The sequence below is a fragment of the Lathyrus oleraceus genome, chromosome 3 (assembly GCF_024323335.1).
Source record: "Lathyrus oleraceus cultivar Zhongwan6 chromosome 3, CAAS_Psat_ZW6_1.0, whole genome shotgun sequence".
NCBI classification, from domain to species: Eukaryota; Viridiplantae; Streptophyta; class Magnoliopsida; order Fabales; family Fabaceae; genus Lathyrus; species Lathyrus oleraceus.
The window spans coordinates 121,038,183-121,110,271 of NC_066581.1; the positions used below are offsets into that span (position 1 = coordinate 121,038,183).

General features: G+C 37.4%; 1 protein-coding gene and 1 pseudogene across 1 annotated transcript; one reads left to right on the forward strand and one right to left on the reverse strand.

The window, feature by feature from the left end:
* Window positions 1-20,141: 20,141 nt before the first annotated feature.
* Window positions 20,142-23,508, reverse strand: LOC127125716 (sulfite exporter TauE/SafE family protein 4). The gene is made up of 12 exons (XM_051054514.1): window positions 23,132-23,508; window positions 22,872-23,031; window positions 22,576-22,776; window positions 22,422-22,483; window positions 22,277-22,325; window positions 22,105-22,160; window positions 21,910-21,996; window positions 21,758-21,808; window positions 21,414-21,653; window positions 20,953-21,046; window positions 20,732-20,872; window positions 20,142-20,610 (listed from the first exon to the last, which is right to left on the reverse strand). Exons 1-12 carry the CDS (start codon window positions 23,309-23,311, stop codon window positions 20,528-20,530), a joined length of 1,404 nt encoding a protein of 467 aa, XP_050910471.1. The 5' UTR covers window positions 23,312-23,508; the 3' UTR covers window positions 20,142-20,527.
* Window positions 23,509-37,763: 14,255 nt separating this feature from the next.
* Window positions 37,764-40,324, forward strand: LOC127129993 (uncharacterized; annotated as a pseudogene).
* The last annotated feature ends 31,765 nt before the right edge of the window (window positions 40,325-72,089 follow it).

Sequence of the window (72,089 nt, forward strand, 5' to 3'; positions counted from 1 at the left end):
GTTTGAATTCATATCTTCATGCCCAACCTTCATACAAACTCAATTTTTTTTCAGGTCGATGAGAATATATGTGTTTGTTTATGAGGTATTCATGTATGTTTATTTAGTGCTACACCATTTCAAACCATAATCATTTTTGATAGTTTGATTATGTAACTTTATTATTTACTCTTTCTCTCACAATCTTCACCACGATCTTCTATTAAAGTTTCATCTTCATGTTTGTTTTTGAAGTAAGGTTTGGATTCTTAGTTTCTTAAAGTACCAATGTGATTTTTATGTATGTATGATGGTGAAACATTTTCCAAAACAAATACACTCATGCATGTATATACACCTATGCAAGTGCACTTATGTATTTTATGTATGTGATTATCATTATCATGCTCCTGTTTCATGAACATCAATTAGTGCAAACAAGGGCTGCAAGTGCATGATCTCTCTCAAGAACAAGAATTGAATATCATTTTTCATATATTACAATTTCGGTGCAAGAGTTAAACAAAGTGAACTCATGATCAAGTGACAAAGGTGCAAGCATTTTTACCAAAGGATATGGGTTCGAATCTCACAAGTTATAAAAGTTTATTTTGCTAAATTTGTCATTGCCACGTGGACCAATAAAAAATAATTGTATAAGTCATGTATTAAACACATAAAAACAGAAGACTATTTAAAACACATAAAATCCATTCTTCTTTCAATGGACAAATATTGATGAGTTTGCGAGACTTATTAGTAGAAAAAAGTCAAGTTAAAGTTACCGATATAGATTTTTCTAAGGATGAATCATCAAGACACTTTATCTCGTTACTTTATATTCAAAAAATTCCTAATGGATAAAAACGAGAAAGGCGATTGTTAGTTTACTCTCAAGATATAGATAAAGCATTTTGTTTTTGTTGCAAATTATTTAACAATGTTTATACTTCGGATAAATGAGCTAATGAAGGAAGTAGGGATTGGATAAATATTAGTTTTAAGTTAAGGAATCATAAGATATCTAATGAACACTTTACTAAAATGAGTTCCTGGGTTGATTTAAAAACAAGATTATTAAAAAACCAAACAATTGACAAACATGTTTAAGAACAAATAAATTGATTATGATAATATAGTAAATAATTTTGCATATCATAATGTCAGAGGAATAAACTTTATTTAAATTACTTATATAAAAAAAATTATTTTATAAAATTCCAATTCTTAGAGTTCTTTATGCCTCAATATTTGTTGAGATGGCCTTGATGAACCTATGGAGTCTATTCACATTATTATGAGTTCTGATTTTTTTTACTTTGTTAAAATATCAGAACAATATTGCAATGTGTTAAATTTGTCTAAAGAATTAAACTTGGTTGTATATGGGTTCGTTTTAGTTAGAAACTATTTAATAAGGACACCTTCCAAAGGAATTAAACACATGAAAAAGAGTCGGAAGATCCTTAGAAAGAACAAAACACCACCTAACTACCTAAAAACCCTGTATCAAACGAACACCGCCAACTCATAGGTCACAAAAAGATGAGAAATTAACTCGACCACCCATATGTACATCAGACAAGAAACACCCTCTAGATAAACCAACACCATCCTCTTATGCAGGTTCTCATTGGTAGGGACTTTATCTTGAAGAAGTTTTCAAGAGAACACACTCACTTTAGATTGTGTCCAACTACCTTAAATGAGAGGAAAAACTACATCCACAAGATTGAGTGGAAGCTCACTAGGACGATCTTACTCAAGCAGAGTTAAGTAAGATGAGGCTATAAAAAAATCATCCTTAGAATGATGTTACTTATCGAAGACTAGGGAAAAGGTCACATTTCAAACGGATAACAAAATATTAACAATCATTTCATGTATGGAGATGAAAAAGGGATCTCTTCCACTTTAAATCCCAAGTCACACATACACACACACACGCGCGCGCACACACACACACACACCCACACACACACACACAATCATGTTGATCGAAGATATTCAAGAGCCTAAGGAACTTGACTCTAAGAGGAGTGTGCATTTCCTAAAGATCCTCCTAGAAAGAGGTAAGAATGACATATCCCATTTTCTTACTAAGGTTATCCACAAACCAATTAGAATAATCCTCAACTTTAGAGCCTATAAGGGATACAATTATCCACTAGATAGACGCAAAACTAAATCTAGCAGACGTACACCCAACGGAGGAGGCCATAAAATTGACACCGTATCTTGAAGATAAAATATCTTACCTAAATCAGATGTGCCTAAGATAACCCTTCATATCCATTTATCCAAAATGTTCAAACTGATCAAACAAAGATCACAAGCACCCAAACCACCTCTAAGTTTAGGCTTACAAACATCAGACCACATAGGCCAAAAGATCTTATAATCCCCTTGATCTCATCCGAGAGAAACCTTATTTGAACCCTAATAATCTTTTTTCAAACCTTGACAGACATTCGAATGAAGGACGAGAAAAAAAATAAGGATCACATTAATAATAGAGCCGAGTAAGATGATTGGCCCTCAATTTGACATACCTAGCCATCCACGAGTTAAATCGTCTATAGATCATACAAACTAGAGGTTCTCATTTAGATTCAAGTCGGGTGTTGACCCTTAGTGGTAGCGCAAGATACTTGAAGAGAAGTGTATGTTGCTTACAATAGAGAAAATCACCAACTAAGTCCAAAAAGACATGATCATCTTTAATCCGCATGAGAATGTTCTTCATAATGTTGACCGAAGACCCAAAGCCAACTCAAAACCCCAGAGAATGGCCTTAATTAATCAAAGATTATCGATTGATGCATCCACCAAGATAATCATATCATCCGCATACTAAATATCAAAGACTTTTAAATATGCGGAGTGTAACAGCCCAATTTTAGTAATTAGTTCGTATATTATTATTATTATATTATATTTAATTATTTGGAGTGTTAAGTAATTAATCGGTTGTTAGGTAGTATAATGATCAAGTATATTAATTAATTTGGTGTGTTAATTAATTATTTAGTTGATATAATTAAATAATTGAATTAACTAACTTGGTGTGCATAGTGAGTGGTTTAATTTATTTAAATTTAAATAAGAGATATTTAAATATTAGGTGTTAGTGGGCCTAGTAATTAAATTAGATGGATGTCATGATTTAATCCCAACTAGAATACTAATATAAATAGTAAGAGGTGAGGAGAGTGAGAATTAGAATTCATTTGAACATTGAAGGTAATAGAGAAAGAGGAGAGGAAAAGTAAAGAGAAGAGCTAGGGTTTCCATCAAATTGAAGAGGTAAGGAGGGAATCCTTATTATTATGGGTTAGTATGATCGGGTCAATGGGTAGATGTATGTTTAGGTTAAAATCCCTAATTTGCATGATTTTAGGATTGTTAGGTTTTCATGATTATGCTTGATTGTGGTGATTGATTGTGTTAAAACTGCAAATTAACGTTATATAATTGGAGTATGGTGTGAGTTATAATTTTCTGAATGTTTGGCTTTTTACGGAATTGAAATCGGAGGTCCGGAAGTCCTCCAACGACGAAAACCGCGGAAAATTCTGCATGCTGTCTGTCACACTCGCGGCCTGTTTTTATGTTTTATTGTCGAAATCGTTTTGGTCATAACTTTTGATCCGTAAGTCCAAATCGAGTGCCGTTCGAAGCGTTGGATAGCTGAAACAGAGGGCTATAACTTTGTTTCAGGAATAAAAAAAAATTGGAGATTATTTCATGGACGTTATGGGGGTTGAAGAATATGAAAATTATGTTGGATAATTTAGAAAACAATAACTTTTTAGTAATGCCTTCGTGCACGGTTTTGATCATAACTTTTAACTCGTAAGTCCGATTTTGGTGGCGTTTGAAGCGTTAGAAAGCTAATGCTCATACCTAAAACATGGTATTGATTGTTAATATGTTTTAATAATATGCACATGCCTACTGTATTGATAAATATATTGGGTTATACGTTTGGTTGATGAATCGTTGCATTGTTGTAATATGATTGCATGATAATCATGTTGTTATGTCGATGATGTTAAGATGTTGATGAGTTGTTGTTATTTGTTGATATTATTCATGTGGTAACATGAATTGGTTATTGCATGATGAATGGTGTGATGCATAATTATGAATGATATATTGTTATGAATGTGTATATGTGCCATTGGTGGATTTGTGGATGATATGTTGTTATGAATGTGTATATGTACCATTGGTGGATTGTGAATGATATATTGTTATGAATATGTATATGTACCATTGGTGGATTGTGAATGATATATTGTTATGAATGTATATGCGTAATTGTGGATGATATCTTGTTATGAATGTGTATATGTACCATTGGTGGATAATTCATAGAGTTGAGTTATGGTGATATGTGGAATGTTAAGATGGTAGAGATGATCTTAATTGCATATGTGTTGGTATGTGTGCATTCATTCATAGCATGGTCGACTTCATTGTGGAAGTGGTGAAACTGTGGGTTCACATGAGCACTCATTGATCCTTAATTGGAAACAGGTGAGGTAGATGTAGCACTCATTGATCCTTAATTGGAAACATGTGAGGTAGATGGGCACTCGTTGATCCTGAATTGGAAATAGGCGAGGTAGATGAGCACTCGTTGATCCTTAATGGAAATAGGCGAGGTAGTAGATGGTACCACATGCATAGAGTCACATGTCTTGCATTGAGTCACATTAGAGTCATGTGATAGTTGAATGTTTGCATGGTTGTGATTGTGATGTGTGTATGAGATATGGTAATTGAATTTGGTGATGTTTGGATACTTAACTTGGTTAAATATGTGATTATGTGATAATTGTGATTATGTGTATATTTGAGAATATTGCATTGAATTTTAGTATTAACTTCTTGAGTGTTAATGTATGTTTGAAACGTGTGAAATAAATGTTGGTTAATATTATTGACATGATTATCCAAGGTGTGATGAATTCCTTTAATTGTTGATTTAATCATTGTGCCTTATTATGCTATTTCATAATGATTTGAATTTTCAGCCTTTCTGTTTGAATGTTACCTTTACATGGGTATCGTGCAGATACTCCAGAGTAGTATCACTGAAGTAAGAGGACGGTAGCTCGCTCGAGATTAGCTGGAGATTTTCCGTATTTTAGTTTGACGATTAGGTAATGAGTCAATGTTCTGGTCATGTAACACTGGGTAGATTGATAGTATCGAACTCATATCTCATGGGAGATGCAGTATGTTATTACTTGAGTTACGTTATCTTGAGATGATTGTTGAGAGATGATCATGGTATGGGACATGGATCATTTTATGAAATACATGAGTATTCTTTATTTTTCGCTGCGAACGCATATGCTTGAATATTCATGATAATTGAGATGTGTTATTTTAAATGACCAGGTGTATTGTTGGTTTTTGAAAGCTTTTAGTTTTTGAAAACGTCGACGTGACGCCCTTTTGTTTATATGCGTGCTTATTTACTCTGATTATATGTTAAATATTTTGGGGTAGAAACAGGGGGTGTTACATTAGTGGTATCAGAGCCTAGTCGACCAGTTGGTCAATAGTCACTAATGTGTTACATTAGTGGTATCAGAGCATGGTCGACCAGTTGGTCAATAGTCATTAGGGTTTTCAATCCCGTTGTATTTGATTCGTGTATCTAACACGATCGATACTGTTTGTCTGATACATTAGTAGTATCAGAGCAGGTCGGTCCGTCCGACCAGGTTGTTTAATTAGGTTTGTTCCCTAGTATGCGACATGTGTGTGAGAACACTGTCGGTGCTTGTTTTATTTTCCATTGGCAGGTTGGGAACTCGAGGATAAGATGAGGGAATCGTATCCGGAGTTGTTCGTTTGAGGAATTTTCGAGGACGAAAATCTTTTAAGTGGGGGAGAGTTGTAACAGCCCAATTTTAATAATTAGTTCGTATATTATTATTATTATTTTATATTTAATTATTTGGAGTGTTAAGTAATTAATCGGTTGTTAGGTAGTATAATGATCAAGTATATTAATTAATTTGGTGTGTTAATTAATTATTTAGTTGATATAATTAAATAATTGAATTAACTAACTTGGTGTGCATAGTGAGTGGTTTAATTTATTTAAATTTAAATAAGAGATATTTAAATATTAGGTGTTAGTGGGCCTAGTAATTAAATTAGATGGATGTCATGATTTAAGCCCAACTAGAATACTAATATAAATAGTAAGAGGTGAGGAGAGTGAGAATTAGAATTCATTTGAACATTGAAGGCAATAGAGAAAGAGGAGAGGAAAAGTAAAGAGAAGAGCTAGGGTTTCCATCAAATTGAAGAGGTAACGAGGGAATCCTTATTATTATGGGTTAGTATGATCGGGTCAATGGGTAGATGTATGTTTAGGTTAAAATCCCTAATTTGCATGATTTTAGGATTGTTAGGTTTTGATGATTATGCTTGATTGTGGTGATTGATTGTGTTAAAACTGCAAATTAACGTTATATAATTGGAGTATGGTGTGAGTTATAATTTTCTGAACGTTTGGCTTTTTACGGAATTGAAATCGGAGGTCCGGAAGTCCTCCAACGACGAAAACCGCGGAAAATTCTGCATGCTGTCTGTCACACTCGCGGCCTGTTTTTATGTTTTATTGTCGAAATCGTTTTGGTCATAACTTTTGATCCGTAAGTCCAAATCGAGTTCCGTTCAAAGCTTTGGATAGCTGAAACAGAGGGCTATAACTTTGTTTCAGGAATAAATTTTTTTTGGAGATTATCTCATGGACGTTATGGGGGTTGAAGAATATGAAAATTATGTTGGATAATTTAGAAAACAATAACTTTTTAGTAATGCCTTCGTGCACGGTTTTGATCATAACTTTTAACTCGTAAGTCCGATTTTTGTGGAATTTGAAGCGTTAGAAAGATAATGCTCATACCTAAAACATGGTATTGATTGTTAATATGTTTTAATAATATGCACATGTCTACTGTATTGATAAATATATTGGGTTATACGTTTGGTTGATGAATCGTTGCATTGTTGTAATATGATTGCATGATAATTATGTTGTTATGTCGATGATGTTAAGATGTTGATGAGTTGTTGTTATTTGTTGATATTATTCATGTGATAACATGAATTGGTTATTGCATGATGAATGGTGTGATGCATAATTATGAATGATATATTGTTATGAATGTGTATATGTGCCATTGGTGGATTTGTGGATGATATGTTGTTATGAATGTGTATATGTACCATTGGTGGATTGTGAATGATATATTGTTATGAATATGTATATGTACCATTGGTGGATTGTGAATGATATATTGTTATGAATGTATATGCGTAATTGTGGATGATATGTTGTTATGAATGTGTATATGTACCATTGGTGGATAATTCATAGAGTTGAGTTATGGTGATATGTGGAATGTTAAGATGGTAGAGATGATCTTAATTGCATATGTGTTGGTATGTGTGCATTCATTCATAGCATGGTCGACTTCATTGTGGAAGTGGTGAAACTGTGGGTTCACATGAGCACTCATTGATCCTTAATTGGAAACAGGTGAGGTAGATGTAGCACTCATTGATCCTTAATTGGAAACATGTGAGGTAGATGGGCACTCGTTGATCCTGAATTGGAAATAGGCGAGGTAGATGAGCACTCGTTGATCCTTAATGGAAATAGGCGAGGTAGTAGATGGTACCACATGCATAGAGTCACATGTCTTGCATTGAGTCACATTAGAGTCATGTGATAGTTGAATGTTTGCATGGTTGTGATTGTGATGTGTGTATGAGATATGGTAATTGAATTTGGTGATGTTTGGATACTTAACTTGGTTAAATATGTGATTATGTGATAATTGTGATTATGTGTATATTTGAAAATATTGCATTGAATTTTAGTATTAACTTCTTGAGTGTTAATGTATGTTTGAAACGTGTGAAATAAATGTTGGTTAATATTATTGACATGATTATCCAAGGTGTGATGAATTCCTTTAATTGTTGATTTAATCATTGTGCCTTATTATGCTATTTCATAATGATTTGAATTTTCAGCCTTTCTGTTTGAATGTTACCTTTACATGGGTATCGTGCAGATACTCCAGAGTAGTATCACTGAAGTAAGAGGACGGTAGCTCGCTCGAGATTAGCTGGAGATTTTCCGTATTTTAGTTTGACGATTAGGTAATGAGTCAATGTTCTGGTCATGTAACACTGGGTAGATTGATAGTATCGAACTCATATCTCATGGGAGATGCAGTATGTTATTACTTGAGTTACGTTATCTTGAGATGATTGTTGAGAGATGATCATGGTATGGGACATGGATCATTTTATGAAATACATGAGTATTCTTTATTTTTCGCTGCGAACGCATATGCTTGAATATTCATGATAATTGAGATGTGTTATTTTAAATGACCAGGTGTATTGTTGGTTTTTGAAAGCTTTTAGTTTTTGAAAACGTCGACGTGACGCCCTTTTGTTTATATGCGTGCTTATTTACTCTGATTATATGTTAAATATTTTGGGGTAGAAACAGGGGGTGTTACATTAGTGGTATCAGAGCCTAGTCGACCAGTTGGTCAATAGTCACTAATGTGTTACATTAGTGGTATCAGAGCATGGTCGACCAGTTGGTCAATAGTCATTAGGGTTTTCAATCCCGTTGTATTTGATTCGTGTATCTGACACGATCGATACTGTTTGTCTGATACATTAGTAGTATCAGAGCAGGTCGGTCCGTCCGACCAGGTTGTTTAATTAGGTTTGTTCCCTAGTATGCGACATGTGTGTGAGAACACTGTCGGTGCTTGTTTTATTTTCCATTGGCAGGTTGGGAACTCGAGGATAAGATGAGGGAATCGTATCCGGAGTTGTTCGTTTGAGGAATTTTCGAGGACGAAAATCTTTTAAGTGGGGGAGAGTTGTAACAGCCCAATTTTAATAATTAGTTCGTATATTATTATTATTATATTATATTTAATTATTTGGAGTGTTAAGTAATTAATCGGTTGTTAGGTAGTATAATGATCGAGTATATTAATTAATTTGGTGTGTTAATTAATTATTTAGTTGATATAATTAAATAATTGAATTAACTAACTTGGTGTGCATAGTGAGTGGTTTAATTTATTTAAATTTAAATAAGAGATATTTAAATATTAGGTGTTAGTGGGCCTAGTAATTAAATTAGATGGATGTCATGATTTAAGCCCAACTAGAATACTAATATAAATAGTAAGAGGTGAGGAGAGTGAGAATTAGAATTCATTTGAACATTGAAGGCAATAGAGAAAGAGGAGAGGAAAAGTAAAGAGAAGAGCTAGGGTTTCCATCAAATTGAAGAGGTAAGGAGGGAATCCTTATTATTATGGGTTAGTATGATCGGGTCAATGGGTAGATGTATGTTTAGGTTAAAATCCCTAATTTGCATGATTTTAGGATTGTTAGGTTTTGATGATTATGCTTGATTGTGGTGATTGATTGTGTTAAAACTGCAAATTAACGTTATATAATTGGAGTATGGTGTGAGTTATAATTTTCTGAATGTTAGGCTTTTTACGGAATTGAAATCGGAGGTCCGGAAGTCCTTCAACGACGAAAACCGCGGAAAATTCTGCATGCTGTCCGTCATACTCGCGGCCTGTTTTTATGTTTTATTCTCGAAATCGTTTTGGTCATAACTTTTGATCCGTAAGTTCAAATCGAGTTCCGTTCGAAGTATTGGATAGGTGAAACAGAGGGCTATAACTTTGTTTCAGGAATAAAGTTTTTTTGGAGATTATTTCATGGACGTTATGGGGGTTGAAGAATATGAAAATTATGTTGGATAATTTAGAAAACAATAACTTTTTAGTAATGCCTTCGTGCACGGTTTTGATCATAACTTTTAACTCGTAAGTCCGATTTTGGTGGCATTTGAAGCGTTAAAAAGATAATGCTCATACCTAAAACATGGTATTAATTGTTAATATGTTTTAATAATATGCACATGTCTATTGTATTGATAAATATATTGGGTTATATGTTTGGTTGATGAATCGTTGCATTGTTGTAATATGATTGCATGATAATTATGTTGTTATGTCGATGATGTTAAGATGTTGATGAGTTGTTGTTATTTGTTGATATTATTCATGTGGTAACATGAATTGGTTATTGCATGATGAATGGTGTGATGCAGAATTATGAATGATATATTGTTATGAATGTGTATATGTGTCATTGGTGGATTTGTGGATGATATGTTGTTATGAATGTGTATATGTACCATTGGTGGATTGTGAATGATATATTGTTATGAATATGTATATGTATCATTGGTGGATTGTGAATGATATATTGTTATAAATGTATGTGTAATTGTGGATGATATGTTGTTATGAATGTGTATATGTACCATTTGTGGATAATTCATAGAGTTGAGTTATGGTGATATGTGGAATGTTAAGATGGTAGAGATGATCTTAATTGCATATGTGTTGGTATGTGTGCATTCATTCATAGCATGGTCGACTTCATTGTGGAAGTGGTGAAACTGTGGGTTCACATGAGCACTCATTGATCCTTAATTGGAAACAGGTGAGGTAGATGTAGCACTCATTGATCCTTAATTGGAAACAGGTGAGGTAGATGGGCACTCGTTGATCCTGAATTGGAAATAGGCGAGGTAGATGAGCACTCGTTGATCCTTAGTGGAAATAGGCAAGGTAGTAGATGGTACCACATGCATAGAGTCACATGTCTTGCATTGAGTCACATTAGAGTCATGTGATAGTTGAATGTTTGCATGGTTGTGATTGTGATGTGTGTATGAGACATGGTAATTGAATTTGGTGATGTTTGGATACTTAACTTGGTGAAATATGTGATTATGTGATAATTGTGATTATGTGTATATTTGAGAATATTGCATTGAATTTTAGTATTAACTTCTTGAGTGTTAATGTATGTTTGAAACGTGTGAAATAAATGTTTGTTAATATTATTGACATGATTATCCAAGGTGTGATGAATTCCTTTAATTGTTGATTTAATCATTGTGCCTTATTATGCTATTTCATAATGATTTGAATTCTCACCCTTTCTGTTTGAATGTTACCTTTACATGGGTATCGTGCAGATACTCCAGAGTAGTATCACTGAAGTAAGAGGACGGTAGCTTGCTCGAGATTAACTGGAGATTTTCCGTATTTTAGTTTGACGATTAGGTAATGAGTCAATGCTCTGGTCATGTAACACTGGGTAGATTGGTAGTATCGAACTCATATCTCATGGGAGATGCAGTATGTTATTACTTAAGTTACGTTATCTTGAGATGATTGTTGAGAGATGATCATGGTATGAGACATAGATCATTTTATGAAATACATGAGTATTCTTTATTTTTCGCTGCGAACGCATATGCTTGAATATTCATGATAATTGAGATGTGTTATTTTAAATGACCAGGTGTATTGTTGGTTTTTGAAAGCTTTTAGTTTTTGAAAACGTCGATGTGACGCCCTTTTGTTTATATGCGTGCTTATTTACTCTGATTATATGTTAAATATTTTGGGGTAGAAACAGGGGGTGTTACACGGAGTCTGCTTTAAACCCAGAGAAAAGGCCCATGTCCACAACCCTGGTAAACAAACCACTAAGGCCTTTTAGCAATAAGTAGGAAAAGGAACATAGACAAAGGTCTCCTTGCTTAAACCCCATTTAGATACTGATTTCTCATGTGAGACAATCATTGACCAAGAGTGTAATATTTCTCGAAAACATACATTAAATTTTTAAATAACTAAAACATATTAGTCCGCCATATAACGCCGTGAATGACACAATTAAGTGTTGCATACAAGTCGCCATTAATGCCTCTATGCCCACGCTCTCGAATCCAATTCAGAAGAGGGTATCGCCAATGTCGCACCGACGATGAGGTGAATGGAGGAGACAAATGACATAAGATTTGAGATCACCACACTTGTCCATACGTCATTTTATCCTCTTTTAACTCTTTATAAAGACTTTCAAAGTGAGACTATTTTTCATATATTTATTATTCATTTACTGACTTACCTATTTTTTGTGTGTCATTTTTGAACAAATCCATGAATATTTATTATTATTAATTACAATATTTAATAGGTAAACTATTAGCTCATTAATTAATATATTTAAAGATATCTTAAACTACTTATTTGAATGAGTTAACATGAAATTGTAATTTAAAACATTAACATCTACTCCGTCCATATCAAGCAGAAATATTCATTTTTCCTATAATAAATTATAAGAAAAAAATATTAACTTTATTTTATTTTTTATTATATTTTAAAAATAGTTTTAAAAATAAAATTAAATATAAATTACATTAATTTGATTTTTCTCCTATTCTTTTCATAAACAACAATTGATCAAAATTATTTTAATAATTTTTTATTAAATATATTAGAAAAACATAAAAATTCAATTTTTCTTAATAAATATGAAATAATACATTAGACTTTTAAAAAGTTTAGATCTTGCAAAGTCCAGTTCATTATATTGTTTTATCTTTTAGTGATGCATATATAATGCCAAAGATAGAATAGTGAGTGGAATATGTTTGCTATCGGCCATATGATCTTTTTATATAACACACGAAGTCATCAACTTTCCAACCGCATATTCAGAGACAAATCATGACATGATACGTTTACAAAACATGATTGATTGGCTAAATTAAATTTATTCATAATAGCCAAAAATGAAAACATCGTAATTAGCAACCAAAAAATATACTCTCTGAAATCCCTATCTTGTTGTCAAATTCAACTTTTGTTTTTAAATTTCTTTTATTAATTAAAAAAAACTTCTCAAAAGCACTATTCATCTTCTACATCTTTTCATCTTCATATATCACTATAATATTTGTATATAAATATTTTATTGAATACGAAAGAAGGAGAAATGTCTAGAGAAAGTGGATGAATATCACTACGAAAATTCTATTAATTAGATAATTAATTGTGTTAATCAAAAAAATTACAGAATATTTTAAAAAATACTATCTCTGTTTTTAAATATAAAACATTTTTTAATATCTCTTATCCATTCTTATAGATGCTCTTTAAAATTTAAAATATAATAAATATTTTTTTATGTATAATATCTTTAGTTACGCAAACTTTAAATATTTTCTCCGTCTCAAATCATAAGATATTTTTTTTTATAAAATTAAAAAAAATAAAGTATTTTTGTATAAGAAACAGAAATTATGTAGTATAGTTCTATTTATTAATATAGAAAAAATTAATTTAAAAAATTGAAATACAAAAATAAAATAAATAATATTAAATATATTATATTGAAATCGTAAAATAACTTATAATTTTTTTTTCAAAGTGAATATATTTTGGAAAGGAGAGACTCATTCTATTTTATAAATATAAACTTATAAAATCATACAAATAATTAACAAACTTAATACTACAATCAACTTTCTTAATTTTTCTAATATCTTATATTTTTGGACAAAGTCGGTACTATAGAATATTCTATTCTAAATACATTTACAAATTTCAATAATTTTTCTCAAGCTGAAATATAAGTCAAATGCAACAAACTCATCACATATATAATTAATTTTAGGATTTCATTGGGACTTTGTAACAATATCTATCAATTGATTATTAAAATTGAGAAAGTTTGTGATATGTGGACTGATTTGATCTTCTCTTTGAGAAAATGACACTTTATCTCAATATGTTTGACACTCTCATAAAAATTGGGTTCAAAGAAATATACATTTCATCTTGATTATCAAATATAAGTGTCATTGATCTTACTTCTTCAAATTAAAGATAAGTTTCTTGAGCAACTATTTCAACCAAATTAGCTCACGTGTTACCAATGTCATTACCCTATATTATGTCTCGAGGCTTGATCTTGCAACTATATTTTTTTAAGATATTGGGTTTTCTCCAACAAATACAAAATATCTAGAAGTAAATCATATATCAATGGTAAGCCTGCCCAATTAGCATCAGAGTATCCAATTATGGATGAGTATGTCTTGGATGGCATAAAAAACTAGTAAATGCCTTGAGATTTACATCCAACGCAAATCGTCCATCCCGAACTTCGATATTACAGGGTAATATTATCATTATTGAAAGTAACAATACAATCAAGAGAACTATTTAAACGTTTAACTGAAAGTAAACTAGATGGATAACTAGATACATAGAGAACAAAAGCTACTGAAAGAGAATATGGAAATTGAACAATATCAATCACTTAAGGTCGGGTTTGATAGAAGTTATAGTAGATAAGAAACTTGAGGTAGAGAAGGAAGAAAACATACCTTTATTACCTATGACATGGTCATACACACCATAATCAAGATTCCAATGGCCAAGAGAAAATGATTGAGAAAGGTAAACAAATAAATTACTAGTGTGTGCAACAGTTGCAGTGGAATAAAAGTTGTGATTATTCGGACGCCACTTGAGAAAGTAATCGTAGTTTGATGTAAATGTCTACCATGAAATTTCCAGTAGAGTTCAATAGTATACAAGGAGTTTCTCAGTGTCGTATTTACCTAGATCGACATTTACTATCTAGAAACTCATATCTTATATTTTCGGTTAGTGCTTTGAGCTCTATCTTTGATTGTTCTGGCGCTGGAGATGGAGTTGGAGTAAGGGCGAGGCAATGTTTTAGACTTGCATCTAAATAGTCTAAATAATTATTAGCCTCATCTTCCTTTAACTATTCTATCAGAGGCACATCTAATTCTTTGGTTGTTAGTGCCTCTGATGTCAACTCCTTAATTCACTCATCTATTATGTCTAAAAAGAAACACATGTCATCTATGGCATGTGTTTTTATGAATTAAGATAAGATGATTTGATCTTTTCCTCGCCAACCTCAAAGGCAAGTTTTCCTCTCTTTACATCTATGATAGCTCCGACAGTGGCCAAGAAAGGTCTTCCTAACAAGATTGGGATATGATTACGTTCTTTAATGTCCATTACTATAAAATTTGTAGGAATATACAATTGGCCGATTCTTACTAGGATACATTCCAGTATTCCTACTAGTTATTTTACTGATTGGCCAGCCATCTGAAGGGACGTCTTTGTTGGCTTTAGGTCTCCTAAATTAAGCCTCTCACAGATAAAAAGAGGCATCGAGCTTACATTGTCTCCTAAGTCGCACCAAGCTTTGTCGATGGCGTATTTACCAATAACACACTGAATTGAGAAACTCACTGGATCTTTTAATTTGAGCGGTATCTTGTTCTGGATTGTAGTGATACACTCTTCAGTTAGATCCATTTTTCCATCTTCACCGAGCTTCCTTTTATTGGTCAAGATTTCTTTTAGGAATTTAGCATACAAAGGAATTTAGTTTATTGTCTCCGAAAAAGGAATAGTCAGGTGGAGTGTCTTCAGGAGCTCCACAAACTTCTTAAATTGTCCCTCAGTTTTAGATTTTGTAAGTCTTTGAGGATAAGGAATGAGTAGCTTATAAGGAGGAAGGGGTACATATGGTTGTTCCTTTTCCTTCTCTACTACCTCCTTTGCCTTTGATGTTTGTCCATTATCTACTACTATTGGTTCTCTCTCGGTGTCTTTGTCATTTACCTTTTCTGAATCCTTCTCTACACTTCTCTATACATTTTGGTTTCTAACTCTTTTTTCGATAAGGCCCTCTAACTATGTCTCACTTTACAGCGTGATAACGTTAGCGTGTCCCTTGGGATTTGGTTGCAACTGGCCAGGAAATATTCCAATTGGGGCAGCGATATCCGTTTGTTGCTGGGCCACTTAAGAGATTTGGGTCTTGAGCATTTTATTATGGGTGACCATAGAATCCACTTTATTGGACAACTGCTTAATAAACTCATTGGTGTGAACATTTTGGTTCATAAAATATTTGTTTTTCTGAGTTTGAGACAAGACAGAGTTTTCCATCATTAGTTCCAAATTTGACTTCTTAGGGGCAGTGGGAGCACCAGGGGATCCTTTATAGTTTTGGAAACCAGGTGGAGTGATGGGTGTAGGGCTAGGTGCAAACAAAGTATTGTTATTCTTGTAGGGGAAATTTGGATGATTTCTCCATCCAGGTCTGAAGTAGGCTCACTTAATAACTGACAGTCGACAGTGATATGTCTAGGGACTCCACATACTTCACAGTTGAGAATCACGACATCTATAGTAGTTGTATGGGTGATGGTCAAGTTATCGATCTTTTGAGTTAAGGCATCTACTTTAGTGTTCATGTGATAAAAACAACTCACCTCGTACATACCACCCTTGGGTTATATTTTCTCAATGGGAGCATGCTTACTTCCCCATTTATAGTAGTGGTTTTGAGCCATACTGTCACTTAGAGCATAAACATCGACAAAAGGTTTATTCATCAGAGCTCTGCATGTGGCTGCATTAATGGTCATTATCGTATTATAGAGGAGACCATTATAAAATGTATGAATCATCAATCACTTTTCTAACCCGTGGCACAGACAAGCTCTCATCATTTACTTGTATCACTCCCATGCATCGAAGAATGATTCTCCATCATTCTCCCTGAAGCACGTGGTTTGGCTCCTTATTTTAGTAGTTTTGCTAGGCGGGAAATATCGATTGAGGAACACCTTCTTTAGTTTATTCCATGTTGTGATGGAATTAGAAGAGAGATAATGTAGCCAAGCTCTGGCTATGTCTCTCAAGAAGAAAGGAAATAGTCGTAATCGATTGGCCTTAGGGTTGACGCCATTACTTTTCAGTATGTCAACAAATTGAACAAACACTGAGAGGTATAGATTTGGATCCTCCGTTGGGCTACCAGAGAACTGGTTCTGCTGTAGTAGAGAGGGTTTTAGTTCAAATTTGTTATCTTGGATTGTCGGGTTAACAATACTTGAATACGGCTCGTCCTGAGAGGGGACGACAAAGTCGTTAAGAGGACGATTATCGTTGTTCTCAGCCATGTGAGAATGCAATTGTTCTAATCGGCGTCTAATATGCAGCCAGCTCTCTAGTTCATCTAACCGTTGGACAAATTCCCCAAGGGACCGAGTCTTTTGCATACAACTGATAACCGGGAAAGTGAAATAAAAACAAAAATTGCCTTAGTCTATACGGTGTAATAACAGAGTATGATATTGACGTTATTGGTCCCCGACAACGACACCAAAAACTTGATGCAACCACAAGTTCGCGTCTTTTTCGGTTTTAGTATAAAAGATATTGAATCCCATATAGACCAAATGACAAGTATCGCTATCTATTATTACGTTGTTTATCTAAGACGATGCGAATGGGTTCGTTAACGGATTAGAAATTAAGTTGGTTTTGAAAATTAATTATAACGAGAGGCCAACATGAGATTCTCGTTGACCGTTGACACTGACAAGATTGCATTTCATGATTATAACAAGGAAATGTTTTCTCGTAGAAAGTGGATTAAGTTAAAGGTATCGTCCGCTTTCGCGTGACTGATACCATATTTTGACTCTATAATCTAACTGACCGCTCTCGCGTGTACAATGTTATAGTTCAAAATCCCTTTTGGAAAATAATCAATTTTTACTTTGGGAAGTTATTTTTAGAAGAAAAGTAATTTAAATGTATCGCCTGCTTTCACGTGACCGATACCAGATTTGAAGCGTATAAACATCCTCTTTCGCATGTCCGCTTATTATCTTAAAATAGCCTTTTTGAAAATTAGATTTTTCTAAATTAATTAAAAAAGCACTTTCATTGAATTTTCTACAGTCAAATACATGTTTCACTCTTTTAAACTAAAATTGGTATCGCTTTATTTCTACTTTCACAGTAAATTTTCAGCGTTAAAAACATAACTCTCAGACTTAAAAATTATCCTTGTTTTAGTTATTACTTACATGATTTATTAGAGTACCGTCGGTACGACGATTCTCATATTCCGGCCCAGCTGATTTAAGTTGACATGTTAAAAACGGTAAAAATAAAGCATGTATTTTTCATGTTCATATTGAAAGCAGTAAGCATAAAATGACGCATAAAGAAAATAGCAGTAAAATATAAGCAATAAAATTTAGAACCTGAATAGAAAATGAACTTGAATAAAATAAAATACTTCATTGGAGGACTTTAATTCCGGTATAGAAATGAAAAAAGCAGCATCAAAATAAATCAGCAATAATGGAAGTGAAAATAGCATCAACAAATTGTAGAAAATAAATGTCAAGCTCCTAAAACTGACGTTATAATCACTCAATGTGAGCAATTATTACTTTGTACAAGTGAAATTTTCACTTTAAAATAAGCTTGGATGCCTAAAGCAAGGCATAAAGGTCTTATTTATAGATAAATTTTCGCTCATAACTGTCTAAAATCGTGCATGAGTAGTGCATAAAGTGATGGTGGTGAAAAAACTGAATCCTGAAACGTGGGCGAAAATATTCGGGCTCAACGTCATAACGGGCATCACGTTACCGACGTTCCGTCCATCATGACCATAACGTGCGTCTCCTTGCTGATGGGCCAACCGTTACCTTGCTCAAGCCTTTCTTCCTTGTTTTGTTGGCTTTTTGCTGTCGGGTTAACTCTTCATAGGGGCTAACAACCGTCATGACAACAGGGTGACCATCATGACAATATAAAACTTGTAAAATCTTCCCGTTTCTGCCGTTTTTCATCGTTTTGTCGCTTAGATGCCTCAAACTACTAATTACCCGAAATAAGCACACATTACCAGCATAATACTGCAAAAGTATATAACATTGACTCTAAAATATGTGCAAATCGAACTAATAAAATGGTGCATTTTACGTGTTATCAAAGAGACTCAAGTGAATGCTTTGTAAGTACTTATAGAAAGATAACAAAGCCATTGGACATGTCTGGAACAATGATAGAACCCAAAGTATGATCATGAAAGAGAGAGTATTCCCGAGGCAAACCATATAAAGCAATGAGAATGAAGGTGTTGTATGTATGCGCACGCCTTCTCTTGTTCATCTGTAGTGTTTCCGATAAGAGGTAGGATCTCATTAACTTCATGAAGTGTAGAATAAATTTGGCCAATATATATTTGCATAAAACCCTCTATCTTTTTCAGAGTGATAATATCAATAAATGACAAACATTATAAAGACGTTGAATTTCATTAATGTAAAGTTGTTTTACCTACTTCCAAATCGATTCACACATGTTATGACGATAAAATATTTGTCTTATATCAGGATGAAGGATGGACTTGATAACACCGTACAATTGAGACAAATTGGATCAAATGAGGTTATTCGGATGATGTAGACGATTCGATAGAAAGTCGTCAGAATCGACAGCGATGGCAGGGGTTGTGACCAGAAAAAGTAAAAAACATAGTGCCGAAATGAATCACGCACATTGAATGAGAGACAAACTGAATTCGTAACATAGTTTACCCAAAAAAAAAAGATTTCATCGAAAGAAAGTGGATAAACTAGGCAAGCATAGTGAAATGTTATCTCTCTATAAACTCTAAATATCATAACGAAATATAAAAAAATGAAAAAGTGAAAAATATTTAGATAAATCGTGTGACTAAATAGCACGAAAAAATCTATTATATAACAAATTATACGCCTAATTATATTAATTAATAAATAAATATATTACATAATATTTCAAAATATTATATAAAATATTTTATTCTAAATATATTTAAAAACATCAACCTATCTAATTAATGTCACTAATTTTAAAAACAAGTGCATTTATATCATTTATTTAATTTTAAACTATAATAATCAACACCTCAATTTCTTTAAAAGTATGGAGAGAATATGGAGATGATCTCAACTCCTAATAACACCTATCTTCTATCGAATCAAGGCATTTGGCGCCCTCAAACATGCGCCCGGTCAATTTTGAAATACTCTGACACTTCTTATTTATTTATCTTTTCGTTTTTACATCCTACATTATTTGATCTCAGGTATTTTAGTAAATCCGATTCAATTATTTACAAATTGTAATAAATAAATAATTGAAAACTCTAGAGAATAACTTTGGTAGAGAAAACATCATCCAAAATTTTGAATGTCCACATCAATAGTAGACCCAATACATTATCATTTGCAATTTTGCTACCAACAAACAATCAAATGATACATAAAAAAACTATTAGCCACTAGCTAACATTCAACCACAAATCCTTAGAATGAAAGGCAATCACGCCTTGTTTATTCAATACACAAGAAAATGACCTTTAAATGTAGCCAACGAGGAATTGGCCACATACAAACACAAACATTGAATGAATGCACATGCTTTTGTACCATCACACTAATTGAATCACTACACAACAAACATTTTCTTTTCATCACACATAAATGCTGCACACTATTATGAGAAACGTGTTAACCAGAAGTTAACACTAACTCAAAAACGATAGGACAAGCTAGCTTTATTTATTCTTGTTGGTCAACTAAGTATTGACCAACATTCATCAATGCTCACTTTGTCCTTCTTTCAAATTGAGATTTATACAAGCTTTTTCACATTGACTCCATAATGTGCAACTATTGACTGCTACAAAAGCCTAGAAATCCCATAAAATCGTGGTTTTGGATCATATGAATACTCTTCTCAATGCCAATCACACCTGAAAGAAGACGTAATCATAACTGTCAGTATCAGTTTCCGTACATATTTTTTCCGAGGGGTGGGTGGTATAAAGATTATTATACTAGAAGTTAAGTGTAATTGAAATTGATTTGGTTTACCCATGGTGAGAGCACTTGCAAAAATGACCCCTGAGAGGATGAACACAATGATTGAAGCTCTTCCAAGAATTCTAAGCAATTTTCTTACAAATAACTGTCCCACAAATCCAGCTAGAACAGACACAGTGAAGAGGTATAATGCTGCAAAAACATAGCAAGAGTTACTTAAAGGCAAGGTAAATTAGAAACATATTCAAGTTTGAAGAGTGGACGAAAAATACCATAGGGAATAGGGAACCTCTTGAGTAGGTAGAATTCAACCACAGACAAAGATGATGAGAACATCATCACAAATGTTGCTGTTGCACTAGCAACCTGCAATTTTCATCTTTAAAAAGTTAAATTGCTTCAAATTTTTGCTTAAAATCAAACTTTGTCTTGCACAATGAAACAAAGACACCAAAACGTAATCACGAGTGTCAGTGTCCAATTCTGACACATTTTTTCCAGAGGTGTCGATACTATAGAGGTTCTGCACGTTAATGATTTCAATTGTATGCAGACAAAGTCTCACACAGTCACGTAGTTGGTCACATCAAAGTCGTTGAATCAAGATTAAACAATAAGAATTTCAATGATTTTTTTTTTTAAATATCGAGCTCGAAATATAGACTGTCTGGTCTTAATCGAACAGCTACGACGTGGTTCCCTACGTGTGTACGAGTATGTATATGTACCCTACCTGAGGGATAACTCCAATCTCAATGAGAAGAGGTCCCAAAATGAAACCACCTCCAGAGCCAAGTAATCCTCCAACTGTCCCACCTAAGATTCCACACAGTGCACAGAACACAATGTGCAACACAGTCCATTCAATTGAAGCTTCACAGATACATTCCAGGTTTCCTGTACTCATCCTCTTCTTGTAATCCTTGTTCAATTTCACTCCTTCATAGCCAAACACAACAAGCGCAATAGGAAACTGAAACAAAGAAAAACACATCATGATAGGCTCGGCACGACTTAGATCGCGACATCATCGTTTAGTAACAAACTGTTCTAATGAAATTGGTGTTGTTATCATACCTGTAAGGAGAAAAGGGCCCAATACCATACACTGCAGACCCTAGCGTTATTCTGCAAACGAAAACCGAATAGAATTTTAAAAACAAATCGAAAACTAAACAGACTTGTGATGTTTGAATACTTGTTAATATGAAATAGTACAGGAATTTTACCTTAATGATTTGAAGTAGAAGGAAAGAAACCCAAACAACCATCAAAACCAAAATCCTTTTCCATTTAAGGTTAGAACAAAAGATTTGCTGTTTTTAGGAAACATAAAAAGAAAACAAAGTTAATTTCTTACCTACCAAATAATAACAAGTTGATGAAAGTTTTATAAGTTTGTATAAACTAAGAAGTTTTAATACCATAGGTGTCTTCTCTTCTCTAGGTACTAATGGATCATATTCCGTGTCAATTAGAACTGCATAATTCATGAAAAAAGTTACCAAATATCGATCCAGACTCGTATTATTTTTCACTTTTTGATTCATTTGAAAATACTAATACATAGATTTGGAATAAGTAAGATTTTCTTACGTTCGCCACGAGAATTAACAAAAGTTGTTTGCACTTGAGCCATTTCTTTCTGCAATTAACAAAATCGAAAGAAAAAACATTGAGTATATAGAATCAACATTCTCGGTATAAGTATTCCTGCCACAAAATAGAAAGAAACTTTTACTTTGAGAAGAGTTTCTTCTTTCCACATCTCAGTTCCCTTAAAGAAAGACCTTGAAGAAGTTCCTATCCAAAAAAAAAACATTCAGTATTTCAATTTCGAACTTAAACTAAAAAGTGATTAAATGAAAGCAATAAAAAGTAAGTAAGAAACCAACCTATGAAGAGAATAATGATAAGGACAGTGATGAGCCAGTAAGGGAAAACAACACTAAGAGAAACACCGACAGTTATACCAAGCATAAGCATAGGTTGAAAAAGAAGAGCTAAATCATAATCCAATATCGGAACATCTTTCGTCGGATGACGAACTCGTAGGTTATAAAACACAGAAGATGTTGATGCTCCCATTATCATACCTTAAACACAACAAAAACTCAGTTACATAAACAACTTCATCAACTTCCAAAATCAAATCATTGAAAACTGAAAACTATATGGTTTGTATTATTACATTTCGAAAGAGCTGCTGCAGACTTGGTATCGAAACCGATTATAAGAGTAAGCATAGGAACAAAAATGCCACCACCACCAACACCACCAACCGTACCAAAAGCAGATCCTAGAAAACCAATAACTGTCGCCAAAGCAAGTCTCCAACTAGCTTTCAGTTCCTGAAAGACAAACACAGAAGAGAAAAAACACGGCGTTAATGTTTTTAACGGCACCAACGACTTATTCGAGAAAATAACTACCTGAGAAGGTTTGACATACGGGCCAAGTTTTAACGGTTTTGGATCCGTTAAGGGTGTGGAGTTGAAGGGGATTGTGGGGAAGAGATAGAGATGGTTTTTCGTGGTGGTTGGCTGTTTGGGTGAGGTAAAGAGCGGAGAGAATTGCGACGGAGAAAGCGGATACGAGGTAGAGGATGAATGTTTTTGTGGAAAAGGACATGGTTGTCAATTGAGAGTTTCTGGAACAACAACAAAAGACTTAGAGTGAGTAACGTTATGGCATGTGTCGTCTGTCTTTTGAAATATTCTCTTATTAACAAGAATCACATGAGTACAATGTAGCAAAATGATTTTTGCTACATTTTTGTATATAGTTAAATATTAACTAATCTAATCCAAACTATACATAATTGAGGGGTAATAATTAGGAATTATTAGGGTCCATACAGTTTTGCTCATTTATGTCGTTTTGTCTCAGCACATTTTAATATATTATAACAACTTATTAGATTTAAATCATACATTCTAATTTTAGCATATTAATATTACCTCTTATCTTAGAAAACTATTGATGGAAATGAAAGGACTAATGGAGAACTGGAAATGGTTGTTAAATTTAAGTTGGTAATAAATAAATATAAGTAGGAGTTCGTGTGGGCTGAATTTGAAAAAAATTCATTAAAGTCTTTATATATATATATATATATATATATATATATATATATATATATATATATATATATATATATATATATATATATATATATATATATATATATATATATATATATATATATATATATATATATATTAAGTGTCAAACTTAATAATATAACACTTTCGATAATTGTTTATCACATACTCGTGTAGTAAAATTTATTTTTGGATTGAACATCTCTATAAAATTTAACATCAATAAAATTGTTTGATATGTTAAAGAGAAAGATCAAAATTAACGGTTTTATTAAAGTTTTTTAAGACGTTAATTTTTATGTACCTCGTTTGACACCTTGATGTCATTTGATCATGATTCTCTCTCTCTATATATAAGATTTGACCCGTGGAACGTGTCCAATGTTGAGAATGTATCAAGTATGAGTAGTGTGAGTAATAGTCTCACATTGATTGAAAATGTGGAGACTTGAGCATTTATAAGTGAGAGAACTCATCCACCTATCACCTTAAGATTTTGGATGAATATGTAGTGTGTCTCTCACAAGGTCTTGCTCTAAAAAGAAGGAGTCACACAATGTTCAATGCTCCCTAGTGAAAAACTCTCCCAATAAATGGTATCAGGAGCCTTTGGTTCGAGAAATGGACCAATTTACTTGTATCGAAAGTCAAAGGCGCCAGTGTGGTGAATAAGAAACGTTCCGTTGAAGAGTGTCAACGACGCCAGTGTGGTGAATAAGAAACGTTCCGTGCAGTACAAGAGTTTGTGGACGTAAGAAGAGCTTTCACTTGAGGGGGGTGTCACACCTCGAAAAATGAGAACATGACGCTTGCGGGATGAGCTGAACATAGTCGCCACCGAACTTTACTTATTCATAAAAAGGAAAGGGGAAATATCGATAAAACCTAAGAAAGAACGACAATGATTATGGTCGTCGCAACCAAATCACGGTTCAGGAGTCGATTATGTAAGACCCCAATTTTGACCCTAAGATCCCTCATGCCATCTCATCATATGCATTAGCATTGGGATCACACCTTTGCATCCTCCTTACCCCTCATCCATTAAGTTTGCATTGGGAGATATCACCAAGCATATTTTGATTGTATCATACTTTGTTTTTCATTATTTACTAACCAAAATATAAAAAATATGCCAATGTATACTTTGTTACTTTTGTAGGTAGTATGTGTATTCACCCATGCTATATCAAGCTCATATCTAGGGTTTAAGACCCTTAATGCAAGGAGTTAAATCAAGAAATTATTTACATTGGCTCTAGGCATCATATATGGATCCTCATGATCTTCACATGTTATGGGTATCTTGTGTGACTTCTTCAATAAGTTTCTTCGTCAATTGATCAAATATTTCAAAGGATACTTCACATTACATCGTCTTACGCATATATGATCCTCCATGAGTCCCAAAAGTCAAGAGAATATCAAGCTAGCAAGATGGTTCATGGTGGTTGACCAGAGAAATTCAACTAGTAAAAACTGGGGTTCCCTAGACCCTATCTCCTACACTTTTTGTAATATGAAAATTATTCCAAGAGAAATGTTACTTAAAATGACATTCCAAACAACTTTCATGTTGAAGTCAAGAGCTATTTTTGCTTGGAAAGTCATTTTTTATGGTGAAAGATTATATGTTATTTTGTCTGAACCCTAGTTAGAAGGTCAACTTCCCAACATCATAACTTGCTCAATTTTTATGATATAAAAGCCATTCAAATTTCATGATCAAATTTTAGGTGTCTACTTAGACTTTTATGTTTGGAGTAAGTTCAAATTCAACTTGCAAATGCATATGCCAAGAGGAAACATTATAGGTCATTTTGGACTATTACCATTGAACACGTGATTTTCCTAAACTTCTAAAATGCATAACTCCTTCATGCCAAATCCAAATGAGGTCACATTTTTGAACAAAGTGAGAAGATTTGAAAGAGATACAACTTTGATGAAGGAACTTTTTCCATTTGAAGTCCATAGCAAAAGTTATTCAAGGTGGAAGAAGTGAACATTTGACTTGGTACTTAGAAAATTTTCAAATATGTTTGATTTCCCAAACTTCCGCCTCAAAATTCATCATGATCAAAGATTCAAATGTAAAAGTGTTCACCATGAATGTTTCCCCCCTTGATCTCACCTTTCCAAAAATTCCAAGATCATCTCATTTGGCCAAAGAATGAAGGACTTGCTCATGGGTGCAATGTGAGGAACCAATTGGATATATTTCACTTCCACATTTCAAACACAAGTGCATGACCACATGACATGATTTCAGCAGGATTCTCGCTCATTTTTGGACCTGAGTACATCACCTTATGGGCCTATCATACACCCATGCAAGCATGCAAAGTGAATTGCTACAATTGGCAATTTTTGGAAGTGTGTGGAAATGAATCTCTTTGGCTATAAATACAACCCTCATTGCTCAGAATTAAGGACCTCATGCCCAATCTTTGAACCTACAATCCAAACCCTCACCATTAAAGGATAATCTTGAAGGTTTTCATTTGAAAATCGAGCTTCAAATCTCATTCTGTTTTGAGATTGAAACTCGAAGAGTCCAGAACATTTTCTGATCTTAATCACTTCCTACAAGCTTCTGAAACAAAGTCAAGTACAATTGGAATCAAGATCAAGCAAGGTTGAAGCTCCCTCGAAGGTAATTTTCTAGAATTTTTATCTCTTCAATTCTCCCTCAATTCTTCACTATTCTTTGTAATTTTTGGTTGGCTGAAGTCCTACCAATGTAGGCTAGAAGATTGAGTTGCTTTGAGGTCAAATCTGTAAGACCCCAATTTTGACCCTAAGATCCCTCATGGCATCATAACATTGCATTTGCAAAGCCTCAAGGATCATAAGCATCTAGGTTCCCTTTACCTTTGGGTGGGACTCCTTGTGAGTGGTTTGAGATCACCAAGCATGCTTGAATTGTATATTATTTGCTTTTCTCATTTTTCATTTTCCAACCAAAAGCACAAAAATATGTCACTAACATTTCTTGTTTGTAGCTTGAGCAATCACAAGGTCCAAAGCTTCTAGGAGATCATGGGTGCAATGATATGGCCAAGAGAAGATGAAAGCAAGCATGGCAATGGTTCCCAAAGCTCTCATCCATCAAATATGCCTCCCTAGTATCTCAATTCATCATTTTGATCAAAGCAAGTCAAAGGGTTTGAGGTTTGTCTCTCAAGGAAACCCTAATTCATTTGTGTACCAAGTGTGCCTTGTTCATGAAGCAACCTCAACCCATGGTCAAATACAATCAAGGGAAGTTATTTAATTCATCATTTCATGCATATTTGAACTTATTTGAGTGTCCTCAATCATCAATTCATCAAGATATGAGTTGTGGACTTGAGAAGTTGATCAGTCAATTCATCTGACTATTTTGAAATGCACTGAGACTTAACTTTTTATGTCTTGGTCAAATGGAGATGATACCAAAAGAAACAATGTTCTTAAGGACAATATAAACAACTTTCATGTTCATAAAAAATTTATTTGAAGCTTGGAAGGTCATCTCCCATTCCAAGACATTATAGGTCATTTTGACTGAAACCCTAATTTTGGGTCAACTTCCCAAGAACATAACTCATTCATTTTTTACGATTTTGAGGTGGGATAAAATGAATTGGAAAGATTATTGTGCCTAATTCAAATGTTATGTTGAACAAAATTTCATAATATCAAAGGAAATACATATGATAATGCAAAATATTATAGGTCACTTTGGACCAAATGCATTGAAAGGCAAAAAAGTCCAACTTCAAGTGCCCATAACTTCTTCATCGAAAATCCAAATGATGCAAAATTTAAGTCCATATTGATTGTCTTGAAAAGATATACAACTTTGTTGTTGGAGGGTTTTTCATTTGAGGCTTGCATCATCAAAACAGAAGGGCTTGAAGTTGGTTCATTTTGGCTAAATTCTCAAAGGCATATTTTGCACTATGAACTTCATGGCCTGTTTTCATAAATTTCCACACTTCAAATGAGTTTTTGTCCAACATAACATTTGTTCCTTATGTCAAGACCTTTCCAACCATTATCCACATTCTTATGTTTGGATTTTCTAATTGGCATTTTCGAAGAGGTGAACATTTAGGCATAATTATGCAATTCATGATGAAACTTCATACACAAGCCATTGCCTTGCAAATCACACGTCCAAACCTCCTCCAAACAAGCTCAGCATCCATTTGCACCAGGTTTTGGGACTCACATGCGCCTGTACAGGCCCATGCATGGAGGATCCAATTCTCATGCACACGAATTCTTCATGACTTTGCATCAATTGTGGCTATAAATAGAAGGCATTGCTCACTTCAAAACTTAACCTAAGGGCGCCTGAAATGCTGCAAGAGTGAATTCCCAACCATACCAAAGGAACTAAGTTCACATTTCTTCAAAATTTCAGATCTGAAATTCAATTGAATTTGGTTGAATCTTCAGATCTAAAGTTCCTAAACCTTCATCATCTGATACATTGAGGTTCTGTTTTGCAAAAGGAGCTAAGGAAAGGGACTCAAAGCTTCACAATTCAAAGGTGTGCATCAACTGGTTTTTTCTTCGAAAGTCCTTATTCCTTGATCTGTTGGCCTTGATATTGTGTTGTCTGAAGTCCTCTCTATAGAGGCATTATTGCTGTATGCTCAATTTTTGAAATCAAGCAAGTTCATGATGAACACCGTCAAGTTTCAACCTCTGATTTCTCTCACCATGGAGATCTAGAGTGAAAATAGATGGCACAGGGGTGATGTACATCACCCCAACTTTAATTTGGTATATGGATCGTGAGTTTTGGTTAACTTTTGCAAACCTACAACTCTGGCCGGAGCTGGTGTGCTTGCCGGAAAAGACGGTGGTGTACACCACCGTCCGCCATGCCAGATTGAATCTGGACCATTGGATGCGTTTCCCACGATCTAATCCTGGCCCTTGTTATGTTTGACTCCATTTAATTCATGGTACCACGCGCTTGACTCATGTACATGGTAGGTGCGCGCTGGAGAGCCTTCTGATCAGCCACGTCAATTAATGAGGCTTGATCAGACGCTCGTGGTTTTTTCTGATTTTTATAATTTCCATTTTATTTCTTTTATTTCCTTTAACTTCAAAAAATCATAACTCTCTCAATTTTAATCAAAAAATATGGGACCAATTGCATTATTTCTCTTTTTAATTCTAGTTTCTAAAAATGATTTTTAATATTTTTTATTTCATCATTTGATATTTTTTGTGAATTTTCTCTTTTCTGGTTATTTTAATTCATTTTAAATAGTTTTTGATATTCAAAAAATACAAAAATATTTTCTCAACCTATTTGAATGATGATGGATCTATGAAAAATATTCTCATCAATTTTTTAATTGATTTGAGATTTATTTGAGATTTTAGTTCAATTATGTTATTTTTATTCATTTTTAATTGATTAAAAATAGTTTCTGACTTTTAAAAATGCTGAAATTTTTTGTCAAACTTTGTTTGACCTTGTTGAACTTGGGATAAATCACTTGGACTTTTCAAAGTTGATTTGAAGTGATTTTGAAGTTTGACCTTTCTTTAATATTTTAATTCAAGTTTATTTTAATATTAAAAATGCCAAAAATATTTTGTTCATTTCTTGACCTCCAATCTTCATCTCATTTCTGTTTTTGATTGTTTGACCATGATTCTCAATGTCATTGGCCAACACTTGTTGATTGGTACATTCTATTTCATTTAATGCACTTTATTCTTTTCATTTTTATGATCCATTATTCATCTTCTTCTTCTTCTTTTCTTTTTGATCAATGAGTTAAAGGTTGATAAGTTAGTATTAATTATGAAGGTTTAATCTTCCTCAATCCAAATCTAATTCATCTTGATCAAATGATCTAGTGAATGGATTTGTATTAAGGATAGGTTGCTTCCTAAATCATGCAAAGGACTTAAACCAATACAAGATCATTTCCCATCTTCTTTTTGGCATGACAAGTTGTTGGAACTTGGTTCACTAATCAAGACTTCTAACTTGTGTTGTTGCCTACATTATTATTGACCGACCTCAGATAGTTGTGACTTCTACATAAGTCCAATTACGATTGCTTAACATAGCGCTAAATTTGCCTTATGGCACACTAACTACTAACACTAACCATTAACCATTAACATTTACTTTTTGCACTTTACTTTTATGCAATTTACTATTCTTGTACATATTATTCATTTGCTTTTCCCTTTGCTCATTGAAGCACATGTTTATGTTAATGCAATTTGCCTTTTGCTCACTTGAGCATATGATTTTGTATATACTTTTGTGCTTGTGTTTTGTTTGATTGTTGTTGACCAAAATGCAAAGAATTGGACAAAATGGACTTAGACTTTAGGACTTTCCCTATGCAAATTTGGAGTCAAAGAGTAACTAGGCATTGGGCCTTTAGAGTGCTATAAAAGTCAAAGAGCAACTAGGCATTGGGCCTTTAGAATGCTTAATGTTGAAGATGACTTTGAAAGGACCAACTTCTAAACTCTTCTTGTCCATTCCTTGTTTGTTTGCTAGAATCTTTTAATGTGTGTGTTCTTCTTCTAGGGACTCCAACTTGATTCAAATTGAGGAACCATTACCATGAGCTTCTAAGAGAGAGGGATCCAAGATACATTGATGAGCTTTCCAAGAGTTCATTTGATTGTTGATTGCTTGAGTTTATGCTTTATGTGATTGCTTATTCCAAAGGATGTGTGCTACTTGGATCATCAATATGATCTCAAGAGAGGAACTCCATTTGTGGTCTTATTTCTTATCCATCATCTCTTGTATGATTAGGACTTTAGCCATTCTTCTTCTTCTCCCACCTCCAACCCAAGCCAAAACCTTTGCGCAAACATTTAACACTTGTTTTCAACATTAGAAACCTAAGCCTTATGCTTTTGATTTTCAAACTTTTCTTTTCATAACACTTATTTTCAATTGAACTTCTAAGTCAACTTGGAAAATTTTGTACATACTTTTCATTGGTAAATATAACCCATTCAAATGTCTTTTTGTGGTTTCAATGGCCACTTTCTTAATCAAATTTTTTCATAACCTTTAGTTATTAGGTTTGAGTTATCCTTGAGGTAGATGTAATGCTCACCTATATCCTTAGTGATGGACAATGAGTCTTCCATGCTTATTATAGGGTTAACCCCTCACTAGCATGTTGAAGCTATCCTCACATGGTGGACTTGTGGTTTTAGGTTGAGTTTTCTCCCTTGGATAACAAAAGACCTTAAGACTTTTGGACCAATCAATTCACCAACTCATTTTAAGATTTTTACCCCGAACTACGAGGTTTTGATCCTAATCTTTTTTTAAAGATGGTACGTAGGCAATGGGTTTATCCATCCAAACACAAAATATAAATAAACTTGTATATTCTCTTCTCATCTCTTCAATCATGTTTGCACAAACAAATTTTCACCCAATACCAACCTCACAACAAGTATGAAAAGGGCTCCCTAGGAGTACCTAGGATGTTTTGGGTGCTTAAAACCTTCCCATTGCATAACCAACCCCCTTACCCAGATCTCTGACATTTTTACTAGTTTTTGATTCGATAAAACTTTTAGGTTTTTGTTCGCTTTCTAACCATTCCTTTGGATAAATAGAAGTGCGGTGGCGACTCGACTTGTATGATTTACCTTAGACTTAGTCAATATCTCTAATGGTAACGAATACCCCTCTACAGAATCGAAGCAACCCAGTTCATGATCCTTAAAATTCAAATCCCTGTATCTTTTTATATACTTGGAATTGGAGAAAATTGAGGCCAGATTCGAGCTCCTGAGCATTTTTTCTTTAAATTCGTGTCTTTGTTTTTCATTTTGGTGATGGTTGATGGTGGAACAGTCCGGTGAGGTCCATCGGAGAAGAAGACCGAGGCCCTAGCTCCGGTGGTGTGTTGTCAAGCCTCTCAGCCATCAGATCCATTCAAAGTGTTTTAATCTTAGCCTTTGGTTTTAAATACCAAGTTTGTGACACGTTGATTGCAGTGTATCATGGAACGCACGCGCTTGGCCATCAGATCTTCCACCTCAGTTAATGAGGGAGATCTGATGGCCCTTATTTTTTTTTTGTATTTTCTGATTTTTCATTTAATCCACTTATTTTGATTAATTCTTATTAATTTCATTTTTAATCAAAAAAATATGGGACTTTCACCAAAAATATTTAAATATTCTCCTCTTTCATTATCTGAATTAAAATTAATTTTTGAATTAATTTTGATATTTTTCATGAATTAATTGTTTTTGTGCATATTTTTAATTATATAAAAATACTTCTGACTTTTCAAAAATTATGAATTTTTTTGTCTAAGGTCCTTTGACCTTGTTTGACCTAGGATAAATCTCTTGGCCATTTATTTGATGTTTTGAAGAGGTTTTAGGTTTTAACCAAACTAAATTTAATTTAAATGTATTTTTAATTTGATTTTTAATTGATTAATTGCTTGTTGATTATTTCTTAATTCAAAGTCCAAAAGGAAAGTGGATTTTATATATGACATTTTTGTCTGTTGGATTGCATCCCTTTGGTCAGATCTTTTCAACTCTTAACTTTTAATTTTATGCTTAGGATATCCTCTTCATCTCCTCCCACTTCTTAAATTTCAAAATCTCTCCCCTTTTCAAAACTATTATTTGTTTGTGATTTTAAACCTATACTTTGTTTTAATGATTAGAAACTTTGGCCTTATGCCATTGAATTTTCAAATTTTTCCTTAAATCAAATTTGTAAATAAACCTAATCATATTGACTTAAAATTTCAAAAGACAAAAAGAACTAACAACGTCATTCAAATTTTTGACCCTTTGTGCTCTTTTCATCCGAATTTTGTTAAAAGCAATCCACCAACTTTGAACTTGTTACCACAAACTACGAGGTTTTGATCCCTCATTTTTATGTTGGTATGTAGACACAAGTCCGAAGGTCTTGTCAAACACAAAAAATATAATCAATACATTCTTTCCTCATCCCCACACTATATTTTTCTCAAACATCTTTTATACCAAAACACATACACACATAAAAAAGGGCTCTCTAGGAGTACCTAGGATACTTTGGGTGCCAACACCTTCCCTCTGTGTAACCAACCCCCTTACCTGTAATCTCTAACATGTTATTAGTTTTGATTTTAAAACTTCTTATCTTTGGGTTTTATTCGTACTTTTCCCTTTTCCTTTGGAAACAATAAAAGCGCGGTGGCGACTCTGGTTTTATTGACGTTAAACTTATCCATAGCTTGATGGTCATGAATTTACCGCTACAGAAATTGAGTGGCGACTCTGCTGGTAGTCCTCAGTGGGTTTAGCCTACTTTTTTATGTGCATATATTTGTATATTTGTTTTGTGTGATATAATCTATCTGTTATGTTTGGTGATCTCTGAGTGGTGAGATAAGTTCTAACCCGAACTTGAGTGCAATTAAAATATGAGGATGGTATAGTCATGTTCAACTTGTGTGGAGTAGTCCTTAACAAGTTGACTTGATACCCATCTACTTAGTGGAGACCCTTTTGGAGTTATTAATGTCACACAAGTCATTTGTGGTTAGACATTACTTTCTCTGATTTGGGGTCCGAGAAGCTGAGGATCGTAGAACATTTAACCCAACTTGGCCTATTTAGGACGTAGTGCGCAGACTGTTCAAGTGTATACCTGATAACAGTTGTTACGCAATACTACACTCAGGCGAGTTTCTCTTGAGAATATTATGGGTTGATGAGTTAGTCATCCTAACCTGTAATATCCGATAGATGGGATTAAGACTATGGGAACTTCTTAGAACATGATCTACATGTTTTTATCCTTAGTACACTCCTTTGGGATGGTTCTTAACTTGACTCCATGCTCGTGACTCACAACAAACCCTTTGATTCTTGGTTGATCCGATCAAGTCTTGTCAATATCAATGGAACTTGGGTGTTGATAAGGTAAAAACCATAATCCACCAAAATGAATGATTGATCTTGATGATGATTTGATCCATCCTTTGACCTTTGTTTGTGATTGCCTTGTGTGTGATCCCTCGTTTGTGATTGTTGCATTCATGCACACATGCGCATCATAACATTCATCACAGAAAAATAAATTTCAAGGAACTGAGGTCTTATTTACAAATATTTTCAGACCATGGATTGTGGACGAAGGAACACTAAGAAGTACAGCTTCAGATGTCCTGATTTGAAAGAGTTAAGAAAGTTGTCATCTTTTGTACTAGATCCCTTGGATTTCAAGCAACGTCATAGGAAACTTTTGTCTGTGTTATCTACTGATGTGGTTGAAGGACTTCTGAATGTTTTGGTTCAGTTCGATGATCTCTCTACCGGTGTTTCACTTTTCCTAATTATCAGCTTATACCTAGGTTAGAGAAGTATGTCCATCTCTTGGGAATATCCGTATCTAAAAATCTAGTTTTTTAAAACTGAAGACATCCATTTAACTTTTGTAAAATAAAAATTAAAAGCACATTTGTAAAAAAATCTATTTATTTATCTTTAATTGAAAAAATATATTATTAGTCAAAGTTGGTTTGCCCGCTACAAATCAAAAAATTTGTCGCTTATTCCTGAAATGGGAATATTTATACTGTTTGATTACTAGTAATCATCTACTTTCACTTCTTTTATAATAATGAGACACTTGGTAAGATATGAATCATGATTACTTTATATTTTAATGTATTTTTAAAGACATTTATCCTTTTTATGACATCTAAGATGTATAGCTTTTTTTTACCGCATATAACTTTTTAATATTATCTTTTCTATATCATATATACTTTTGTAAGAGAGATATTTGTTTTAAAATGGCATGAAATTTTTGAGATAGTAACAGCATAACCACTGAAATAATTTAGTGGTAAATGAAATAACTATCGATACACTTTGATTTACAAGTTGAGCCATTGATGGAAAGTTTTGTCCCTTCATTGGAGTGCATGACACCACATATATGAAGAACAAATTACAGATCGTAAAATCTTGGCTGGGATTAAGACAGAAAATAACAACATGGTGTGAGTCCTAGTTCAAATTGTCTTCTTCCAACCATCGACAATTCGCAGGTGAGCACAAGTGGCTCTGTCATAATTCATGTCTGCCTAGGATCACGACAACACAGCTACCAATCAAAACAAACATTGTCTACTTCTTTCTTAATCAAGTGGAATCTTTATATACTGTCCACAAGATTCATTTTAAAGATGAGTTTGGTTCGGGATAGATTAGGGGAGGTAAAAAAATATTTTTAATTAAATATGTTTATCAAATTTTAAAAGGAAAGACGAGGGAAGAGGTAATTTTTCGAAACACATTTTTTTTGTCCTTTAAATTGGAGGGATTTAGAGGATGAAGGAATGATATTTAATTTTTTTTTATATTTATCAACATATCTTTAGTTTTATTTTATTATTTTAGTTTTTTTTTTACTGTTTTTTTTTGTGATTTTTCTCTGTTGTTTTTATCAATTTTAAATGTTATTTTTTGACTTTTTACCTTGTGGCTTGTAAAGTTAGGATTTGCTAGTGGATCAAATCTTAGAGATGTGACATGACCCTGCATCTGATCATCTTGGGAGTGAAAACCCTAATTGTTTGATCTTTGAGATATGGATTCAAGGAGACTCATCAGGGCATTCCTCAAGGCATTCAACCCTAATTCTTGATGGTATTTCTATGGGATCTTGTGGATACTCTTTGGACCTTGTTTTGGTTACCTAAACCTTAGTTGGGGCTCATACATGGAGATTTGCTTGTGGAGCATCATGATTGATTCATAGACCATGATTGAAGGGCCTGCCTTATTGAAACCCTAATCAGGGAATGTATGTTCCTAATGTGCCTTATGGCTTGACTTGTCACCTTGCGCTTAGTAGAAACCCTAATTCATTGGGGAAAGATGTTTGGTTATCATATCATGCATCATCCATCTTCTACATGTCTATATGGTTGATATTTCACCTGATTCATACATTGTCTAGGCCTTTGACTTAGGTCTTTTGGTATTTGCAAATGCACTGGTCGATATGTCTTAATTCATTATGGATTAAACATTAACCTTTGCTTCATGTGAATCATGCTTTGTTTGCATTACATATGAAAACCCTAATTCAGGACTCACAGTTGACTTTGGTCAAATGTCGACTTTTTGGTTAACTAATTATCCAAAGTCAACCATCCATTTCATAGAACCATTTGATGTTGATCATTCACATTTGATTCAAGTTATACCTTGGAATTTGTTAAACATTGGTTTTTCCATTTAATTGCAAATTCAATCAACTTTCAAATTTTAATTTAACCATTTAAGATGAACATCTAAGATTCCAAATCATTGTTAAGTTATTTTCCATAACCAATTTGCAAATCATGTTTAATTAACAATTTTCAACCATTTTAATTTGACTTTCAAAATCATTTCAAACTAAGTTGATCTTTAAAAACCATTTCAAGTTAACTTAACATTCCCAACCAATTTTCAATCCACAATTTAAAACCACAATTAATTCACATCCATCCACCTTCATTCATGCTTAGCTTTACATTTAACAATATTCAAACATTTTCCAATTCCATAAACTTTCCATTACTAATTTCAATATTTTCCATCTAAGTGCACAAACTAACATTTTGTTCAATCATTCAATGTCACACTTTCTATTAAAATAACACTCATCTTCATTCAAGTTCCATGTACATTACAATTTCCAACCAATATTTCACATTGCCATTCAAAATACAACTTCATTACAATATCCAATTTCCATTACTCAATCAAATGACATTAATCCCACCAATTCATACACAACTTAATCCCATTCACAAAATCAATATACAAATCCCATGCCCAAGTCCTACAACTAATCTAAACAAGCAAACTTTGTCCCACTCCACACATCCAACCTACAGCTTTCCTTCCAAGCAGCTCACAATTCATGACACAATCACAAAACAGTAAAACTCCAAAATTATACCATGTGCAGGACAGTGTCGGCCCTATTCATGTGCAGGCAGTGTTGTAGCACTGAGCCTCATAATTATAGGGGCCCATATTTTATTATTATTATTGAATATAAAAAAAATATATTGGAAAATAAAATGTTTGGTATCAGAAAAACTTTTGATCTTCTCCCTCTTTTTCTTCTCAGAACCGTGAAATAAAGAAAAGGAAAACAAAATTTTCTCCGCACCACTGTAACAAAACGTTGTACCACCGCTGCACATCAATCCTCTCCTCTATCAGGTTTGTTTCTTGAATCACTTTCTTTCCATCCATTTAAAAAATTATTTACTTTTTATTGTGATTTGATTTTGAAGGTAAAAAAAGAGTAATTTTAATTGGAATAAATTGAATATTTAAATTAACTTTAAAGGTATTAAAAGAGAGTAATTATAAAAATTTGCCTATAAAAAAAGTTGCTGAAAATGCAGATTTTTTTTTATTTGGTACCATGGTACAGTAACCGTAAGAGTAGTAGTGCTAATAGGATTTGTTGGATATTAATATTATTCTATTATTACTATTAATAAACTGGTGGAGGAGCTTGTTAGAGAAACAAAAATGAATGGTATGCACTGCAATATTATTATTAATTGAATTTGATTTGGCATTTTATGAATAAGTATGATTTGATTAGTAGTACCACTTTATGAATAAATATGATTTGAATAGTTATTTTTTACAAAAAGAAAAAGAAAGTGATACAGTATCAATATTTTATTTTATGGATGAACTTATATTATATTAATTTACTTTTTTTAACTAATTTTTAATTACTAATTTTCAAAGTTTTTTTTTTATGATTAATGTATAATTTCCTTTATTTAAATGTAATTGATTTTCAATTTTTCTTGTTACTAATGTAATAATTTAATGTGCAGGGATACAATTTCACAACAGGATTATTAGTAGATCATCAGCAGACATAAAAGAAATAGTGAGATATTCCAGGTTTTTTTACTATGCCTCCTAAGAATAGGAAGTATGAATGTGGAAATGATAAGCGTAAGAAAAAGAAAAAAATTGAAGAGTTAATTCAATCTCAAGTAGGAGCTCTTGATAAATTTTTAATCGAAAAATCACAAGTTTCAAATGAAAGTCATTATGTTGATAATATTGATGTTGAATTTCTTGATAATGTGCCCATTGAAAATGATAATCTTGATATTGTGCCTTTTGAAAATGATAATCTTGATACTGTGCTCATTGAAAATAATAATCTTGATAGTGTGCCCATTGTTGATGAAGTTAATAATGATGATGATGATAATCTTGAAGAAATTAATAATGATGATGATAATGTTGATTATGATATATTTGATCCAAGAAATTGGGATCGCCTTCAACCTAGAATGATTGATTTATTAATTGTGAAAGGTCTTAAAAGAGACAATTCTATTGTGAAGGGTCCTAGAGATAGTTTGAATAGACGCTTTATGGCTAATTTTTATACTAGAGCTTTAGCAAATGGAGAGATGTGTGATAGAGATTGACTTATTTATTCGAAAGAGCTTGATAGATTACTTTGTTTTTGCTGTAAAGTTTTTAAAAATGGGATTTGCAGGGGACAATTAGCAAATGAGGGTTATAGTGATTAGGTACATGTTGGTGCAAGAATTAAAGAGCACGAGTTAGGTATGGAACATGTTAAAAATATGACTATTTGGTATGAGTATCGTCAAAGGCTGCAAAAATTTCAAACTATTGATAAAGCGACTCAAAGATTAATTGAGAAAGAAAAGGATCACTGGAAAAATATTTTTAAAAGAGTTATTTCAATAGTGAAGTTTCTTGCTAAACATAATTTGGCATTTCGTGGTTCTAAGGAGAAATTGTACGAAGATAGCAATGACAATTTTTTGGGTTTGATTGAAATGTTAGCTGAATTTGACCAATCATCCAAGAACGTGTTAGACGTGTTGCAACTCAAAAAGTTCACATTCATTATCTTGGGCATAAAATACAAAATGAGTTGATTTCATTGCTTGGTTCTACGATTAAAATTGAAATCATTAGAAAAATTAAACAGACAAAGTATTTCTCAATGATACTTGATTGTACTCCTGATATTAGTCACCAAGAGCAGATGTCTTTGATAATAAAATATGTGGATATTTCTTCAGCTTCTGTTAGTATTGAGGAATCATTTTTAGGATTTTTGAATGTGAATGATACAACTGGTCAAGGGCTTTTTGATGTTTTACAAAATGAATTGAAAGAACTTGGTCTCGACCTATTTGATGTGAGAGGGCAAGGTTATGATAATGGGTCAAATATGAAAGGAAAATATCAAGGTATACAAAAGAGATTTTTAGACATGAATCCGAGAGCCTTTTATACTCCTTGTGGTTGTCATAGTCTTAATTTGATATTGTGTGATATGACTAACTCTTGTAATAAAGCTAGGAATTTTTTTGGAGTTATTCAACGCATTTATACAATTTTTGCCAATTCTACTAAGAGATGGAAAATTTTAAAAGATAATGTAAAGGGGTTAACATCAAAATCATTGTCATCCACTCGTTGGAAGAGTCGTGTAGAAAGTGTCAAAGCTATAAAAACTCAAATGTTAGATTTTACAGAAGCTTTACTTGAAGTGTCAGAAAATGATCTTGATCCTAAACTACAAAATGAAGCTAAATCCTTAGCAACAAATGAGCTTGGTGATTTTGAGTTTTTGATGGCCATAATTATTTGGTTTTAAATATTATTTGCAATTAATTCTGTTAGCGAGCTTTTACAGGAAAAAGATATGCTTATTGATGTTGCTATGAAAAACATAAAGGGGTTGAGTTCATATTTTGAGGAATATAGAGAAACAGGTTTTTATAAGGCATTAGTTAACGCTAAGGAAATTGTGGTGGAATTGAATATTGCCCCAACATTTCCTCAAAGGCGTATAATTAAAAGAAAAAGACAATTTGATGAGAATTTGAATATTCCAGATGTCGAGCTATCAGAAGAAGAATCTTTCAGAGTTAATTATTTTCTTTACCTTGTTGATCAAGTTGTTGTTTCTCTTAATAAGAGATTTGAGCAATACCAAGAGTATGAAAGTATTTTTGGTTTTTTGTTTACTTCTCCCAAGTTACAATCATTGGATGATGCAACTTTGAAGTCTTGTTGTAGTAACTTTGAACAGATATTGAAACATAATGAGCAATCTGATATTGATGAGAATGATTTTTTTGTAGAGTTGAAGTTACTAAGAGAAATGTTGCCTGAAGAAACCATAAGACCTACTGATATATTATTATTTTTGAAAGGCTTGGATTGTTTTCCTAATACAGTTATTGCATATAGAATTTTATTGACTATTCCTGTAACAGTTGCTTCTGCAGAAAGAAATTTTTCAAAATTGAAGTTGTTAAAGACTTACTTGCGGTCTACCATGTCACAGGAAAGACTTAATGGATTGACATTAATAGCAGTGGAAAATTATATTTTGGAGACAATAAAATATGAAGACTTAGTTAACAAATTTACTTCAAAAAGTGTTCATAGTAAAACTCTTTCTAAATAGTTAGTTACTTTAAGTTGTATGAAATGATGTTTTTGATACTTCATTTCTTTAATATATAATTTTATCTTTTGCTTGTCATTTTAATTATTAAAATTATATATCTTTTAAATTTATGCCTATTTTTAAAATTAGAACAGGATCTCTGAATTGATTGGATCAGCCCTGGTGCAGGACATGAGAGCATATCAGGAAAATCAACTAATATTAACCTGCAGCATAATCCATAGCTCACACGCACAACCTGCATAACACAACTCAGCAGGTCATCCATCTACAACTCACATAACATGATAAGATAGTTTGGATCCGCAGAACGTCAAAAGAGAGTGAAAACATATTAACTCTACTTCCACTTCATTCTTCACCCAACAACTAATCAATTCATAACCAATTTCAAACTAACATTAAACAACTTCTAACAGTTAAACTAACAGTGCAAATGTTCAACAGATTTATAGTAGAGGAATTGACAGAATGTAACGAATCTAACGGAATAACCTCATATATATATATAGCTCCCTGCAACCTCCTTCAGGGAGAGTTTTTATTTCTTTTTCAGTTCACACTTTTTCCATTCTTAAACTCATAAAATCCAGTCTTCACTTTTGCTCTGCAAGAACACACAAAATTCATTTTTCTTCAACTCACCATTCCACTCTTAATTTACAATCTTCACACAACTTTTTCACTCTCCGAAGAAATGAACCACAACACAATAGAAGCAACTCGAAGAGTAGAAGAAAACAAGCCTACCAGTGAGTTTTTTGTTGTTTCAATCAATGATTTGGCATGATGATTACGTTCTTTTTCGATCAACTTCGTTGAGATTATGTCGCTGAACTTATTGCATAAGCACTTTTTTCCTTCTGCAACTTGTGAGCATAAACTGCAACGTGAATTCTAAAGCTGATGTGATGAGAGGTTGCATACACGAACCAATGATGAAGCACGAGGCCACACAATGTTTATTGAATTCACGCGATGCCAGATTTGTTGAAGATGCGGTGAGGATCTTGAAACGCGACGATGCTTCTGCTTTGTGGATAAGCGCCTCTCCTCATTTCATTTGCGTTTCCATTTAAGCTTCCTTAATTATAATTTAAGTTAATTACTCAATTAATTATGATTTAAGTTGTTAATGATGATTAACCGATCAAGTAAAACCTTTAGAAATTTTAGGTTTTTGTTAAATTAAATATAACCCAAGTTTATGTTCATCATATTCATGATTTGTTTTAGTTGATTAATTGACATTATATAATCTTGATTTTTAATCCATTTAATCAATTTTGGACATGTTGACCATTTTGCCCTTAGGGCTTAGAATTTCTGATTTTTAATGCATGATCCTTTAACTTAGGGTTTGTTTAGGCTCCATTAATCATTTGTTCCTCATGTGAATCTTGTTAATTAATTTTGATTTTTAATGCATGATCCTTTAGCTTAGGGTTTACTTAGAAATATCTGATTTCATTTAATTGATTAGTTCATTAGGGGGTTGTACATAGCCTTGTTATTTTTTCTGAATCCCACTGGTTAGTGTTGACCAAAGGTCACTTTGGTCAACTAAATCCTTTGTATTGTGCTTTAATCCCCAAGCCTATTCAAGTAATCGAAGATCCTTGATCATTTGATAGGGCAAGTCCATTGTGCTCAAGCTGTATTGGATATGTTGGATCTCAGGAGCTCAAGACCTCAAGGTTCAAATCCAAGATCAAGACTTCAAAGTCAATACCAATCAAGCATAACTGACAAAGTGGAATACTTCTCAATCACAACAAATGTATCAATACTTGTCAATCATAATTCAGATTGTATGGTGTGAGCCTTAAGAAATAGAGAATGAATGAGAGTGGAGAATTCCATTAACTCATTCTAAATATCTTTGGGTATCAGATGAATGACCCTGTTGCTCATCATATTCACCTTTATTCAAAGACTTTAGCATAATTCAAATCAAATGATTGTCAAGTCTTCTACAACAAGTAGTATTGCATCATCAGGATCAACACTTGGGATTTCCCATCATCAACTTGTCAATTCTGATTCAAGTCATATGCCATAAGCCTTAAGTAACAAAGAATGATGAGAGTGGATCAGTCATATCCTTGTCTAGAATATCTTTGGGTACGGGACGAATGACCAAGTCGCTCAAGGTATTCACCTTTGTTCATAGACTTTAGTGCAATTTGAATCATACAATTGACAAGTCTTCTTCAAGCAAGCATAAATCATTCAACACTTCAAACAGTGGAGCTATCGCACATCAATCCTTCTTCAACAGTGAAACACCCTTACTCCACTCTTGAATTCAGTACCAGACTCTTCTCCTTGATATTCATACATCTTTTTGGATCATTACCTTAGGGTCTGTCATACGGTGAACTGACTTGGGGGTGTTTTGCTTTTTATCGCAATGTCGCGGATAGCAAGAGTCGCCACCGACTTTTCTTTTATCCAATAAGGAAAGGTGGAAAAGAACAGGAAAGACCTCAATAGATTTTGGGTTCGGGAGGTACATTATACAAAGGGAAGGTATTAGCACCCTTTGTATCCATGGTTATCCATGGGCTCTTAATTACTGGATCACTTATATTTTTGTCTGAAAAGTGTCGGTGAATGGCTTAGAAAATGTTTTGAAAAGAGAGTTTAACTTTGTAATGATTCTCGTATGAATGTATACAAAGTGGTTATCTCGTTTAGTTTTGAAAGTTGTTTGAAAAAAATATAACTCGGTAATGATTCGAGTATGAATGTATACCAAGTGGTGATTTTCCAAAAGAGGTTTTGAAAGGTGTGAGGTGTTGAAAATGTTTTAGGTTATGATCCAGTAATTGGGAGTTATACCTTCCTAAGGTCGTTATGAACGTTTCCTATCCTTATGAGGGTAAAACTGTCCTTACTATTGAGAAGTAAGTAATTTTACCCTTTGGATGTTTAAGGGTCATCGTAGGGTCATCGATAGGTCATTGAAGGCAACAGTTGTAAGGATACCTTAGCATTCGAAGGGACGATCATCATTTAACCGTAGGCTACACCGAAGGGTCATCGAGGGACAAAATCATATTTTCGAAGGCAACATCCGAGGGACTATGATTTATTTTATGATGATTTAATCGAAGGGTCTTTGCTAAGTGTATCCCTACATTCGCGGGACATGACCGTTATACCGTAATACCGTAGGGCAGCAAAGAGAGGTCCAAGATCACTTATTTAAAGGCAATATTTTAAAGTCAATTAGGCAATTAGGACGAGCCTCCATATTAAAATCAATACATTAAAATTAATACATTAAAATTAATACATTAAAATTAACACATTAAAATTAATTAAGTAATTTAGGGTGAGTCTCCACAAGGGTATCCCACAAATAAAGTGGAAGACCTAACGACAATCTTTTCCTGGGACATGTGAACCTTGGCAAAATTCAGCAAACGGGTTAGAATACCAAATCGGGGTGTAATCGAAGATTACACCGCAAAAGAAAATACAACAACATGAATGTCAGGCAAAACAGTGCATAATTAACATAGAGTAGATCAGATACGCATAGGACATAACAAACAAAATATTAGCGACTGTCCCGTTCGCCTCTGCCTCGCCTAGCGAGGGCCTAGCGAATACTCGCTACATGCTCGCTTAGCGATGTGCTAGCGAGCGGCTGCGGGTTTTGAATTTCAGCACAGTATGACTTCAACCTGCGGCATGGCTTATGGCATCCAACACATAATTATATGGTTCAGCATTCACAATATTCAGGCACACTTAAATTCACATGCAAAACCTCAAATATGTTTATGAATTCAATTATAATATCACATGCAAGTTAAGAACATAAAGCGGTATCACATGCAAATTAAGAAAATAAAGCGATAATAGTAATGCAAACCTGTTTGCAATCGAATTGCAACCTTGAATTGGCGAGCCGGATTGAGTTGGGCGGTGGTAGCTTCGGAGCGGAGGAGCGGCCTTCAGGGTTTCTTAAGTAGCCTCCAGGGTTTTTGTGCCAGGGTTTTCGTCTGTCTCCCTCGGTTTTCCGTCCTTTTCCGTCCTCTCTTTCATTACTGAAGTGCTGGTATTTATAATGCCCTTTTTCATGACCTAATGGGCTCAGAACGAAGCCCGAAATTTTTTGTTGTCTGTCAGCTTCGCTAGGCGAGCTGGTAGCGAACGTTCGCTAGGCGAGCGTGTAGCGAACAGGCCAGTTTGGGCCATTTTCTGGATTGGGCCATTCGTGAGCTGGGCCTTTGTCCCTTTAAGATCAGTGCCATAAAATGAGTCGGAATGCCCCTGAAAAATGTCTTGAACTATTGATGGGCAAATTTTGGGGTATGACAGCTGCCCCTGTTCAATATTCTTGAACCGAGAGAGTAGAATGGTATGTGCCGTTCGTGGTCTGGAGGTGAAAGATTATTGAACACTAGAATGCCCCGAAAATTTGCACTTGTCAATTAGGAGCTAGTCTTGATGGAGATGGGCTTAGAGATGCCATCCAAGAAGTTTGATGACGAGCTTCCGATTGCGTCGTACGTTAGACGATGTCTGAAGACATGGATGTCATACCGGGTCATACGCTAGACCGTATAGTGAATCATCCATCATGCTGTTGACTTCGCTGGGGAGTCAGAGCATGCTATATACTGCTGGGGATAAGGGATCAGAATGGATCACACGCTAGATCATATCTGAGTACCAGAGTGAGCTGTTCGTTAGGCGGATGACTTTGATGGGGATGAAAGATCAGAATGGATCGTACGCTAGATCGTCTCTGAGTTGCAGAATGAGCCGTCCATTAGGCTGAATCTGCTGAAAAGGGAGTAGTCGTACACTAGACTACCATTCAGAAATGTACCTGTCCGAAGGTAGCATCTGAGAAGATGAAGGTTTAACTTGGTCGTACATTAAACCATATCTGAGCAGAATGAGCCGTCCATTAGGCTGAATCTGCTGAAAAGGGAGTAGTCGTACACTAGACTACCATTCAGAAATGTACCTGTCCGAAGGTAGCATCTGAGAAGATGAAGGTTTAACTTGGTCGTACATTAAACCATATCTGAGCAGAATGAGCCGTCCATTAGGCTGAATCTGCTGAAAAGGGAGTAGTCGTATACTAGACTACCATTCAGAAATGTACCTGTCCGAAGGTAGCATCTGAGTAAGGGAGTAGCCGTATACTAGACTACCATTCAGAAATGTACCTGTCCGAAGGTAGCATCTGAGTAAGGGAGTAGCCGTATACTAGACTACCATTCAGAAATGTACCTGTCCGAAGGTAGCATCTGAGTAAGGGAGTAGCCGTATAGTAGACTACCATTCAGAAATGTACCTGTCCGAAGGTAGCATCTGAGTAAGGGAGTAGCCGTATACTAGACTACCATTCAGAAATGTACCTGTCCGAAGGTAGCATCTGAGTAAGGGAAGTAGCCGTATACCAGACTACCATTCAGGAATGTACCTGTCCGAAGGTAGCACCTGAGCAAGGGGAGTAGCCGTATACCAGACTACCATTCAGGAATATACCTGTCCGAAGGTAGCACCTGAGCAAGGGGAGTAGCCGTATACCAGACTACCATTCAGGAATGTACCTGTCCGAAGGTAGCACCTGAGCAAGGGGAGTAGCCGTATACCAGACTACCATTCAGGAATGTACCTGTCCGAAGGTAGCACCTGAGCAAGGGGAGTAGCCGTGTACCAGACTACCATTCAGGAATGTACCTGTCCGAAGGTAGCACCTGAGCAAGGGGAGTAGCCGTATACCAGACTACCATTCAGGAATGTACCTGTCCGAAGGTAGCACCTGAGCAAGGGGAGTAGCCGTATACCAGACTACCATTCAGGAATGTACCTGTCCGAAGGTAGCACCTGAGCAAGGGGAGTAGCCGTATACCAGACTACCATTCAGGAATGTACCTGTCCGAAGGTAGCACCTGAGCAAGGGGAGTAGCCGTATACCAGACTACCATTCAGGAATGTACCTGTCCGAAGGTAGCACCTGAGCAAGGGGAGTAGCCGTATACCAGACTACCATTCAGGAATGTACCTGTCCGAAGGTAGCACCTGAGCAAGGGGAGTAGCCGTATACCAGACTACTATTCAGGAATGTACCTGTCCGAAGGTAGCACCTGAGCAAGGGATGAGGGTCTAACTTGGTCGTACATTAGACTGTATTTGAGCAGCATCTGGTCTAACTTGGTCGTACATTAGACTGTATTCGAGTTGAAGAAGGTCAGAATGGATCGTACGCTAGATCGTATCTGAGTTGTTGAAGGTCCAACTGGGTCATACATTAGACCGTGTTGGGAGTAGTTGAAGATCAGAATGGATCGTCCGTTAGATCGTATCTGAGTGGAAGGAGTTATATGATGAGCCGAATCAGAACGAACCGTACGCTAGGCTATATCTGCTAGTATTTGTATATGTTGTATTTGCAATGAATATTTGGGATGGGCTTATAGATGCCATCGTTAGGAGGATGTCAGAATGGATGTTGACATGGAGCAGATCTGGAAGATGTATCTGAAGAAGAAAGTAGTCGTACGCTAGACTACACCTCGGAATGTACCATATGCTAGGCAGTATCTGAGGGATATAGTTGAATCTTGAATGTAATTGATAAAGATGTCCGTCTGAATGGACCTTTGTGTTGGTTGTATCAAGAGGATAATTAACCTGAAAAATAAAGTTAGCTTCATGCCATGTCATGATGCATGAGATGCAAATGTTGTATGCATGCATGTGCTGTGAAGTGATGTAATGAGTGAATTATGCGTCTGGAATGAATGCGAGCTTTGTATGCATGTATATGTTATGAAATGATGTAATGTATATGATGCGGAATGAAAATTGTATGTAGGTATGTGATGTGAAATGATGTAATGAATGCACTATGCGTCTGAAACGTTCTTCCAGGGGACTCTACTGGGGGAATAAATCTCGGTCTTCTGGTCGGTGATATTTGTATTGATGACCCTTTCTTAGCTGGGGGATACTTGATTTCGGTCTGACGATGGAACCACTCAACAGAGCCTGGCTGGGGATGGAAGAGATGATCAATCTGTCTGATGATATCGACTTCTTCTGGGGAATAGCTGGCTTTGCCCGGGGAATCGAATTAGCAACAGATTCATTGGGAAGCATGGTTAGACCTTCTCCTTGGTCCTGAAGTCTTGTAGTAATTGCTATTTCCATTTTAGGCATGTATTTTTGATAAACATAGATCATATTCAAATGCATATATCAATTCACATTAAATCAATGGACGTTTACGCAAACAAAACAGAGAAAGTAAGACAAAAGCAACTTTTTGGGAATGAAATTGTATTGATTTTGAAAGAGGGCCCATGAGCAGGCAAATCGTGTACAAGGAGACAGAAATCCTAGTAAGAGGAAATTGCCGAGAAAACAAAGAAAAAGCTATGCAGGAAAAGTCCTGTTGATTTTAAATCCACTACCGTCATTATGTCTTCAAGCATCTCATCTCCTGCTGTCGGATAGAAGTGATTGGCTTGTTCAGTCCCTTGAACTTGGTTGAAGCAGACAGAGAATGAGGCATAGTCATACGCTTTAATCCCTAATTTTTGCCTGGACCGCCTTTTCAGGTTTTCAGTCCACCGGGATACCCTTTTTTGCTCAAGCCGCCTTTTCAGGTTTTCGACTTGCCGGGTGTACGTCTTTATATGTTTATCCCTAATTTTTGCCCGAACCCTTTTGGTTCGCCGGGATGCCCTTACTTTTGCCTAGGTACATCGACCTAGCGGGTCTCTTTTACGCGTAGTATTTTTTAACTATGTCAGCGTTCACAGGATGCGGGAACTCTTCGCCATCCATTGTAGCAAGTATCATGGCTCCACCAGAGAATACCTACAAATGGCCCTTCGTATGTGGGAGTCCATTTGCCCCTGGGATCACCTTGTGGTAGAATGATACGCTTGATAACTAAGTTGTCGATTTGGTACACTCGTCTCTTGACCTTTTTGTTAAATGCCTGGGTCATGCGCTTCTGACATATCTGCCCATGACAAACAGCCGCAAGTCTCTTTTCATCAATCAGATTTATCTGATCGAGTCGAGTTTGAATCCACTCATCCTCATCTAAGCCTGCATCTTTCACAATTCTTAGAGAGGGAATCTGAACTTCCACTGGTAAAACGGCTTCCATTCCATAGACTAAAGAGAAAGGGGTTGCCCCTGTCGAAGTGCGGTAACCATGAAGAGCAAAAGGTAACATCTCATGCCAGTCTTTGTATGTTATGTCATTTTTTGTATGATCTTCTTGATATTCTTATTAGCAGTCTCCACGGCGCCGTTCGTCTTTGGCCGGTACGGAGAAGAGTCATGGTGCTTTATTTTGAACTGCGTGCAGAGTTCAGTAATCATCTTGTTGTTCAGATTAGTACCATTGTCAGTGATAACTCTTTCAGGAGATAGCAGGTTTCTCAAATTTGATAGAATCCATCTTAGAAGTCAATAAAGTGGTATGATTCAACATAGACTGTCTTAGTCGGCGAGCAGCCCAAGCCAAAGCGCAGCAAGCTTTCTCGAGCTGTGAGTATCTTGTTTCACAGTCGGTACCTTTTGCTAAGGCAGTGTATGACATGCTCTTTTCGACCAGACTCGTCATGTTGCCCCAGCACACCCTATTGAATTTTCTAACACGGTCAAATACATAGTTAGAGGTCTTCCTTCAACTGGTGGTATCAGAATTAGAGGTTCTTGGAGATGCTTCTTGATTTTGTCTCAGTAATTTGAAGATGGATTTGCAAGTAGCGGTCAAATGTGGAATGAATCGGGCAATGTAATTCAAGTGTCCCAAGAAACCTCTGACTTCTTTCTTGTCTATTTCAGTACCCAGATTTACAATTTCAATTGATTCCTCATGCGGCTGTATGGTCTTTTCTTCTTGTAGTACCAGTCTGGCGAGTTCTCTAGGGACTTCACAATCTTCCTCACTTCCATCCTCGGCTTGGTAGATCGGATTTTCAAAGTCATAATGAACAGTAGCAGAGTCATTACCAACAGGATCCAGAGTGGATATGGATCGGCAAATTGTTACGTGAGTGTGTGCAAGAAAACATAGCTTGTTTGAAAAAATGACAGGAAAGATAAAGAGCGCAATATTTGACTGCAAAAAGTCCATTGATTTATTGAATATGAATATGCTTATGAAATGACAAAACCCTTGAAAAATTAGCTATTATGCCCCGGGTATAGACACAATGCTTTGAAACACAAAAATAGCAATAACAATTACTCCTGACTAAAGGAAATCGGGATAATGTCTTCAGCCTTCCGATTATTAAGTCTGTCACCAATTGTTGGGAAAATCCAGCTATCCAGGTCGCAACCGCTATCAGTATCCTCCACAGCATTGACAGTCTCATCTTGATTAGGCAGAGGGGCAGTGATGACATTAGGCGTCTCAGGCGGATCAAATTCAAATTCTCCGGCGTCGATCATATCCTGAATTTTGTTCTTCAACGACCAACAATTGTTTGTATCATGCCCGGGGCTATCAGAGTGATATGCACACCTGGCATTGGGATTATAACGAGGAGAAGTAGTGTTGGGTTTTGCAGGAGGATCTCTGAGGGTAATTAAATTTGCTTTTAGCATACCCTGCAGTGCCTGTGCTAAAGTCATATTGATCTTCGTAAACTGCCTTCTTCCCGGGTTAGTGTGCCTCACAGATTTCTTGTCTTTTTTCTTCTCGAGCAAGAGAGCCTTCAGTTCCTTCTGCCCCCTGGATAAGTTCAAGATTATCTTCTGGAGTTGAGCATTCTGAGCCTGGAGGTCTTTGACAATTTGTTCGAGGTCCATTTTTCTGTTTGGAGGAAAACCGTGAGAATACTGATCCCTTTAGAGTACCTGTTATGCTATGTTATGCTATGCAATGCATGAAATGTTTTCAAGGCCTTTTGGAATTTAACTTTGCATAAACTACCGAAAAGGGAAACTTTTTTTTTTTTGTTTTTTTTTTGTTTTTTTTTTTTGTTTTTTTTTCATACAAAACAGAGCAAAGTTAAATCCCTAAGTCCTTGAAATGGTTAGTACAATGTTATGATGTCATGATGTTATGATGTTATGATGTTATGAGGTTAAATAAATAACAAGCACAAGCAAGTCACACAACCATCATTCCTAGGTTTTAAGGCTTGCATGAGTTCCATAGGTAAGTACCCTCCCCACTGAAGTTTAGTTGGTTCAACCTGTCCTAGAATAGTAACCGGGTTCTAGAAGGATCTCAAATCATCGACCTTTCTTTAAGTCCACTTCAGTGCAACACCAAGTGGTTGACCGAAGCTTCCCTAAAGTCCAATCTCAAAGAGTGTAGTATCGAGTCTCAACCAACCCCAGTCGGAACCGAAGTCAGTTATCTCACTACTTTCTAATGGCCAGGATAAGTCAATTAGGGTTCTAAAGGTCTGGTTAATGCTTTGATGACACCACGCGGATGCCAAATTTTTCCTCAAGTAAACATGAGGAACATCAGGACATCCAAAGTGTCACATTAACCGTAGCCATCATTTTAACCATTCCAGTATACGTCGGATAGTCGCGATGATCTATTGCTACTTACCTAAGGTACACTAGATCCGGGTGTAGGATCTTTCACTCAAAAATACCCAAGCAATCCCTTAAAAGTAAATCAGACAATTTGGAATAAGTGATCTTGTTTTTAAGGTAACCTCTCTTTTTAAAGTATTCCCCAGCAGAGTCGCCAGTTCTGTCATACGGTGAACTGACTTGGGGGTGTTTTGCTTTTTATCGCAATGTCGCGGATAGCAAGAGTCGCCACCGACTTTTCTTTTATCCAATAAGGAAAGGTGGAAAAGAACAGGAAAGACCTCAATAGATTTTGGGTTCGGGAGGTACATTATACAAAGGGAAGGTATTAGCACCCTTTGTATCCATGGTTATCCATGGGCTCTTAATTACTGGATCACTTATATTTTTGTCTGAAAAGTGTCGGTGAATGGCTTAGAAAATGTTTTGAAAAGAGAGTTTAACTTTGTAATGATTCTCGTATGAATGTATACAAAGTGGTTATCTCGTTTAGTTTTGAAAGTTGTTTGAAAAAAATATAACTCGGTAATGATTCGAGTATGAATGTATACCAAGTGGTGATTTTCCAAAAGAGGTTTTGAAAGGTGTGAGGTGTTGAAAATGTTTTAGGTTATGATCCAGTAATTGGGAGTTATACCTTCCTAAGGTCGTTATGAACGTTTCCTATCCTTATGAGGGTAAAACTGTCCTTACTATTGAGAAGTAAGTAATTTTACCCTTTGGATGTTTAAGGGTCATCGTAGGGTCATCGATAGGTCATTGAAGGCAACAGTTATAAGGATACCTTAGCATTCGAAGGGACGATCATCATTTAACCGTAGGCTACACCGAAGGGTCATCGAGGGACAAAATCATATTTTCGAAGGCAACATCCGAGGGACTATGATTTATTTTATGATGATTTAATCGAAGGGTCTTTGCTAAGTGTATCCCTACATTCGCGGGACATGACCGTTATACCGTAATACCGTAGGGCAGCAAAGAGAGGTCCAAGATCACTTATTTAAAGGCAATATTTTAAAGTCAATTAGGCAATTAGGACGAGCCTCCATATTAAAATCAATACATTAAAATTAATACATTAAAATTAATACATTAAAATTAACACATTAAAATTAATTAAGTAATTTAGGGTGAGTCTCCACAAGGGTATCCCACAAATAAAGTGGAAGACCTAACGACAATCTTTTCCTGGGACATGTGAACCTTGGCAAAATTCAGCAAACGGGTTAGAATACCAAATCGGGGTGTAATCGAAGATTACACCGCAAAAGAAAATACAGCAGCATGAATGTCAGGCAAAACAGTGCATAATTAACATAGAGTAGATCAGATACGCATAGGACATAACAAACAAAATATTAGCGACTGTCCCGTTCGCCTCTGCCTCGCCTAGCGAGGGCCTAGCGAATACTCGCTACATGCTCGCTTAGCGATGTGCTAGCGAGCGGCTGCGGGTTTTGAATTTCAGCACAGTATGACTTCAACCTGCGGCATGGCTTATGGCATCCAACACATAATTATATGGTTCAGCATTCACAATATTCAGGCACACTTAAATTCACATGCAAAACCTCAAATATGTTTATGAATTCAATTATAATATCACATGCAAGTTAAGAACATAAAGCGGTATCACATGCAAATTAAGAAAATAAAGCGATAATAGTAATGCAAACCTGTTTGCAATCGAATTGCAACCTTGAATTGGCGAGCCGGATTGAGTTGGGCGGTGGTAGCTTCGGAGCGGAGGAGCGGCCTTCAGGGTTTCTTAAGTAGCCTCCAGGGTTTTTGTGCCAGGGTTTTCGTCTGTCTCCCTCGGTTTTTCGTCCTTTTCCGTCCTCTCTTTCATTACTGAAGTGCTGGTATTTATAATGCCCTTTTTCATGACCTAATGGGCTCAGAACGAAGCCCGAAATTTTTTGTTGTCTGTCAGCTTCGCTAGGCGAGCGTGTAGCGAACGTTTGCTTCGCTAGGCGAGCGTGTAGCGAACGTTCGCTAGGCGAGCGTGTAGCGAACGTAACGTTCGCTAGGCGAGCGTGTAGCGAACAGGCCAGTTTGGGCCATTTTCTGGATTGGGCCATTCGTGAGCTGGGCCTTTGTCCCTTTAAGATCAGTGCCATAAAATGAGTCGGAATGCCCCTGAAAAATGTCTTGAACTATTGATGGGCAAATTTTGGGGTATGACAGGGTCACACACCTATTTATTAATCATTTACCTATGAATTGCTTATACAGTTACAAACTTTGGCTTATTCTTTCATCGCCCATAAAGTACAGACTTTGGCAACTTCTTTTACCCATGGAGTTACAAACTCTAGAAACCCTTGATTGTGCCTATAAAGTTCAGACTTTGGCAAATTTGTTCTTTGCCTATAAGGTACAGACCTTGACATTCTTTACCTACAAAGTTATAGACTATGGCAAGCCCCATTTTCCCCCATTTAGTTTCAGACTCTGGCAATCATGATTTTGTCTATACAGTTACAGACTTTGACATTTCCTTCTTCCTTACAGTTACAGACTTTGGTGTTCATTCATTTTTCCCATGGAGTACAGACTCTGGCTACCTCTTTTAGTGCCTACACACTTTAGACTATGGCATCATTTTTCTTTGCCCTGATTGAGTTGTAGACTCTGGCATTCAAATCATTTCTTCTGCCTTGTATAGTTACAGACTATGGCACACTTATCCATCTTGCCCATGGAGTACAAACTCTGGAAACCTTTGACATTGCACAGTTCATAATTTGACATTATATTCCTTTGCCCTTATAGAGTTACAGACTCTAGCATTCATGTTTTCCTGCCTTGTATAGTTTCCGATTATGGTAACATATGCTTATTACCCTTTTGAGTTACAGACTCTGGAAATCTGTTTCTTGCCCTTATATAGTTATAAACTATGACATATCTTTACGCTCTTGTCCTATGGAGTGACAAACTCTAGATATCTCATTCTACCCTATGGGGTTGCAAACCTTGGCACATAATATTTTTCCCTACCTTGTAGAGTCACAAACTCTGGTAGCATCTTTGGTTCAGATCATGTCTTCACAAATTCATTGTGGTTGATTACCATCATTGGTTAATGCCACATGTCGCATCGCGCGAAAAACCGGCGGGAAAAGAAAGAAACAACAGAGCCGCCACCGTGCGTTATTTATCCCAAAAGAGGGAAAGGAAACGCTCGAAGTAAACCTAGGAAAGAACATGGTCTCGCGACCAAAGAGGATGTGTTCGGGAGTCGGTTATGCGAAGGGAAGGTGTTAGGCACCCTACGCATCCGTAGTACTCTACGGGATCCACGCACACAAGGAAGGAAGATGGTTGCTAAACACTGCTCAAAACTCACACACACAACTGGCTGAAAGAAAAGAAAGAGACTGACTGAAACTGAACTCGGCAGGATGTCGCATCCTGGGCCTACTTAGTCTATCAGGCGTAGACATCAGAGTCCAAGTAGTTCGGACTGGGGAGACGACACATGCTCGCTAGGATGTCGCATCCTATGCATACGTATCTTCTCGGACGAGAGAAGAATCAGAGCATTCGTAGCTCGGCTGACACGCACGCAAACAAAACAAAACACAGGCAAACGTGGAGCCCGACTGCCAATCACTGGACTTATGTCAGCATCCGAACCTAAACGCACACAAAGAGGCAAACGTGGAGCCTGAATGCCAATCACTGGACTTACATCAGCATCCGAACCAACAAACACGCACAGGAAACCAACTGCCAATCACTGGACTTACGTCGGACTCCAACCAGAACACACACAAGGGTGGTTAAGACACAAAGGGTTGAAAAAGAAAAAGGGCGCCCGGAGAGATCAGCTCAATCTCCTGCCTACATACTTCATCTGGTGTGAAGATCAGGGCGATGTAGTTCCCCTACGCAGGGACAAGGATCTAGCCTAACCAGATAACAGAGGGAGACACAACTCCAGGGAGACTACGACTCGAGCCTAGATGTTGTCATGCAAAGTCAACCCTAAGTTATGGTTTCTAGCTAAATGGCACAAGGGCCAACCTATCCTGAACAGACACAGGAAAAAGCAAAGTCTCGATTGCAACTAGGGCAAGAGAAGAGGGGTATCTCAATCACAACAGGGGTGAGAGAAAAGAAATTAGTGTTAGTGGTTAGTCAAACTCGGCAAGACATCGCGTCTCGTGCCTACGTATCTCACCTGAACGTGAGAATCAGAGTTGCCGTAGTTCGGCCGGCAGGGAAAAAGGACTCGATTGCAACTAGGGCAAGAGAAAGGGAAAGTCTCGATCGCAACGAGGGCGAGAGAAAGGATCGCAACGAGGGCGAAAACAAGCACGGATTAGCTGTTAGTCGTTAGTCAAACTCGGCAAGACATCGCGTCTCGTGCCTACGTATCTCATCTGAACATGAGAATCAGAGTTGCCGTAGTTCGGCCGAACAGGGAAAAAAGACTCGATCGCAACGAGGGCGAGAGAAAGGGAAAGTCTCGATCGCAACGAGGGCGAGAGAAAGGAAAAGGCTCGATCGCAACGAGGGCGAGAGAAAGGATCGCAACGAGGGCGATAGCAAGCAAGGATTAGCTGTTAGTCGTCAGTCAAACTCGGCAAGACATCGCGTCTCGTGCCTACGTATCTCACCTGAACGTGAGAATCAGAGTTGCCGTAGTTCGGCTGGCAGGGAAAAAAGACTCGATCGCAACGAGGGCGAGAGAAAGGGAAAGTCTCGATCGCAACGAGGGCGAGAGAAAGGAAAAGGCTCGATCGCAACGAGGGCGAGAGAAAGGATCGCAACGAGGGCGATAGCAAGCAAGGATTAGCTGTTAGTCGTCAGTCAAACTCGGCAAGACATCGCGTCTCGTGCCTACGTATCTCATCTGAACATGAGAATCAGAGTTGCCGTAGTTCGGCCGGCAGGGAAAAAGGTCTCGATCGCAACGAGGGCGAGAGAAAGGGAAAGTCTAGATCGCAACGAGGGCGAGAGAAAAGAAAAGGCTCGATCGCAACGAGGGCGAGAGAAAGGGAAAGGCTCGATCGCAACGAGGGCGAGAGAAAGGATCGCAACGAGGGCGAGAGAGAGGATCGCAACGAGGGCGAAAACAAGCACGGATTAGCTGTTAGTCGTTAGTCAAACTCGGCAAGACATCGCGCCTCGTGCCTACGTATCTCACCTGATCGTGAGAATCAGAGTTGCCGTAGTTCGGCCAAACAGCTCTAAACGTGGCTCACACAAGGGTTAAGCCACACAGACTTGACTTGCACTGGAAGCAAGTCAAGCACAACCTACCTTGCACAAGGGCAAGTCTAAGCTAAACCTAAAGAGGCAAAGCAAACAGGCAATCACAGGAAGCACATACAGCATGAAATAAACACACCAACAAGGGGGCTCAAGCATCAAGGGTTAGGTTTTAGTCGAGGGGTCATATCAACCTCAACAAACAAACCTCTGGAAATGGGTGATGGTGCTCTTAACCTTGCCATTGAAGGGCTAAGGTGAAGCAGATGAAAGGAGATGAGGGGCGTGCCTCATTGCTTCTATCCCTGGCCAGGGAGAGCATTTGACAAGAATGTGTGGGTTCAGAAAGTGGGAACCCTTCTACACATTTAAAACTGACTCAACTGTGCAATTGCACAAGATCTTGGGTTTTTATCTGAAATGCATCAACACAGTGGTGTGAGCAAAACAGAAGACACACTGAATAGTGGGGGATAGATTGCATATCCCTACCTTCCACCAATTGCCTCTTCACTTAGGAGGTCTTTGACTCTGTACAGGGACAATTTTAAACAAACACAGGCATTGCCTCTTAAGGAGGACTTCAGACAGTTTGCCCGGTCAAATAACAGACCGGGTCTCCAGACTACATGTAGTAAAAGAGATTATACCTCAAGCAAGTTGCTAAAAAGCAAAGCAAATCAAGTTCAGAGAACTTAAGCAACTAAAGTACCTGCAAAAGTCAAACAGATCAGTTCACAGTTCCACAGTTAAAACCAAAGGAAATGGATAAACAGTCAACCACAGAAGGTCAACTGTGCAAAGCATAAGACTCAAACACATGAGTCAAACTATCTGCAAAACAAAGGTCAGTTCACATGTAAACAAAACCAATCACATTTGCATGATCTCAATGGCAATGGTACTTAACCTGAAACAGAAACTCAATAGTAAGCACAGAAGACCACTAGGACTAGCCTAGGGTCAAAGATGAAAGAAAAAGTCAAAGCAGCATGGAAAAGTCAACCAAAGTCAAGGTCAAACAATTAGGAAGCAAACATAATTGGGCCCACATTCAAATCATGCATTATGATCATTTCATGAACATTTGAAGTCAAAGTAAGGCAAAGGAAAGCATACAAAAGTCAACAGAATGACTTGCATCAAAAGTCAACCTAAACAATCTCAAAAATCATCAAATAAATCACACTCAATCCTAACATCTAACATGGTAGACATGTAAAATTTCATGGCATTTGGATGAGAGGAAGGCAGTCAACTAAAATCATGAAGTCAAACCAAGTTCAAGCATGCACAATGAAAGTCAACAAGCATGGGTCAACTTCAAAAAATCATATCAAATTGAAAACAGATGATAAATGAATGATATTAACACCAATGCAAAGCTTGAGATGTCTAGTCATCACATATGAAATTTCATGATCATACAATATGTTATGAGAATTTCCCAAATGATTTGGCAACATGTAGCACAAAAAGTCAACCATGGACTAGGCAGGGAAGAAAAACCACAATCAAATGGAAAATTGCACAATAAATTCCAAGAAAAATCATACATGAATTAGACATGCAAGGGATCATTCATGCAAAATTTGGAGTCATTTGGATGAGAGGAAGTGTGTGAACAAAATTTGTGAAAATGCATGATCATGGTATGACACCAAATGTGACACATAACTTCAAAAAATCATAACCAGCAAACCACAAATGGGAAATCCACAAACTTTATACCAAAATGAAGGTGAACATGTCTAGTTTCATCACAAAAAATTTCAAAGGCAATGGATATAACATCATTATTTCACAATTGAAATGGTAAGATGTATCATTTATGCACACATGTTGGGAAAATAATTACCATAAAAAATCCAGCCAATGGAAAAATCATTAAAATTCACATTTAAATACTAGACTCAATTGTGAACATCATGGAAAAAGAATCATAATTTTTGGAATAAAAATGAATGAGAAATTAAATGTGGAAAATGGGTGATCAAATGACATATTTAAGAGTTGAATTAATGTTGAGAAAGAGCCAAGGCTGGATTCGAAGTGGGGTCCAAACAACCAATAGAATGTTGCCAAGCACAGGGCCCAGCGCCTCATTCCAGGGAGCCAACACGTGGGACAAGTGGCATAGAGGCTGGCGCACCCAATCATTGGGACCAATAATGTGTGCCCCTAACGGCCAACACGCGCAATAAATGATGCTACAGATGCTAAATGTCTGGCTACGAAAAAAGACAAGACTCTGGCCCTAGTCAACATCTGCTACGCCCTCTCTTCCAGAAATACGCAGGGCAATAAATAGAAGACAGCCAATTAATGCCAAAAGCAGCAAAAGCCTGCGCTTGCAGAGATGCTGTCGTCCAGCATTAATGGGATGCTGGGATTCAAAGTGGGATAACAGCCAATCACCATCCTTTTTAATAAACACATGCACAATTAATAAAATAAACCTTTAAAACTTAATCAGCATGGCAAAGAGAAAACAAGGACGCGTACAGTAGAAGAAAAAACCTGGGTTTCTAATGTTTATTACAGTAAACAATTTCAACATCACTTGTTCATCATTTTAAAATCAACAACACATGAACAACAACATTAAACCATAACGTGGCCATGAAACAACATTATCATGCAGCATTAATCAACATCAAAACACACATAAACATGGGAATTCTGGAAATGCTTAGGGTTTCAAACAACAGCAGCATACATCCATCATCATGAACTCGAAAAATCTAAAGTTCCCAGAAATCAAAATTAATCATTGCAATCTCATCATCATTCATCCAATAGCACAAATATGTCATCACATTCCATCAAAACAACTCCAACAGTGCAAATCGAGCCAAAACGTTTTTTGAGCATAAACAATGAAGTCCATTTTTCTCACAGCACAATCAACCAATTAGCATGATATAAACATCAATGAACTCAGCAATGAACATTCTACCAGAAATGTAACATGGATTGGAGAAAAAGGAAGGTCCAAAAACTTACTTGATTTGAAGGGATTCGTGCAACAGTGATGTTTGAAGGTTTTGAGCTCAAACAGATGTACTCTTGGCCTTTGCAATGATGGAGAATGGAGTATGTTAGCTCAGCAACCCTTGAGGACTTCCAAAACTCAACTTGCCATGAAAGGTCCTTGAAAAAAAACAGAGCTCGAGCTGCCACTACAGTTGGTATTTGCTGCTTGAAAAAGCCTCCAAAGGTTGTCCAAATGAAGAAACAAACAAGGGTTCCTCGTGGTCTTTGCAGATTTTGAGCAGGAATGTCACTTGAGCAAAAATGCAAGAAGGAAAGGATATGAGTTTTTCTAATCTTTTTGGCTGCAGCTAGGGTTGCTTCGTGCTGAAAAATGATCTCTTATATGACTGTTTAAGATCACTTAAGGGAATGGTAAACAAGTTTAGTGTAAATGAAGCAAAATGGCCAATTGCTAATTATGTGCACAAGTGGAATGAAGGGTGTAAAGCTTGGTCGAATTGGGCCTTGAAAGCTGCAGAAGGACATTTGCAAATGCTGTTTCTTGTTTGTTTAGTGGTTTGCTAGCTTGCCTTGCTCATGTGAAGCTATTTGCATATTTTATCCATTTTGCATTTTGGTCCACAATTGTGATGTAATGGTGAAATGATCATGGTTTTGGAATTGGAACATGTCTCAAATATGACTTAAAACATTTCCCAATTGGCCAATTGTTCAAAAAGTCCATAAATCAAAAAGTCAAAGTTTGGTCAAACTTTGAATTTAAATGAAAAAGGTCCAAAAATGCCATTTTGATTGGCAAAGTTTTAGGCCATGAAGTTTATATTTTTGGAAATAGGATGAAAAATGTGGTTTGTAGGAAAAAACCCCACCAAATTTGGCCTTATGGTTTGAGAGATATGGCCCTTTGAAGTTCAAAAATTGGTGAAAATGATTTGATCATATCTTGACAACCACACATGGGATTAGAGAGTTCTTGGACTTTTTGAAAATGGGAGAACAAGATCTTCAACTTTCATGTTGGGCAAAAATTAATTTGAAGCTTGTATCATGATGTAAGTTGAGGATCAAGAAGTTTCCATTTTTGGCAGTTGAAATTACAGGTCCACTTTCTATTTCAGGAAATTTTCTGATTGGCTTCAAATTCTTCCATGATGTTGATTGCCATGACATATAAGACCTATTAGGACATGAACAAGCTCCTTCAAACCATTTCCATCCATCAAATCCAAAGAATCAATCACAGTTGACCAACTTTGACTTTCTAGGGTTTTGGACTTGACTGTGCACTTCTGATGAATTCCAAACCCTAGTTCCTTGAGACTTTGACTTCAAATGATGTCTCAAGACATATGAACTCTTGATTGTTGACCATGGTGTCCAAATTCCACAAGAATGGCCACCATCCACTGCTTTGACTGATTGTTGACCTCCTAGGGTTTTGGCCTGGCTATGCATTGACTGATGACATCTGAGCCTTCAACCCTTGACTTGAACATTTCAAATGATACTCCAAGACATGTGAACTTGTAGGGCAAACCCTAGGACCTTTGCTCCTTGAGAAACAACTTTGCTTGATTGGTTGACTGATCTCCTGATCAGTTTGACCTAATTCTTTGCTTGCTTGCTCTTGAGGCAACTGAGGACAATGCAAATGATATGCAATGGTTTATGATATGTTATGACCTAATATGAAATGGTATGTACAATGATAGGTGCAAATTTGAGGTGCTACAGCTGCCCCTATTCAATCAGCTGGGAACCCGAACGGATGATAGCAGTGGCTGTCAGACTTTCAGGGTAAACAGGGATTGAATACAAAAGAACCGTAGAAATTTGCACCGACTGGATATATCACAAGAATGCCTGTCAGGATCGGCAAAGAAACAGTCCTGAGAGAAAAATCCGTCTGGAACGGAAAAAAAAAGAAATCGGCCTGAATACCGAAACCGAAACGTCGACCTGGATACCAAAATAAATGGTAACACAGGGATAACCATGGCTTGAGCGCCGCTCGTCAGTCTGAACACTGAGTAATGGTATACGAGGGATTTGATGTTTGATTTGAAAATCGGAAGTTGGCCTAAACGCCATAAGTACATCGACCTGATCGTCGGAAACTTCTTCGGTCTGAACACCGGAAAATTGGTCTGGATGCCACGGACACAGAGTTGTAGGTATGAAACAGGTGACTGACCAAAGCGTGAATTGGTTTGTGTTCCAAAACACTCAACATCCTGAAGAGGGCTAGAAAAGCAGTCTTGTTAAAGGATGGACACCCGATTCCATAGGGAATACGAATCTTACTCGACTGTGGAGGACGACTTCGATCCAAAAGCGCATGAGACGTATTATCTATAGCCGTCAGAACGTAGATAATAACCTCGCATGGAAGATTATCCATAACCGGGTTGTAGGTTGTTAGATGAATAAACGACCGAAAACATCCTGAAGAGAGCAAAGGCAAACTTGTTAAAGGATGAACATCCGATTCCACAGGGAATACGAATCTTACTCTGCTGGTGATAACAATCGAAGGATTGACCAAAGAGTGCATGAGATATATTATCTATAGCCGTCAAAACGTAGATAATAAACTCGCATGGAAGATTATCCATAACCGGGTTGTAGGTTGTTAGATGAATAAACGACCGAAAACATCCTGAAGAGAGCAAAGGCAAACTTGTTAAAGGATGAACATCCGATTCCACAGGGAATACGAATCTTACTCTGCTGGTGATAACAATCGAAGGATTGACCAAAGAGTGCATGAGATATATTATCTATAGCCGTCAAAACGTAGATAATAAACTCGCATGGAAGATTATCCATAACCGGGTTGTAGGTTGTTAGATGAATAAACGACCGAAAACATCCTGAAGAGAGCAAAGGCAAACTTGTTAAAGGATGAACATCCGATTCCACAGGGAATACGAATCTTACTCTGCTGGTGATAACAATCGAAGGATTGACCAAAGAGTGCATGAGATATATTATCTATAGCCGTCAAAACGTAGATAATAAACTCGCATGGAAGATTATCCATAACCGGGTTGTAGGTTGTTAGATGAATAAACGACCGAAAACATCCTGAAGAGAGCAAAGGCAAACTTGTTAAAGGATGAACATCCGATTCCACAGGGAATACGAATCTTACTCTGCTGGTGATAACAATCGAAGGATTGACCAAAGAGTGCATGAGATATATTATCTATAGCCGTCAAAACGTAGATAATAAACTCGCATGGAAGATTATCCACAACCGGGTTGTAGGTTGTTAGATGGATAAACGACCGAAAAGAAAGGCATCTGGGTACCAGACTAGGTATGCAAAAGATGACCAATCAAAGGGAGGGTAAAGTTGCTAACTCGGAGCAAGTATCCAAAAAGAAAGTGAAGACCCAATGGGGACAATACTGCTTGATCAAGGCAAGTATCCAAAGGGGACGAGACCATTAATACCACAAAGAGGGGATTACATCTACCGGTTTGTAGGCAGAAAACCACGGAAAAGTAACCAGTCATCATCGGGATGAGCACAAAGGGTTAACTCCAACAAGGGGATGAAAGTGGGATTTTACAACTACCAGCTAGTGGGTAGAAAACCACAAAGATAGGACTTACAGCTACCGGTTTGTAGGTAGAGGCCATCAAATTCCACTGAGGATAAGATGAATGAGTGCCGGTTAGTGAGCGACTATTCATTTATGCCCCAGGGAAGCACAAGAGACAGTCAACGGGTAGCCATTTAGGATCGATCCAAAAAGGCAGACTGAAACAAGACTCATCCTAATGAGGAAAGAACTCAATAGGGAAAACCCATCCCGTATAGGGAGGGAACGGAAACAACCGTCATCCACGAGGATATATCTCAGTGGGGAAATGGCAGGAAAGGATAGACACTTTCTGCTTAAGGGTTGGCTCTACATGGAGAGATCAGACACACCCATATTTGCTTGAGGAAAATCTACTGGAGAGATTTGTATTACCAAATAGCAGAAGGCAACAAACAACAGATACCCGGCAACAGCTGCAACATGAGTACCTGAATGTTATGATTATGCATGTATGCATTATGCATGATGAATGTATGATGAATGTTGACAAACAGACATGCTCAACACTCAGGTCCGGGAATCAACCGTCCGGAGAGAAAACCAAAGCCACCAGAGAGCAAAGAAAATCCACTGGGGACTGGGATATCAGGGAACACTTATCCTGCAAGGGAGGAAGGCCACCGGAGACTTCCGGAGGGATCGTCAGTCGCAAACGGAGAACAGAGTTCAACATACAGGCGCATGCGCCACAACAACTCGTGCTGGAAATCAGAGATACCAAGGAGCAACCAGATCTCTGATGAGGATAGATAGGCATTGAGACAGCTCATCATGCCAACAACTCCGCTTGGGGATCTATCTGAGAGAATGCCGGATTACTGGGATGTCAATCCACCGAATACTGAATCTTCGCAGAAAAACACCCATGCTGGTGGAGAGGAAAACTGGCCTGCTGGAGAGGCGAAAGTTGAAGTCTTTAGTGGACACTCTGCTAGGGGAGCTGCCCCACAATAATGTCCGAAACAGCAAACTTGCTGGGGATGCCCCACGATAGGGCTCAAACAGCACTCTACTGGGGATGCCCCATAATAGAGCTAACAGGGACTTGGAGGAAGAATGTTGTACTGCCGGGAACATGAAGATAAACAACTTCAAACAACACTGCATCGGGCAGAATCACCGAGGAGGAACCATACGAGGTTCTGCAAGATAAAGATACAGTCATGCTCGAGATACGAACAATTGTCTTACCTGTTGGTAATCATACCACCCCCGGGAGAGCACTGTGGGTCTCTTAAGTATTCTTCCATCATTGTGAATGTTCACTTTGTTTAAGAACAATTTTTTTTGAAAAATTTGTTTATTTTGAAAACAATGATACTTTATCAATGAAAACATGCAAAACATTTGTTGAGTTGAAAACAAATAAGAGTGCAAGTAATTGGATAAAAGCTCAAATCGATGTGATGGAATGGTAGTCTGCAAAGGGCGAGACTCCATAGATCTGTACAAGTTTGAAATCGGTGATGTATATTGGAGAGGGCTACATTGAACATAATGACCTTTCCTCTATCATTCTGAATTTTCGATGTATTCAAAGCTTCAAATCGACGACGAGTCGAGAATCCCTGACGGATGACAGATGTACAGCACAGTCTTGTCAAGATGCAGTTACTTGCCAAATCCCTAGTTTTTGCCTAGATTGCCCCAGTGTGAGGTGTTCAATCTAGCGGGATGTAAATTCCTTTTTTTTCAATGTCTCTAACTTTTGCCTGGATCGCCCTTTCGGGTTTTCAATCCACCGAGACGCTCCTTTTTGCCTAAGTCGCCCTTTGGGGTGTTCGACTTAGCGAGCTTTTGCTTTTTTGTTTTTGTTTTAGGCGAAGTATTTCTTGACTGCATCAAGAATTCACAGGACGAGTGAACTTCTCCATCCATTGTTGGAAGTGTCAAAACGCCGCCTGAAAAGGCTCTCTTGAAAACGCATGGACGTTCATAATTTGGGGTTCACTCGCCCCTGGAATCGGGCGCGAAAGACAAAACTTTCTTGAGCATAAGGTTCCTCGGAACACACGAGGCTTGACCTTCTTGTTGAATGCTTTTTCACTCTCTGCTGATATGACTGACCCTGACACATGGCAGTTGATCTCTTCTTTTCGATCGAATTCAGCATCAGTCAACTTGGGACTTTGAGGGTGCTATTTCTCTTTTGTTTTCTTTTGATTTTGCTTTTGACTTCTTTTGATTTATTTTTTTATTTTGCACCCTCCTCGTTCTTTTTCCTTCTCTTTTTTTTTTTTTTTTTTTTTTTTTTTTTTTTTTTTAATAATGCCCCAGTTGGCTGTTCTGCTGATTCTCGAGATGCAGCTGAGTGTGGTCTTCTTTTCTTGCTCAAGAAGTCGGGAAATCTCGTCAGGAATCCCTTCAACATCATCTTCTTCCGCTTCGAATACAGGGAATTCAAAATTGGGAGATGACGTCCGATCATTATGCTCAATGGGTTTGAGAAACAACCTGCATAAAGATTTTGATATGAAAAGCTTTTTGAAAAACAAACAAGACAATCGTTATGCAGATGAGAAGATTGCTTTTATTCTTGTTTTTTAAGGTTTTTTGTGATCACCAATTTCATGCAAAAAGCGAAAAGGGAAAACAATTGGAAAAACAAATGTTTTAACATGAATTTATTTGAATGAAAATATCATTGCACAAAATGTTGCCAACAATGCCATCACTTCTCCTTTTGGCATGGGAGAAGGGTTTTTAAACAAAGTGATTATTACAGAGACTTATGAACAGCTGTAGGAAAGCCCACAGTGACCCAATTGTGATAGATCCCATCGGGGATGACAACTGTCAATATCTTTTGCATCGGCAGCTTCTGATTTTGAACAACCCTCTTGAAAACCTCAGAAGAACAAACACCGACAGCCCGGGACTTGTTACCTTCAAGCTTGATTAGCACTGGGACCTAAGTCCTCCAGGATAAGAATACCTGACCTCACCAGATCTTGAACCTTCATCTTCAGCTGAAAGCAACTGTCCACATCATGACCAGGAGCACCCGAATGATACACACACTGCTGCTCAGGCCTATACCACCACCGAGGGTTGTCGGGTATGGGAGGCGGGTCTCTGGGAGTGATCAAGTTCCGCTCCATCAGAGTGGGATACAGTTCGGCGTAGGACATGGGGATTGGATCAAAAATGATCTTCTTCCTCTCATTACTTGTACCAGCTTGATTGTCAATGGGAGGCTGGTAAGCCTGCTGCTGAGGATGACGTTGTGGAGTCTGATACTGCTGAGTTGGTCTTCTCGGCTGTTGTTGAGCTTGAGTTGCTGGAATAGTCACAGCAGCAACTTGCCGATATGGTCCTCTATTTGCACTCCTTCGACGGTGCACGGCATTTGTTTCATTCTCTCCCCTTTTGGGTGCCCCAGAGGATGGCCTTTTTGAATTGGACGAGTTTGAAGAGCCAGGATCTTGTATCCTCCCTGCTTTGATAAGGCTCTCAGTTCTTTCTCCACAGACGACAACATCTGAAAAGCTACTGAACGGGCAACTTCCCAAACGATCCATGAACACACCTTGCAGGGTTCCAATGAACATGTCAGTCAGCTCTCTCTCCAGCATAGGAGGTTGCACTCTGGCGGCTAGCTCACGCCACCTCTGGGCATACTCTTTGAAACTCTCCTTATCTTTCTGATACAAGCTCTGTAACTGAGTTCGGCTCGGCGCCATGTCCATATTATGCTTGTATTGCCTTAGAAAGGCCTCACCCAAATCTTTCCAGCTTTTGACTGATTCTCGCTTCAGATCCATGTACCAATCCAAAGATGCCCCAGATAGGCTATCCTGGAAAAAGTACACCCACATCTTTTCATCGTCAGTGTAAGCAGAGATCTTCCTGAAGTAAGCCTGCACATGGGTGCGAGGACAGGAAGTGCCATTGTACTTGTCGAATGAGGGTGCCTTGAACTTGTAGGGGATCTTCAACCCTTCCACCAGACCCATGTCGGTCACATCAAACCCAAGGGAGTTCTGACATTCCATGGCTCGGACTTTCTCAGCAAGAGCATCCACTTTTCTGTCCCTCTCTTCGGTTTTCATAACATCATAGTCCTCACTGAGGAGAGTAAACGTGTCCTCTTGTTGGTTGACAAACGGAGCTGGATGACGAATCGGAGCCCGGGTAGCTCTGACATTGACCTCTGCAGCAAGAGGCTGTCCATTGATTCTTATACCCTCAAGTTCATCCCCGACGACATAGTCGTTAGTGGGAGCAGCAACATGGATAGTCTCATGAGCGGGTGCAGCAACAGGCGAAGCACGGTTGGATGTTGGAATCACAACTTCCTGTCTCTGGGCTAAGGCACGCAGCTCCTCTTGCCCTTGAACGACCCCTTGCATCATGTTCATGAATTGGGCCATGTTCGCCCTCATCTCGGCCAGCTCTGTCTGAACCTGATCCATACTTCTTTGTTGATTGAGCCTGGTTGAAAACCGGTGTGGCCTTTGATCAGCTGTCCTGTCTGACAAAGGAACCTGAGTGAGAAGACGGCACAAGAACACCTGTTATGCAAATGATATGAGTATGGTGTTAAATGATGCGTATGATGCACATGATATGCTCGTTTCTCAGGCATTCAAAGAGCCTGACCCATCCTCAAAAGATGGCAACCTGCAACAAGAGAAAACAACAAGATACCAGGGAAAAAGAGAGCAACAGAGAAAAATCTGACATCCTTATACATGCATAAGGGTAAAAGGGTCATACAACTGAATATTCGAAAACAGAGTACAAAGAAAAAGAATCCCATCCAACAAGTCTGGAGGTGATTCTCAACAAAAAGATCCAAAGAGATGGATTACACACAAATGAATCCCATCCAACAAGCCTGGAGGTGATTCTCAACAAATACCAACAAAAAGACAAAAATCTTAAGACAGCCGGTCCTCAGGGATGAGGGTCTTCAGGTAATGACACTGGTCGATCAGCAGTGAGCATTCTGAGCAATCTGGTAAAGGAGTGATCTTCTCTTTCAATTGTCTTCTCAGCTCCAAGACTTCTCCTCCAAGATACTCCTCTGATGTCTGTCTCAACTCCATCTCCTTCTTCAACTGATTGTCTTTGTCTTTGAGCTGCTTCTCCAAGTCTCTGATTTTCTTTTGGTAGTTGACTTCTGCTCTCTGCAGTCTCAAACACTCCCTATGCTCTGCGTCCAACATGGACTCTACCTCGTCGTATGATCTCTTCTTACTTCTTGCTCTGTTAGCATCCTCTCCTTGCACCTCCCTGAGTTGATGGGCCAAGTGCAGGTTATCAGCTTTAGCTTTGTACAGCTCCATCTGAGTGTCTTGCTCCTTCTCCCTCAGACGACGACTCTCCATCAAGGCTTGCTTATAGTGCTCAGCAGGCACACTATCAGCAAGTACCAAGGGTGGTTTCTCTTGCAACGGCTCCATCCTATCGTAGGGAAGCAGCAAAGTTTCCACTCTCTTCTTTACCCAATCGGTGTAATCGGGCATGGCAATGGCAAACTTCTTCCCTAAAACGGATCCATCCTTCACTCCAACATCTCTCCAGGCTTTCCCTATCTGCTCCAACTTAGCAGGGTCATCCTTCTTCTCAAAACAAAAACTCTCAGCTATCTCTGCTTCGAGCGGCCTTCTACACATGACAAACCCTAGCTGGCGAAGGGAGAGAACTGGGTTGTAGTTGATGCAACCCTTGGTCCCTACGAGTGGCACACCCCGGAATTTACCACAACTTATGATGACATCCTTCACATCCATCCGGTACGACTGCCACCTGATGTCGTAGGAAGTGAGCGATATGACCCTCTGAGTCCACTTCAGAGTGCTCTGGGTATCTACAAATGGTCCACTGGCTGGCAGAAGAGACATGAACCATTAAAATAGAAGAGGTAAGCAACACCTGATGGCTCCACCCTTACCATGCCTACTGTGGATGGCATAGTAAGTATCTGCTAAGAGGGTAGGGACTGGATTCCCTCTGATGAAAATGCTGATGGCAGCATAGTCTATGAAGTTCGGCATACTAGGAAACAGGATGATCCCATAGATCATGGCAGCTAGCTGTGCGTGAAAAACTTCCCAATTCCCCTTCTCTGCTTCATCTCTGGCTACCCTCAACAGAAACTTCAACGGCAGACCAACAACTTCCCCACAGGGCTTCCAATTCTTACCAACCTCCTCAACACTCAACCGGAGAGCTCTGGCAATCAATCTGAAGTCGACCTCCTTGGGGACGTCCAAGAAGGGAATCTGGTGCTGAACAGGGATACTTAACAGGATAGAGTACTCCTCAAGGGTAGGTGCAAGCTGATAGTCCTGAAAAGTGAAGCATCTGAGCTCTGGATCATAGAACTGGAGTAGTGTCTGCAGAGGTACTGGATCCACTACTGTCTTCAGCACTGTCAAGAGATCTCCATACTGCCCAACGAAACTCTTCAATCGGTCGTCTGTCACGAGGCTACCCAACTCAACTAGCGGAGTCAACGGCTCACGGTGGAAACTGTACGAACAGGTCTTCCGCTTCAACTCGGGAACCGTTGCCATCTCTATCAGTGGACAAGCTCGGGAATGTACCTGAGAAATGATATGCATGCAGAGATTAGTTTCTTTTTTTTCTCTTTTTTTTCTCTTTTTTTGATTTTTTTTTTTTTTTTTTTTTTTTTTTTTTTTTTTTTTTTAATGCGTTTCTTTTGAAAAATAAATATGCTATGATGCACATGATGCAGACACGGCTGGCTGGTTGTGCAAACTCTGATACTAGGTCGAAGCTTCAGTCGGAATCAGAACATAAATCCAACTTAGGGTTAACTGGACACATCTGAACAAAAGTCACCATCAGAACCAAAGTCACCAACGGTACCTGTAATGAATAACCCTTCCCCACTCACGGGTGTAGTCTAGGCCAGGGTAAAGCTGAGAGAAACGCAGCATAAATAACCTTTCGCAGAAATACTATCATATACACACCGGAAGCATGTAACGACAGTATCCTACCAGGGTCTGAACTGCTCGTGATATCAATGTTCCGCTAAGTGGCGCCATACCACCCGCTTCCCATGAATCACTCTATTCCTAATCATCCTAGATTTTCACTCATGGTCTGGGTATTGGACCTTTTACCTCGACTGACTCCCCCCCCCACACAGAGAAAACAAACAGCCAGCCAGCAACAACAAATGATGAATATGGATGCAAACATCAATGCACACAATCAATGCAAACAATAAATGTACATATATACAATGAATGCAATAAAATACAACAAGCAGAAAGCAACCAAAACCCTAATCCTAGAGAGCGCTAGGAGAGACTCGCTCAGGGAAGATGGACCAGCATAGGTCAACTTCTCTATGTCCCCAGCAGAGTCGCCAGCTGTCGCATCGCGCGAAAAACCGGCGGGAAAAGAAAGAAACAACAGAGCCGCCACCGTGCGTTATTTATCCCAAAAGAGGGAAAGGAAACGCTCGAAGTAAACCTAGGAAAGAACATGGTCTCGCGACCAAAGAGGATGTGTTCGGGAGTCGGTTATGCGAAGGGAAGGTGTTAGGCACCCTACGCATCCGTAGTACTCTACGGGATCCACGCACACAAGGAAGGAAGATGGTTGCTAAACACTGCTCAAAACTCACACACACAACTGGCTGAAAGAAAAGAAAGAGACTGACTGAAACTGAACTCGGCAGGATGTCGCATCCTGGGCCTACTTAGTCTATCAGGCGTAGACATCAGAGTCCAAGTAGTTCGGACTGGGGAGACGACACATGCTCGCTAGGATGTCGCATCCTATGCATACGTATCTTCTCGGACGAGAGAAGAATCAGAGCATTCGTAGCTCGGCTGACACACACGCAAACAAAACAAAACACAGGCAAACGTGGAGCCCGACTGCCAATCACTGGACTTATGTCAGCATCCGAACCTAAACGCACACAAAGAGGCAAACGTGGAGCCTGAATGCCAATCACTGGACTTACATCAGCATCCGAACCAACAAACACGCACAGGAAACCAACTGCCAATCACTGGACTTACGTCGGACTCCAACCAGAACACACACAAGGGTGGTTAAGACACAAAGGGTTGAAAAAGAAAAAGGGCGCCCGGAGAGATCAGCTCAATCTCCTGCCTACATACTTCATCTGGTGTGAAGATCAGGGCGATGTAGTTCCCCTACGTAGGGACAAGGATCTAGCCTAACCAGATAACAGAGGGAGACACAACTCCAGGGAGACTACGACTCGAGCCTAGATGTTGTCATGCAAAGTCAACCCTAAGTTATGGTTTCTAGCTAAATGGCACAAGGGCCAACCTATCCTGAACAGACACAGGAAAAAGCAAAGTCTCGATTGCAACTAGGGCAAGAGAAGAGGGGTATCTCAATCACAACAGGGGTGAGAGAAAAGAAATTAGTGTTAGTGGTTAGTCAAACTCGGCAAGACATCGCGTCTCGTGCCTACGTATCTCACCTGAACGTGAGAATCAGAGTTGCCGTAGTTCGGCCGGCAGGGAAAAAGGACTCGATTGCAACTAGGGCAAGAGAAAGGGAAAGTCTCGATCGCAACGAGGGCGAGAGAAAGGATCGCAACGAGGGCGAAAACAAGCACGGATTAGCTGTTAGTCGTTAGTCAAACTCGGCAAGACATCGCGTCTCGTGCCTACGTATCTCATCTGAACATGAGAATCAGAGTTGCCGTAGTTCGGCCGAACAGGGAAAAAAGACTCGATCGCAACGAGGGCGAGAGAAAGGGAAAGTCTCGATCGCAACGAGGGCGAGAGAAAGGAAAAGGCTCGATCGCAACGAGGGCGAGAGAAAGGATCGCAACGAGGGCGATAGCAAGCAAGGATTAGCTGTTAGTCGTCAGTCAAACTCGGCAAGACATCGCGTCTCGTGCCTACGTATCTCACCTGAACGTGAGAATCAGAGTTGCCGTAGTTCGGCTGGCAGGGAAAAAAGACTCGATCGCAACGAGGGCGAGAGAAAGGGAAAGTCTCGATCGCAACGAGGGCGAGAGAAAGGAAAAGGCTCGATCGCAACGAGGGCGAGAGAAAGGATCGCAACGAGGGCGATAGCAAGCAAGGATTAGCTGTTAGTCGTCAGTCAAACTCGGCAAGACATCGCGTCTCGTGCCTACGTATCTCACCTGAACGTGAGAATCAGAGTTGCCGTAGTTCGGCTGGCAGGGAAAAAAGACTCGATCGCAACGAGGGCGAGAGAAAGGGAAAGTCTCGATCGCAACGAGGGCGAGAGAAAGGAAAAGGCTCGATCGCAACGAGGGCGAGAGAAAGGATCGCAACGAGGGCGATAGCAAGCAAGGATTAGCTGTTAGTCGTCAGTCAAACTCGGCAAGACATCGCGTCTCGTGCCTACGTATCTCATCTGAACAT

What these genes read in the sequence shown, in the direction of transcription:
- LOC127125716 (XM_051054514.1), bottom strand. Translation starts at nt 23,311, where the DNA reads ATGTCCTTTTCCACAAAAACATTCATCCTCTACCTCGTATCCGCTTTC. An exon ending in AAACCGTTAAAACTTGGCCC is followed by an intron (nt 23,032 to 23,131) that starts GTATGTCAAACC and finishes TTTGTCTTTCAG; the next exon opens with GAACTGAAAGCTAGTTGGAG. An exon ending in GGGCCCTTTTCTCCTTACAG is followed by an intron (nt 21,654 to 21,757) that starts GTATGATAACAA and finishes TCTTTGTTTCAG; the next exon opens with TTTCCTATTGCGCTTGTTGT.